Here is a 70,059-nt window from a genome sequence, read left to right as displayed (position 1 = left end):
CCATTTTCTCATTATGACTAGTGTTTGTGTGTGTTCCATTGACTATAATGCTCCATAAACTATAATCAACTGATTGTATAAAAATGCGCATGCGTATTTTCCAATGTGTATAGTTTATGCCATTAAATAGTGGAGGTGTATCAATTGATTGTCCTTCTCCTAGAAAACTATCTATTTGAGTTGTCATGATCTTTGGCTCTAGTCGGTTAAGACTACAAATAATATTTGAGCACCTGCTCTGATACCACTTGTTGCCCAGTAGATACAACCCAAGAGGGGGGGTGAATTGGGTCTTTTAAAACTTTTATGCTACTTCTAAAACTTTATGATTAACTATGCTAAGTTGTATAGATGCACAGTGAAAGTTAAACTTAGCAAGGGTTTGATGTATAGACTTCGACTTGATTAAATATGCTTGCAACTAAAGGATGTGTGGATAAGAATTAAGCAAGCAATTTATCTAAGTAAGTAAGTGTGTTAGTTAGACAATAACTAGAGGCATTACAAACACAAAGGACATATAGTGGTTCGGTGCACCCCAGCACCTACATCCACTCCCCAAGACCTCTTGAAAATTTCACTATAATCCTACCGATTACAGCCGGTTGTTTTACAAGCTCACAACCCAACTTGTTGTTTTACGAGCGCACAACGAACTCGGTCGGTTTTCCCAGGCTCACCGACTAGAACCAACCCCGATTGTTTTTCCGGGCTCACAATCAAACCCTTACACGTTGGTTTTACCCTCGGCTCACCAACAAACCTAAACCCCGTTGGTTTTTCCTTTGGCTCACCAACAAACCTTTAACCCCTTGATTCAATCCCTTGATTGAATCAAGTTACAAGATATTAAAACAAAGAATAAAAACAAATCAAAGCTTCTTAAACAAGCAGATATGACAATATAAACAAATAGAGTAAAGAGAAGCCCTCAAACGAGTTTTGAAGATGGAGGAGCTCGGCTTCTTCTTTACTTGATCCTCCTCTGATTTGGCATGAAGTAGAGGATCCCCGAGGCAGCACACGGATGGAGAGGAAGCTTTCGGATTCACTTGGATGCTCTTCTTCTCTCTATTTCGTTTTGGATGGCCCTTTTGTGCTTATGGGAGATTTCCTTTGTAATCTCTTTGAGATCTCTTTCCTAGATGATCTCTCCCACTTTCATGAGTTCTCCCCTAGCTCTCTTCTTGTTTTTATAGCTTTAGATGGCGTGGAAACAAGAATATAGCCGTTAGAGACAAGAAAAAGAGCCGTTGGACACAGTCTGCATTTCCTGACAATGTTACCGTTGGGATCGGAGTCGACTCGCGCGATCAGGAGTCGGCTCGCCTGTTGCAGGAGTCGGCTCGTGTTTTACCGGAGACGACTCGGTCACTGTTCCAAATTTGAATTAATGTGCTTGCCTCGACTGGGAGTCGACTCGACTTAACCTGGAGTCGACTCGCCAACTTCTGGAGCTGACCTGGCAATTTCGGAGTCGGCTCATCCACTGAAGTCCGTGGATCCAATTTTGAATTTGATCCACTCGAGTCGACTCGACTGTCCTGGGAGTCGACTCGAATCTCAGAGCCCGAACTCCCGATCCTCTGTCTTTTGGCTCGTCCAGTCTTGGAGTCGACTCGAACTTCCTCGGAGTCGACTCGGCTCTCAGTTTCCGAAACTTGGTCTTCTGCCTTTTGATGTGAAGCTGTCTTGGAGTCGACTCGAGCTGTCTGGGAGTCGACTCGAATCTCAGAGGCAGTAACCTGGTCTTCTGTCTGTTGATGGTCGCGGAGTCTCGGAGTCGACTCGTGCAATGCGGAAGTCGACTCGAATCTCAGAGTCCCAAAAATGCTTTCTGACTTTTTCCTTGTGTTCCGCTGAGAGTCGACTCTTGCTTTCTTTGGAGTCGACCTACCAACCATCGGAGTCGACTCGCGTGCCACTGGAGTCGACTCGAATCTCAGAGTCCGAAAATCGTTCTCTGACTTTTCTGCCTGTGACTCCTAGGAGTCGACTCATACTTCTCCGGAGTCGACTCATACTTCTCCGGAGTCGACTCGAATTCCACTGGAGTCGACTCGAAGACTGTTCTTTTGAATTTTTCTTTTGATTTTACTCCTCCAATTTGAATCCTTTGAACTTTAAACTTGGGCCAATAAATTGTAGCTTTCTTCCAACTTGAGAGCTTTGGAGGCCTTCTTGTGTTCTTCCAACTTGCTATGTTCCTTGCAAAATAAATATCTTTCTCCTTGCAACATAAACATTAGTATCTATACTTCAAGGTTTTGTGATCATCAAAATCAATCTATGAATCAATCTTTGGGTCATCAAAAAAATTTCTTAATATTTTTGTAATATATGACATAATGATAAGATCCAAGAGAGCCTACTAGGATGGAATTCATTCGATGCATTCATTATATAGAAGGAAAGGAATAGGTATCAATAAAAGCTGAGTTCAAATATGCCAGAACTTATCATTTATAATAATATTATTGCAACTTATTTTTTTACTTTTAATTTGTTATTTATTATTTTATAAATTATAAAATCAAATGATAGAGCTACAATCACAACCAATGCCAAAGGGTAAGGCCTCATTAACTCTAGATAAGATAGTTGATCATGAGCTTGATATGAGATCGGGATACATCAAAGGTCTTGGTTATTGTCCGAAGCCAAGTACTTCGAGGTCCGCTCATTAATCATTGTCCAAATATCAACAGTCAGAGGCAGAGGCTCAAAATTTAAAGATACAGTCTAAGTGATCAAAGGTAGAGTCTTAACAGTCATAAATATAAATTTAGAATTTAAAGATATAGTCTCAATAATCAAAGATAGATGATTTGAGGTCATAACTAAACTCGGCATTACCTAATCAACCTGAGAAACTTCAGGCTTTGCACAACAGCAAATCTATCTCATAGTTAGTCACCGATAATATACTTGTATTTTACTTTTTTATGATAAGATACATTTTCTTGAACATTTTTAAAAATATTTTATTTTCTTTGTCTCCATGTTTATTAAATGAAAAGCATTGTACATGACTTATACACTATTGACTAATTAAACCTTATCTTAATTTTTGTACAAATTAATGTGGATTATGGATTGTTATATAGGGAGAGCATGGAGCATTTATTGGACTTGGGACTAGTTACTATTGGGATATTTTTATTTAGTAGGTTTCAGTTTTATTTTGGGGATATTATGTAAGTGAACACTGATAAAGTGTATCAATGATTGATGTTATTGATTCATTTTGGAATTGATTTGTTATTTATTAGATTCCACGATTTTAGATTCAAATGTGTTGTTGATATATGATATTTGTAAAATATATTGACATGTTTAGCAATCATATGTTACAAAGAAAACAAAAAGAAGGAAAAATTATTTTCTAGAAATAAATTACTTCTAGCAAGTTAATAAATTTTGTTTATAAGAGTGATTCAACATAAGTTGACCAATATCAATCTTGCAGCGAAAAGAAAAATTGCTTAGCGATGATATATGTTCCATTGATCCTAGAGGAAAATAGACAATTATAATACTTCGTTCAAAAAGGCTATATATTGGTAAAGAATAGTTTTCATTACTAATTTGTCTTTTTGCAACAAAAAACATTTACCTACTAATGGTGAGCTATAAGCAATGAAGATATCGGTCACTAGTATTTTGCAATTTGCAATAAAAATATTTCATCTTTAGTACTTGATTTGAGCGACAAAATAGTATCATCTCCAATAACCATCTTTTTATGATAAGGTCAAATTTATTACAAAAATTTAACTCCATCTAGTAGAAGTTTTATATTAGTTAGATTTTGTTTAAAAATTTAAATCTTATAATTTTATAGTTATCTTGTGTGTGAATTTTTAATGTGTTAAATATGTAATGCTAAGTAGAAATGATTGCATCTAAAAAGATTGCATGACACTATGAAGAGAGGGAGATCACTACTAGAAGTGCCCTTAAGTGCACAGCATTTTGGACCACTGGACCATGCATTCCACGCCCAAAAACACAATATACGAATTTTATAATTATCATATATGTGAAATTTAAAGCAATTAAATGTCTAATACTAAGTAGAAAGTGATTGCATGTAAAATTAGAGAATAATTTAATTTAGCTGCATCATTGACACTGTATAAAGAAAGATTACCATCACAAACATGTCCTCCTTCCAGTGGACTATGAATCCTATGCCAAAATGACCTAATATGAACAGTGCCGGCTCGAGCCTTAGGCGACCGCCTAAGGCCCCCGGCCCAGGGAAGGCCCCCACCACCCACTTGTTTTTTTTTTTTTTTAATTCCAGCTCAGGGCTATCGCCTATGTGGGAGACTGGGAGGGGACTGGCTATGCCTATGGGCTATCACTGGCGGAGTGGGCAGCGGGTTTGGGCGGCGGCGACGCGACGTAAAATGGTGAAAGGTTGAGGCCGACTGCGGCGACTGGCGACGGGCGACGGGCGATGGCGTGGTCGGTGGTCGAGCGGTCGAGTCGTCAACACTCGACAAGCAACGGGCAAGTGGGCAACGGCTTTTTCCTCCCCGGCTCCCCCCTTCTCTCCGACAGTCCGACTCTCCCCTTCTCTGCCTTTTTAATGTCGGAACCTTCTCCGGTTCTCGGCACTCGGTCTCGGCACTCGGCAGGGCAGATCGGCTATTCGGCTTGCAAAACCCTCTCTAGCTCTCCTCGCCGACGTCCGGTCCACTGTGCGTCCGTGCAGAGTCCCGTGACTTCCGTCCTCTCCTCGGCGTCCAGCGTCCTCGCCGACTCCGAGTCGCCGTCCTCGGCTCCTCCGACATCCGACTCCGCGGCGACCGAGGGCCGAGGCGGTGAGGCCTCAGTGACTCAGTCCCATCCTCTTCTCGCCGACGTCGCCGACTCGCCGTCCTCGGCCTCCCGTGAGGCTGTGACCGGCGCCGGCGGTGGCCCCGTCCTCTCCTCAGACCTCAGCTCCTCCGCCGCTCCGGCCGGCGGCCTCCTCGGGGTTCCCGGTTCCCAAATCCCAAGTCCCGACGGCCGACGGACCTGACACCCGACCTCCTCCCAGGCTCCCAGTCCCACGGTCCCACCGGGCCACCTCCCGAGGTTCGGCTGTTCCCAGTTCCCACTGTGGCACTGTCTACAGTCCACTGTTCCCGATTCCCCAATCCCACTGAGTTGAGTAAGTAACTGTAGTATGTAGTTACTTAGTTTATTAATTATTTTTTGGTTTAATTAAATTATATTTAGTTAAGTAATTAATTTAAAATTTGTTATTTTTTGGTTCAATTGTAGATTGGTTGTGACTTCACTACTTCAGCGGTTCGGCACTATTCGGCCTCTTCTCGCTGTCGAGTTCGGAACTATTCCACCTCTTCTCGACACAATTAAGTTCGGCACTACTTGTCGGGACCCGAGTTTGTTTTTCTTGACACAATTAAGTTTTATCATTTTTAACTTTTTTATATTTTGATTTGTTTGTGGTAGTTTTTTAATTGCTTAGTTTGATAATATTATTTATAGATTAAAATGTCTAATAGAAAATATGACTGTGGATATGAAAAACTCAAAAAAAAAAGAAAAATCGATAAACTCATTCAATCTCAAAAAGGAGCTCTGGATAGATTTGTTGTTACAAACAAACATAACACTACATCAAATTCAACTCAAGAATTAGCAATAGAACAGGCACCCGAAATAGAGTTAAAAAATGAGATTGCCAGTGAAACAATATCTAGTGAAGAACACAATGGAGAATCAGATAGAGATAGGATAAACAAGGAAAAAGATTGTGAAACTAGTTCTATTCCTACAAATTTATATGATCCTGGTCAATGGAAAATAATTGATACAAAATTTAGAGATCTAATAGTGGAAAGAGGTCCAATTAGGGATTATGATTTTCATTTTCCTAAGGATGAAAACAATAGACACTTTTCTACGATATATTATATTCGTAAGTTACCTAATGGTGAAAAACATGATAGAAAATGGTTAGTGTATTCGAAAGATTTGGATAGAGTATATTGTTTTTGCTGTAAATTATTTGATTCAAAGTCTAGCACGAGTCAATTAGTCAATGAAGGAAGTAGGGATTGGAAAAATCTAGGTATCAAGCTTAAAAGTCATGAAACAACTAATGAACATATCATTAGCATGAATAGGTGGATTGAGTTAGAAGTGAGATTGCTAAAAAATAATACAATTGATAAAAATCTCCAAGAACAAATAAACCAAGAGAAGGATCATTGGAAAAAAGTTCTATTTAGAATTATTGCTGTCGTAAAAAATCTTGCAAAAAATAATTTAGCATTTCGAGGAAAGAATGAAAAGATCTATCAAAGCAATAACGGAAATTTTCTAAGTTTTATTGAAACGATTGCAGAATTTGATCCAATAATGCAAGAACATATTCGACGCATTCAACATGGTGAAATTTACAATCATTATTTAGGTCATAATATTCAAAATGAATTGATTCAAATGTTAGCATCTGAAATTAAAGCTATAATACTTAAAAAGATTAAAGAAGCAAAATATTTTTCTGTAATACTTGATTGCACTCCTGATGCAAGCCATCAGGAACAAATGACCCTAGTTTTAAGATGTGTAGATACTTCAACAAGTTCAGTAAAAGTAGAAGAATATTTTTTAGAATTTTTAGAAATAGATGATACCTCTGGAAAGAGCCTTTTTAATGAACTTATAAATATAATAGAAAAACATAAACTTGATGTTAATGATATAAGAGGACAAGGGTATGATAATGGATCTAATATGAAAGGAAAACATCAAGGTGTACAAAGAAGATTATTAGATATAAATCCTAGAGCATTTTACACACCATGTGGATGTCATAACTTGAATTTAGTATTATGTGATACTGCTAACTCGTGTCCTAAAGCTATATCTTTTTTTGGAGTGATACAACGGATTTATATCTTATTTTCTTCTTCTACAAAACGATGGAAAATTTTACAAGATAATATATCTACATTAACTCTTAAACCCTTGTCACAAACACGTTGGGAAAGTCGTATTGAAAGTGTCAAAGCAATTAAAAACCAAGCTCCTAAAATAAGAGATGCTTTAGTTCAATTAGCGGAAACTAGTGAAGATCCTAAAATAAAGAGTGAAGCCACATGTTTAGCTACATATGAGATTGAAAATTTTGAATTTTTATTAGGCATGAATATTTGGTATGATATATTGTTTGCTGTTAACTCAGTTAGTAAGATTTTACAATCTGAAGACATGCATATTGATGTTGCTATAGATCAATTAAAAGGTCTTCTTTCTTATTTGAAAAGTTATAGGGAAAATGGATTCATGAATGCTTTGAATTCATCTAAAGAAATTGCAAATAAAATGGAAATAGAACCTATATTTTGTGAAAAACGTGTGATCCGTAGAAAAAAAATATTTTGATGAAAATAATGATGATGAGATAACAAGATCAGCTGAAGAATCTTTTAGAATTGATTACTTTTTATATATAGTAGATCAAGCTATTTTTTCAATTCAAAATAGGTTTGAACAATTTACCGTATATGAAAATGTTTTTGGTTTTTTGTTTAATTTTAGAAAGTTAAAATCTTTGAATGAAGATGATTTGAAAAAGTGTTGTCTTAATCTTGAAAACTTTTTAAAGCATGGTGAATATTCTGATATTGATGGTATTGATCTGTTTTCAGAGTTAAAAATTTTAAAAGAATTTTTACAAACAGAAACTAGTACCCCTATTGATATTTTAAGTTTTATAAAAAAAACAGATTCTTTTCCAAATGCATGCATTGCATATAGGATATTATTAACAATACCTGTAACAGTTGCTTCTGCTGAAAGAAGTTTTTCAAAATTAAAATTGATAAAATCTTATTTGCGATCAACTATGTCACAAGAAAGATTAAATGGATTAGCTATATTATCGATTGAAAATAGTATTTTAATGGATCTTGAGTATAAAAGTTTAATTAGTAATTTTGCTTCTCAAAAAGCTAGGCGAATTATTTTTAAATAAAAATTTTAAAATATTTTTATACTTATTAAAAAAATTATTATTTAAATAATAATAAAAAAGGCCCCTTCTAATGAGTTCGCCTAAGGCTCCCAAATGTATTGGGCCGCCCCTGAATATGAACATCGCTGGCTAGGAATTGAAAGCTTCAGTGTCCGAATGCAGGTCAAACTTCAGCTAATATTTGATGAACCCGACATCCAAGCAAGTAGATATCAATATATTTCGAATATTAAAAATAGTTATATATAAATACATAATACACAAGCACCATAGCATAACAAAAGAAAATTATTGCAACCAAATCCTACTATTTGTAAAAAAAATATGCGGAAAAAAGATCTCAAAATGTTGAGATGAACCTATGCCAATTCATAGGTCGTACCAGTTGATGGTTGTCCTCAATCCATCCATCTAGGAACTAGACCATTTCAAGATTAGACCATGATCCTGAATTGGTAGATGTTGAGACAATGTGGTGTTTGGTAGATCCTGAATGCTATACCATGCTAAATGAATAAAAATGAGGCCAGAGCCCCTTCATCACAGACAAGTCATTACAGCACAAGTTGTAAGAAAATATAAAAGATATAAATAAATCTATTTTGTCCTATCAACTTAAGCTTTTGAGATAAGTGGTGATTTCAACACAGGCTACCTTGTTTTCAAATAAACCAACTAAAAACAAAGATGAACAAACGACTTGTTATGATACTCAGAGTCAGAGGTATTCCTCTTTTTCTGATGTAGAAAAAAATTAACATATGATTCTTGCACTAATCTACCAAGTCTGATGGCTGAGCTTCCAGCAGCATGCAAAGGGTGATGGATTATTATTATTCTTATTATTTGGTTATGAGGTGAACCGCCCGAGAAGTTTTATGAGGATTCCAAGTTCAAGGCACTGATACATTACTACAGCTATTACCACAAAAAATAATCAAGAAAAAAACAGATGACATCCAGCCTCTAAAACCTTTACTTCAAGACAAAGAACAAGGAGGAGGGGTATTGTTATAAGTTTTGGATCAATGGAGCAAGGATCACTTGCATGCTTGAATCGAATCATAATGGTTAGTAATTTTGGTTGGTTTAAAGTTCAAGGCACTGATACATTATTACAGCTATTACCACAAAAAATAATCAAGAAAAAAACAGATGACATCCAGCCTCTAAAACCTTTACTTCAAGACAAAGAACAAGGAGGAGGGGTATTGTTATAAGTTTTGGATCAATGGAGCAAGGATCACTTGCATGCTTGAATCGAATCATAATGGTTAGTAATTTTGGTTGGTTTAAAGTTCAAGGCACTGATACATTATTACAGCTATTACCACAAAAAATAATCAAGAAAAAAACAGATGACATCCAGCCTCTAAAACCTTTACTTCAAGACAAAGAACAAGGAGGAGGGGTATTGTTATAAGTTTTGGATCAATGGAACAAGGATCACTTGCATGCTTGAATCGAATCATAATGGTTAGTAATTTTGGTTGGTTTAGCGTAACATTAGGCATCAATATTCACCAGCCTTGTTCCCGGAAGAAATTGTCCAGCTTCGGTGTCACCACCCCAACTCTAGCAAGAGCTCACATGGTGACCATCCGTGAGTCAAACGGTCAGAAGTCAGAGCCCTCCATCCTAAGTACCTCAAAATTCTCGGTGACCATGTGCCTCCACTGCTCCTAACGGTCTGATCGCTCTCCTTAAATGATGTACCTTTTAATCCTCCATTTTGTACCCAAAATGCCCTTCCGTGCCAAAGCATTATTTTTGCCATTTTTTCACTCAGACGGTGCTAAACGGTTCATACGTCCAGCCAAAGGCTTCAAATGGGTCAGGTTGACTGTAATACGATTCAACCTATTTAGGAGGACTTGTGAGGTAGATTAGGTCTTAAAATTTATTTCGTTCTACTTTTCAGGTCGGATCTGATTTACTGAATTCAGATCCAACCCGACTCAACCCATTTAAAATTTGAATAATTTTGAGCTGTCAATTATACGGCCCGATCCGATCCGAAACTGTAAAATTATTTGGGCCCATGGGCCATAGCCCACGAAGGTACAAACAAGTTTTGAAGTCATTAATTGGTTGATTCGAACCGAATCTGATTCAGATCCGATTTTTTTTGGGTTGGGTCTGGGTTATAATGGATCCGATCGGACCCGAATGACCCGTTAGGTCAAAAATTGTAGTAGTGGATCCGACTCGAGCCGATCCGATCTTCTATTAAGTTAGTTCTTGGTCTAAAATTAGGATCCGAATAAGAAATCGGATTGGATCGGGTTACTTGTAATCTGGCCTGATCCGACGCATTTGCATCCCTACTAATTTAGATGACGTGCCAAGAAAATGGGCAAAAATTTAATGCGGGGAGATGATGGCGACAGTGGCGATAATAAAAATAACAGCTTTGATAATAACAATAGTATAATATTTTTAAAATATATAAAATAAAAATAATAATATTAAATATATTTTTTATTTTATTTTTTAAAATTTTATTTCAAAAATATAAAATAGGAAATAAAAGCGACAAGAAACCGATCTGATCTCTTCTCAATCAGGTGAGGCTAAGGCCGTTTAGGTCAAATAAAAAGACCTCCAAATGGAACCAATAAAACATGCGCTTCGTAGTTTGTACTTGGCGGTTCGCCGTGTCTCTTTACGTTGGAGCTCCTTTGTCTCTACGTGGTGTCACAAAATAAGAACTCATCATGGCTTGGCTGAGCCACTAATTCTACGGCACATAGTAACAGGAAATCTGGTATTGACACGTATAGAATTTGATAAAATGTTATCATAGGTGGCATGAAGTAGTTTGCTGACTATGGTGTTGCCGAGAGGGACGTCACTTTGACATTTTGTACGATCCTTCAAGTCCCGGAACAGCTCCACTAATAAAAGCTAGAGATCATGACCGCAGATGCATGTCCCCCATGAAAACCTTTTTTTAAGAAAAAAAATGAGGGGAAATGTCTATTTTATTTTATTTTATTTTTTCGTGCGAAAAGAGAACCCAATTAAGCTATATTTTATACTTCTTTGCGATTTATAGTTTATTATTATGAAGCTGGGAGAAGATGTATAATGTCTATTTTAAGCAATTTTTATTAATAATGATTACCCATTATTTGTATTTTGTTGTTTTTTTATGTAGCTGGGGCTTCTCTGGAATGGCAAAAAGGAAGATGTGTGAATACGAGAAAGGTAAGCAATTTGTGAATTGGAGAGACCAAGCAGGTTGTCTAAATTGGATAATGCTAGGTGGGGTCACTCTGTCTCATGATATCAGATGGCGCAGGTTTCAATCTTAAAATAGTATACAAATGTTTGGATAATCAAGTTGGTCACCATTCTAATTGCAATATACAATGTCCTGCATAATCTTTCAACTATATGCAATACCTTCAAGAAGGCCCTTAGTTGATAAGTGATAATATGAATTCTAATTACCTAATGAAAATAATTGCGGAAACAAGCCAACATGTATGCTAATCCATGAGGAGTGACAAATGTTTAATATTCAAGAAAGCGGTAATAGTTATAACCCTAACTCACTTTCATCCCTTAACGACAAAATCAGGTGCAGATTCTTATCTGGCTTCCTCCTCATCATAATTACCTTAAATTTTCTTTTTTTGCAAGATAATTATCTTAGATTTTAAGTAGTTTATCATGAGCTACTGAATTCTATTATATGGTTGACCTAATCTATGCTAACACCTATATTATTTTTGAAGTAGTAGACACAACTTTTTCTATGTCAATAGCTTTAAGTCTAAATAACATTATACGAGAACTAGTAGTTCCTCGAACAATATAAATGCAAAGGGAAAAAAAAAGAAAGAAGGAAAGGAAAAGTTATTATCTTACAAGAGTACTCAAAGGAGAGTTAGAAGGTTAGAAGGAGAATGAGGCTTAAATATCACCTTGATGAGAACATCTTTACACTAGCCTTGATGAATTGCACACATGTTGGTTGATAAATCTTCAATTGCTTACATATTTGCGTAACTATTGAACTAATTATTTATCTTTTTCTTGTTTTAAGTAGATACGTGTTACCTGATTAAAGCTGACAAGTACAAAGTTGGTAGTAAATTAAAATGGATAGTTATATTTAGGGCTATTGCTTTAGTTGCATCTAACCCATTCCTAGAAGGAAGAATAAAAATATTGTTGTATTTTAAATCAAACATCAAACTGAAAATGACAACACTAATGAACAAAAAATAATATAAGCTAGATCATTCATTGACTCTATGATATTTTAAATTAATGTGCAGGAGGATTATCACTTAAAGAAGAGATGCTGATATGTTTTCCTTGGCAAGATTACTTTTGATTGCAATCTTGAGTGTTGGATATCTTTGCGAGTTTCAAAATGAATACATTTGATACTTGATAAGCTACTTGGTGCATAGATGTTTATTATTTTTCACTCTCTGAAGCATCTTTTCTCATGTTAATTTAACATGAGAATATAATATAGGTATTATATCATAATGCCTAGTCTTATGCATGCCAGCATCTACACGTATGATGCTTACTCAAGTCTTGGTTAGAAAAATCAATGCTAACTAAATCATTCAATTTAAATGAGAAGTGTTTCATGTCCTAGTAGAATATCTAAGAATTTATTTTAAAAAAAGATACTTCTATGCAAAAAAAAAGGCCTTTACCTTCTTTATAAGCCAACTATCAATTGTATAATTGGTCTTCGATCTACCGCTTTCAAGCTCAAGTCGTTCTACGATCAATAGCCAGTCGTAAACTCTTTTTGCAAGCTCAGTCTTTTCCAAATCAAGATCTCTGTCTGTCTTCGTTCTCGCAAGCTCAGTCACCAGACAACAAACTTCGTTCTCGAAAGCGCTCAGTCTCAAGCTCAAGCTAAGCTGTGGTCTAATTTCTCTGTCCTTCTGTCTCCCCTATTAGCTAGTTGTCCCGTCCGTCGTCCAATCCCTCCCTTCGTTCCTATAGTCCATTAGAGTAATGGGTCTAAAATCCCGAAGTCCCTGAGAGCCTTATTTGATTTACCGGAATGCGGTTTAGAATCCGTCCCGTTCAGGTTATAAACCAATTATTATGAAAAATATACTTGATACAAAATACTGCTGTAAATATTAACTAAACCAACAATATGACCAAAAAGAATTCAATGAATTCAACAAGAAATTTTCTTTTTTCTTTTTTAATGTAAATCCCTCTCTCAATGCATAAAATTTCTTTTGTTAGAAAATTTTTACAAATTATGTGATTGAGCAGTATATTTAAAAAAAAAATCAGTTTTTTCCTAAGTAGACCAGTTTAAAAACTACAACCAACATTGTCACTAGTAATCTAATTTGAAAAATTTACATATATGATATGCATCAGTTATATAACTTTCTATCCAAATCTTCATGGACAACAGACATCTTTTATGTTGAGAAATCAAATCCACCTCAAAAAAATCCATGATGGTTGGATTATCATGGATTTTATCAGGATATTTTTAGATCTTGTCTTAATCTAATGTTAGTCCAATTGGATAATCACAGCATTTGGCTCTTTCTTTGTAAGCTGTCCATTTCTCAAGCACCAGCGCCCAGGTCTCCAAGACAATATAATACCCACAGACTCCACTCATCACAAACAATTAAACAAAGGAATCCTACCTGGGAATTCCTGTCCATTTCTTTCCCAAAAATATCACACCACGTAGCAAATCAACGGCCGACACGCCGCCACGTGCACAGCGAAGTCGAAATTTGGATTTGCCGCGCTGTGAGTCAAACAAATCGAGAACCCTCCGTTCCGAGCCTCAGCCTCGGAGTACTCGAAACCACGTCGCCATAAATAACTATTCCCCTCCGACCCCGTTCCCATCTCTAGTAATTAATACCACTAGATCGAAGAGGATTCAGAGCAAACTCTCCGCAAGAGACTCGCTTTTTGGGTCGGAAGCTCCAACCTTTTGGGTGTTTCTGCTTCGGTTCGTGTTCTCTGAAGCTTCTGGAGCCGAAGGAGCCGCATCTCGCCCGGAACGGTGGCGTGTGGGTTTCAAACCAGGAAGACGTTGAAAAGGGACGCTAGGGAACGATCGAAGGAGGGACAAATGAGGTTAAAAATGTGTTTTTCTTTTTTTTTTGAAGGATTTGACTGATTTGCATGTGTCTTTTGGGAGAAATCCACCTCTGGCAGTGGTTTGGAGGTAAGAGTAGAGCAGATTGGTTTCAGCTCAGTGAAAAGATTGGATATTAGTTGTTTATTTGATCCGGAGGGAGTAGAAAGTTTGGATTTTTAGTGAGAAATTTAAGTTTTTTGTGACGTAGATGGCTGCTGGTCAGAGTTGGGCCTAGCGGATTCCAGTTCTTTGTGGTTTTGGATCGAACTGAGAACTGGGTAAGAAACGCTCTTCTCGTGATATCTTTATGAGAGAGAGGTGTCAGCTCCTGCTCCTCTTTGCTTGGTTCAGACGTGGCTGTGCTTGGATCTTAGTTTTTCTTTTAATTTTCTAGATGGAAAATAATATTTTTCTTGAATTTCTATTAGTTTTTTCGTCACTCTTCTGGCGTTATTCAGAAAAAGATGAAGCAAAATTAGTTTTTCTATTTCATATGTTTGATTCTAAATCAATATCCATTTTTTTATTTTTTAACAGTGAGAAACAACGGTTTCTTTCAGACTTCCGAATTTAATGCAAACAGTGCTGGTTTGTGCGTGAGAGAAAAAGAAAGAGGGCTTTGACGGGACGAAGACCAGTTGTTAGGATTACGGTTTTGTAGCCAGAGGAAAATTAGTTAAAAGAACAGGAGCATCCAGTGATATAGTGCTTTTTTTTTCTTTTTTCTTTTTCTTTGGAGCAGTTCTTGTGTATTCTAGAGAAGGCTGAGAAAAAATTGTGGCAAAGGTAGCTTCTTGCTAGTTTAGAGCCTTTTCGGATTGGTGATGTTGGCTGGAGAGAAGACATCAACATCATCATCACCATCTTCGGAATTAGATCCGCTGCTGAGGGATCTTACAGAGAAGAAGCTGAGCTTTCAGAGAAACGTTGTTTCATTGGCAGCGGAGCTTAAGGATGTGCGAAGTAGGTTGGCTTTGCAGCAAGAGTCATTTGCCCGAGAAAGCCGAACAAGACAGGTTGGTTCCAAGTTTTTTCAGCATCTCTGAAGAGGCTAATTTTATGATTCTGGTGTATGGGAGTGGGAATGAAGTATGTTGGGCTTTCCACAGGTAGCAGAGTCGAAGGTGACGGGCATGGAGGAGGAGATTGGTAGGCTGCAGAAATGTTTGGAAGAGAGGAACGAGCAATTGAGAGCATCTACATCTACTTCAGAGCAGGTTAGAATCTGCTTGATTCTTTTTTATTCCTTTCCTATTGAAATTTGAATGTTCACTTTCTAGAATGGACTGAATGAGGTTGTGAAAATTTTTCTTGCTTTATCTGTAGGGCTATGAAATTTCTTCTTGCTTTATATATGGATGTTGACTTTAAATATCCTGAGTAATTTAATTAAAAGAATTTGAGAGTTGGTTGGTATGAGAACAAACACATGATTATGAGAGGGAAAAGAAAGTTCATCTAGGCTTTCAGAATCTTTTCTTATATTGCATGTTAAAGTAGTTTCAATTAGCCCAATATATGTGTATACTAAGTTGGAAATCAACCCCAAACTTTGTTTCATGTATATGTTTTGAGGAAAAAAAAAATTCTGTAGTCTAATATCCTGTTAAAACATACTAGGTATTTCCTTTGTACCTTTCAGTGTCTAATTGAAATATATATGCCACTTCTAGCATTAGAGCATTATTCAACCCCTCTCTTCCATTTATTTGCATGCCGATATCTTCATTACTGGGTTCTTTTATGTTACCCTTTTGTTTTAATTGTATTATTTTTCTCTTCTATTTGATACTAGTAACGATCACCTGGATTTAGGGATATGACACTCTTCTATCTTCTAATGTTTGCAATCATTTTCAATTCGCTATTGGAAAATTGTGGAGAAACCTAGTTTCATGCGGGTACAAAACATTGCTCTTGGGAGAGCCTTTGGTAACAATTCCTCAAAAACTTTATGTATATAACTTATCTATTGCCCATGTATATATGTATTTATACAGCATAGACATGGGTCCCAACAATTAATGAATCTCTCTCTCTTTTTTAATTTTTGTTGTAATCTAACATGGTGTTGGGAGAGTGCTGTTTTGAGACGATGAGAATAAGGGGCGGGATAAGCTGGTTCCAACATTTAATGAAACACTTTCTTTATTCTCTGATGTAGCACTGGGAGAGTGGTCAGCATTTAATGAAATATTTTCTTTTTTCCTTTTTAAGCTCCGACGTGGCATTGTGAGAGTAATCGTTTAAAATGATTAAACAGAGGGACAGGTGTAGGCATGGGTATTATGCCTCACTACATTAATTTCTTTTTTCTTTTTCCAAACAACTGTTGTTAACAGTAAATTGGAAAGCTGGACATGCTGGGATTCGTGCGGAACGGACAGTTCTGGAGGCGACTGGATTTACCTCTAGATTTGGTCGAATGGAGCGTAGTCTCTCTCTCTCTCTCTCTCTATATATATATATATACATATGTATATATGTGTGTGTGTGTGTACAATTATATGTGTGTTGTATATATATATATATGTATATATGTGTGTGTATATATATATAGACACATACATACGAACATACACACACACACATACATATGTATATATACATACATATATACAGACACACACACACACACACATATAGATAGATAGATACACATGCGCACACACCCACACCCACACACACATATATATACACACATATATACCTATAAGCCAGCCGACTTATATACTAATAGGTAGAAAGAATAATGCTTCCTATTTTAGATTGTTTATCCATTTTGCACCCCCCTCTTTAGATTGTGTTATCCATCCCCTCCTCCTCCCCCCCACCCCCCCTCTCTCTCTCTTCTTTTCTTGTTTGACTATTTGAAGATTTCATAAACATTTTTTTTAGAGATTTCTGTTTTAATAGAGATTGTGTTCCACCCCCCCCCCCCCCCCCCCCCCCCCCCCCAAAAAAAAAAAAAAACAACAACACACACAAAAAAAGAAAAAAACATCTTTGTTCATGCACTGCTATATTTTGATTCAGGGAACATTCGAATACTGTGTATGCTGTAGGGATTTTAGAAGAGGCAAATTATTTTTTATTTGAAATTTTCAGCAACTCTGAGTCTAAATAGTTCTTTTGATTTGTTGTCTTATTGTTTGCCAATTTGTGTATACTGCCATTTCTTTATAACATAGTTTGCTTTTGAAAAATTTCATCCGCATTTCGTATCATCATCTTGCCATTCAAATTCTGATAGTTTGTACCAAGCAGGTTGCTGTTCATGGGAAATTATCTGTGGTCTTTGATGTTTCTTAGATGCAAGTCTGAGAAGAATAATTTGAGAATCAATAAATGTTATGTTATCCTGCAGGTTGCTATAAATCTAGATAGCTTGCAGTATTTTTTTTGGCATCCTTTTGGTTCTTAATGATTTGTTTCTTGGCATTACTCCGATACATGACTCCTATGTTGCTATCTTGCACATTTTTGTCTCCCATCTTGCTCATGTGAAAACTTTCAGTTAAATTACTTCTCCATTATCTTGTGTTTAAGTTGTCAATTAATTTTCTCAAAAGACCTCCCTTATCATTACTTATATGCAGTATCTTAAGGAGTTGGATGATTTGAGATCCCAGCTTTCAGTTACTCAAGCCACTGCAGAGGCTAGTGCGTTGTCGGCTCAATCAGCAGAAGCCCAGTGCTTGACCTTATTGAGAGAACTAGATGAGAAAAATACTTCACTAAAAGAGCATGAGATCCAAGTCAATAAGCTAGGAGAGCAGTTAGATAATCTGCAAAAGGATCTCCAAGCAAGAGAGTTTTCACAAAGGCAACTGAAAGATGAAGTTTTGAGAATAGAGAAAGAGATCATGAATGCAGTTGCAATAGCTGGAGCTAAAAAAGATTGCGAGCTTCGGAAGATTTTGGCTGAAGTTTCCCCCAAGAATTTTGAGAATATCAGCAAGCACCTGGATGCTAAAGATGCAGAGATTGCCAGAGTAAGAGATGAGATCAGGATCTTGTCTGCACACTGGAAACATAAAACCAAAGAGTTAGAATCTCAGGTAATTCCTAATTTTTGGGCTAGTACAATGTGCTGTTCCTTTTGCAGCAAGGCAACATTTCTTATATGTATTTTGCTGGTTTGTTTGTAAAATAGTTAGAAAAACATCGAAGGGCTGATCAGGAATTGAAGAAGAGAGTATTGAAGCTTGAATTCTGTCTTCAAGAAGCACGGAGCCAAACACGAAAACTTCAAAGGGTAATTCATATTCTGATCTTTTAAATCATTACATCTTTTGGTTCCTCTCATTGTTTTCTATATTACTATGCTGAGGTTCCTTAAAACGACAAAAAAAGAAATGTGAGCTTTCTTGCTTTATCTAATTGAATTGATGTCCAACTAGCAAACAAGTGTAAACTGCTTGCTAAATTTGTATTTTCTTTGTGATATGCAATATTCAAGCATGGAGATTACGTACCTATTCTGTGTACGTTATGTGTCCTGGACATCGATGGAGATGTTCAGTCTACAAATTTGTACAGGGTATTATATTCTCCAAGTTTTGAAAAGAAAAAAAAGATATTCTATAATTACTTGATTGTATTCATTCCTTTTCTATTAATATATCAAGTAATATTAGTTACAGATTTTTTTTTTATGAAAAGTTATTTTTTTTATTTTAAAAATAGCATGCAGCATTTGTTTTTTAAAAAATTAATCTTCTATCTACCTATAGGGGAGTCTCATGCAATATACGGAACAACTTTATGTTTAAGGGGGGAAGGATGCATTGCTAACCTATTAACTTTTGATGAAAATATGCTGTCTAGTGTGCCGTCAAGTATCCATGCAGACCATGAGTCATATGGCTATCTGTCTTAGGATGATTTCCTTATGTTTCGTCATTTTACTTAATGTTCTTTAGTGTGCTTTTATTAATCTAGTGGGCTTTAGCTAATGAATAAAATGTGTGCAAAATCTATGGAATTTGATTTTTTTCCTTATAATATTGTTATGACAATTTATTTCAAAAATGCATGAATAGACTGAGTAAATTTACAATTTTAGTTTTTCTTTGGTAGAAAGCCTTTGCCAATTTCATTCAACAAATCAGCTTCTTACGAGTCAAATCAGTTCCTCTCCATCTCAATAATGGACATTAAGAACGGTGTAAAGTAAAAGGGCCAAGTTACAAACTTGTATTGGTAGCATGTTTAGCCAGCAACTTCAATTAGTAATAGGGTTTGGAAGATGAGATTTACTTGAATGTTTAGATATCAGCATTCTGAACAGTTGCAAGCACTCCTTGATGGTGCGTCACAGCATATGAGAATTCAATTTGCCTTTGCCATTGTAAAAAAAAAAAAAATTATTTAAATTATGGTGATTGTTTGGAAATATTAGGTGCCTTTTTCTTACTACCTATTCTTGTTTAAATTTGGTGTCTTTAGCACATCATATATAAACTATGGAAAATAGTTGTATACATAAGAATCTTGTCTATTTATCAAACATTTAGACTCTTTCTCATTCCTCTTGGTGTTTTCTATTATGTGACAGATGGGAGAAAAAAGAGACAAGGCTCTAAAAGAACTAAGAGATCAATTGGCAATGAAGCAGCAGAATGGGGCTGGTTGCAATGACAAGCAGAACTTCTGGGAGAGCTCTGGTTTCAAGATTGTTGTTTCTATGTCTATGTTGGTCTTAGCTGTTTGTGCAAAGCGATAAAGGCTTCCTTTTCCTGTTATCTATGTGTACTAGTACTCGAACAACTTTATTTATTTAAAAATAGAGGACTCTATAAACACTCAAGTAGATTTGTTCATAATCCCTATTATCTAGGTCAGAACTTCTATTTCCCGATACCAAGCAGCCGAATTAGAATATCTAACAGTTTTCTCAAATATCATTTAATATACTATTAATTGTTGGAAAATAGGATTATAAAGTAACAAAGACTTTTCTGTTGAAAGAGAGTTGGATTTGCTGATAGTTCCTGTCGGTTCTTCTCAGCCCAATGAATACATAGATTCATTCAGCATTTATTATGTTTTAGCACTGACCAACTGGAACTAGAAGCAGTGCTGGGGCTGGAACTTGAACTGCATTAACCAAAAGAAACTGTAGGCTCCAAATTTTGAATTGAGAAACAATTGACTGTTCTGTTCATACAATCGGAAATGTTTTGGGGTTTAAAGATTTCTGCTGGTTGCATTTGCTTTGAATGCTATTACTAGTTACCGTTTAGAGTGCAAGTGTTTTCTTGGGTTTGATGTTGTGAAAGATGGCCACAGTATAGCCTGATGCACTTTGTTCCTCTAGTAGCAGGGTGTTGATTGGGCTTGTTGGAACCGAAGATCAGGACCAGATGCTAGGCGGCCAGTCTCCGGTCGATGGCCATGGTTGAGTTGGTTCGCTTGAATTTATCGATGCATGTCCAGGTTTTTTTATCTGTCAGGTTATCTTCAGGTAGTACAAGGGTGTCGAAATTGGCATTGGGGTTTTTTTCCTGCAATGCTGGGAATGATAGATGGCAAGGAACGATGAGTACTTGTGAGGACCTGTGCGGGCGTGTATTTAGTCCCACATCGATTATTCGCTGGATAGATCTTGGGTACTTATACAGGATGAAGGAACCCAAATAATACCTGCCGGCTAGCCATTTTGGGTGAGATCTTGGGTTGTTACAAATGGTATCAGAGCGGACTCGGCTCATAACTTATGTGGACTAGGGGACACTGCAGCACAAATTTATTGGGGTTGACCACGGACCGATCGTGGTGTTTGTGATTAGATTTGAATGGATTCGAACCTTTAGCCTGATGAGGATGTCAGGGCTTGAACGGGGGGAGTACGTGAGGATCTGTGCGGGCGTGTGTTTAGTCTCACATCAGTTATTCGCTGGGTAGATCTTGAATACTTATACAGGATCAAGGAACCTAAATAATACCTTCCAGCTAGCCATTTTGGGTGAGATCCTGGGTTGTTACAGTACTACTGAGACGAAGCATGGTATCCGAAGGCAACAAGGAGAGATATCCAACCTAAAATCCATGGCATGTTCATGGTGCGAAGAGTGCTCAAGCTTGAGAAGGGTTCTGCGTGTAGCAAAGTAAAACAGCGTTAATGCAAAGATCCAGGAACTGCATTGGGAAAATGATAGGTAACAGATACATTTCTTGTAGCTCTCTGGACAATGGACAGCCAATTAAGCCCCTGATTGCGTCCTCAATATGCCATGGTTATGCTCAGGAAAAAGATGGACCAGATCAAAATTAATCAAAGGATCACTGACATCTAGGCACACTAGATTTATCCATAAGTATAGATATGAAGCAGCTGTTCCATACATCTGAAATAGCATTGATGCTGAAAGATTACAGAAAGATAAACATCAAAATGAGGCACGATGAATCTCAAAGAGAGCAGTTGACACTACAGGAAAATGGGCCTTTTTCGATGCTAGGAGAAAGCGTCGGAAAAAATTTCACCGCTCGTACATTTGCCGACGCTTTCATTTAGCGTCGGAAATTCTTAGCATGCTGTATAGATCCCAACTAATAAGGAACCAAGCACCAGCCAGTCCCAGCTTGGTCATATCGAGACGGCCGGGTGGGGGCGAGGCGACGAGCGCTCTCTCTCTCTCTCTCTCTCTCTCGCTCTCTCGCTGGCTCGCCGTTCTGTGGCTTTTAAAGAAGAGAAGGCGGACGGTAAAAAAAGCTCTCGCTGGCTCTATTTCGTACCCTTGAAAGCTCGGGCTTCTTTTATCGTTGTCGCTTCATTAGAAGGATTTTGTCTTCCTCTTCCCCTCGAGCGAGCGGGTGATCTCGGAAAGGTATGGATCTTTACCCCCATTCCTTTGGTCTTCTTGGAATTAAATCGGCGTAATCTTGCGTTTCTTCTCGGATTTTCGAACCAAATAAGGGTTCTTTTCTGGTTGTTATGCTGATTTTGGATTTCCTATTTTCTTGATCAGTTTTAAGGGTTTTCTTTCTCTTTGCCGATGGAAATAGGTGGCTTTCGGCTCGGATTATGTAATGTGGAAGTATCTGGTGTTGATTTCAGTCGGATCTTTAAACCCAGGTTTTTCTGTACGGATCTTCCTCGTTTTCTGGGGTTTTGTTGGTCTGATTTCGTTGCACTCTGTTTTCTTGTTTTCCTATAAACTTTTTGTTCGATTTTCTGGTATGTATATACTTCAAATGATCTGAGGAACGCAGAACGTTGATCTGCGTCTGTTGATATAATTATGATGTCGGTTTTCTTTTTCCTTGATTTCTAGTCTTTGGGGTTGCTACAGGGGGCTGGTTGAGAGAGTGGTCCTAACTTTGTACATGTTTGTCGGATCAAAATGATGGCAAATTTTGTTACAAGATCCTTGGCGTAAGTAATCCTGTCTTGAATTAGTTTTAGTTTTCTGGCTGTAACATTACATCCGGACAGTAGATCTTCGTTTTATCTGTTATGTTACTTGTCTTCAGAAATCCTTTTCAAGAAAGTGAATTTAGATGAGAACTCAGAGCGTTTCTGTCTATAGGTTGGTTCTTGGCTATGCTTATCCGGCATATGAATGCTTCAAAACTGTGGAGTTGAACAAGCCGGAGATTGAGCAGCTGAGATTCTGGTGTCAGTATTGGTACGTTCTTGCTACTTGTCAGGTAAAGGATTTCATTTTTCAATTCTATCTTGCTTCTAGTAGTTACTTGTGACTAAAAAGAGAGTTTTGAATTCTTATTCATTTTTCTAGGATCTTAGTTGCTGCGCTGACCATCTTTGAGAGGGTTGGAGAATCTTTTATTTCATGGTAATGTAGATCAGTGGTTTGGAAAGTTGGGATCTATACAGCATGCTTTCTTTACATTTATTCTCCTCTTCCTGCTACAACTTAGGGTCGGAAATTAATTTCCAGAAAGTGAGCATTTTAGTTTCACTGATAAGCAAGAAAGAGGGCATAGATTTATCTTAGCTGGGTCGAAATGCCTATACTCTGATACTGTAATTTCATAGATTTTGAGGAACAAGGTAACCTGAAATATAAATTATCTTCAGATTAACATTATCGATGGTGTTAAATTTCAGGAATTCTTTATTTGGTTAATGTTTGGTTGAAAAGTTCAATTTTATTGCACATTTGATGAGGAACTGAGATTGATGTTTGGAATTTTGATTGGCATCCTGCAGACTTATCTGGGAATTCAGATTTTTCGGTTCTACTTCAAATGCACCAGATGCTCGGCTGAAATTGCATTCAAAACAGATCCTCAGAATTCGGACTATGTTGTTGCATCGGGAGCATCCCGAAATTTTGAGCCTTGGCGGGAAGAGGACGAAGTGAGTGATTTACATAATGCTCCGTAGCATGTTATATTGCTGGGTTTGACTAGTACATGTTCTGGGGTATTCTTGATATTTGATATTTTCGCAATAGAATTGTGGTTTCAATTCCAATATCTTATGTTGTGCTTTCACCAGGCAGTAGAAAAAGAGAAGAAGAAAAGAGCTGCTGAAGAGATGGGGGATGCGATGAAGTCACTGGAAAACAGAGCAGTGGATTCAAAGAGAGATATGGACATACTTGCAGCACTAGAAGAAATGAGGTCTATGAAGGTATAAAACCTTTATTAGGTATGTTAGAAGAGTGAGAAGGGTTTTCCCCCAAAAAAAGTGTAGATCAAGTGGGAAAGGGAAATAGTTTTCTTCAATCATTTTCCATATTGAGGGTTTAAATATATTCAGCGATTTCTCCCTCCTCAGGTAAATAACTATATGTATTTGATGACTATACATAATTATTATTTTGCATGAGTTAATGATTTTCATATTCCTAACTTCTAAAGTTTCTTTTTTTTTTTTTAGGTTCCTGATACTTCAACAGCTCGCAGAGATGATGATGGGGCTGAATGCAGTCCCTGATATTTTTTAGACTGTTATTTAATGAGTTTTATATGTATCTTTCTTATATTTTTCAAAATACATTGTAAATGTAATGCAGGTTCATATTTGTAATTCTAAACTTATGTAAATTTAATCTTATATGACAATATGAATGTTTCGAATGATCTGTATATTTGTCTTGATGTAAATGTAATGCAGGTTCATATTGCTATAATATGTTTTTTAATATGCTTTTGTTTCTTTTTTTTTTAAAAAAAATCTACTCCCGACGCTTTAAAGCGTCGTTAAAAACAATCTTTGGCACGGGCTGGCACGCCATCGCCGACGCTTAAAAAGCGTCGGTAAAAATATCTTTAGGCGACGCTATACAAGCGTCTTTATAGCATGGTTTTACCGACGCTTTAAAGCGTCGGCGAAAACCCAGGCTTTTTTTGGACTTTCCTGACGCTTTAAAGCGTCGGCGAATCTCAATTTGCCGACGCTTTCATTAGCGTCGGGAAAGCCCTGTTTTTGCCGACGCTTTCTATTGGCGTCGGCAAAAATATTTGCCACTCCGGTATCGCCAACGCTTTTACGACGCTTCTGTTTGCGTTGCGGGAACTTTAGCCGACGCTTATAAGCGTCGGTAAAGATTATAAAAAGCGCCGGGAAAGATGAGATTTCTTGTAGTGTGAGTACTATAGATATCTAAGAAGCTTTAGATAATGTATGTTCAACAACATGATTTACAAAAAAGAAACACTTGTAGCAGTCTTAGTCACAGAATTAATTTGTTATGATATTCAGGTGAATGGACAATACATATGCTTATGGATATAACTTAATAATCTACAGGTACAAAACGGAAATACTTGTAGCTGACAATGCAATTCCAACTGCTGCATCCCTTGAAAAATCAAAGCCCTTGGGGAGATGCCCGGGGTTCAACTAAGTCTCGTCATCTTCGTACTGTAACTATCTGAGGCAAATTGCATTTGAAGAGCACATAAACCTAATTTTACTTCAGCTGCTCTTTGGAACTAGCCAAAGGATTGATCCAGTTGCCAAATTGCATCTTGAGGATAAATTCATGATTTTGTACTAACAGATTTACCATTCTAATTTTGTGCTTTATTCAAATCTGTTTGATCTCTCTCTCTCTCTCTCTCTCTGTGTGTGTGTGTGTGCGCGCGCGCGCTTCTTTGAGCTCATAACAAGCGATCAAACAATAAATCACTGAAGAAGGGATCAGAAAGAGAATCTTTAGCAGACTCGTATGAGTTTAATCGCTTTTTGAATGATCGAAGTTCCCTCTCATCCTTTGCTGCTCGTTTCTGGCAAAGACAAAATGCATGATAACCAGTTAGAGTGTCGGCATATTGTGGGCTCCACACTGTGAAGTTAGCTCATCCACGAATCTTAAAAGTAAAAAAGTTTAGATAATTCAAACTTACAAAGGATTTCTTTGTCAATAAAAGGTCTACCAGATACACTAACCAAAGGACATTTGTCTTTGGGAAACTGCAAGATCAAATATTCATAATAAATATTATTAGACTCATTTGCAAAAGAAAACTTGGTAAAAGGCCAAAACAAGACAACCTCCTAGGTCCAGGTTGTCGTTAGATTATAATATTTTCTTCATAAATATGCAGTCGTATATCACATATCAATTGCATTTTTCCCTTTTATTTCTATTTTAGATGTTATTGAACTGGGGTCACTATTAAACTATAATCACCACAATAAAAAAAAAAAAATTATGAGCCTTGAGAAGACCGAAGGCCGTATAAGATATGGTGCTTCCTTGTAATTCAAATTGATTGTGTGCATTCTGTAAGTTATGGGTATAAAGGTGAGCATTACCTTCCCTCCCAGAACTCTTCAGTTACTTCTTTCATTTTTCGATATGTTTCTGACTGCAAGCAGATAAGAATCAGTTAAGAGGATGGCAGACAGGGTCCAGAAATAATATAAGGTCAATATATAGTGCTAATGTCACCTGTTTATCTCCTTTCGGACCCTCAAAGAGACCAGGATCAGCAGATAAGTCAAGAAACAGTATAGCTTCCCCTGTTAAAAACATAAACAAAATTACTAATTTCCTTGACATTTATAGTGCATCAATAACCATAGTAGGAAATTCTGTGAAGGCACAGTGTTGTACAATTGTCAATAGCACATTCCTATAGCTCCACTCACAAGTTTTGCACAGGGCATTGACAGATATTTCAGATAGAAGTGAGGTGGAAGACATACCACTAGACCTTAAAAAGCTTTCTTTACAAAAATATATAATACATGTATACCCACAGAAAATAAATATTATGTCTAATTGATGGGCATATTGCAACAAATCTTAACATGTCATGACATAGTAACCTTCCTTGCATAATTTGTGAAAAGGAAAGCTGTGTCTAGAGAGCATACAAGTTCTACAAGGTCCTTCAAATTCAGTATTGGGTGTCATCAATTCAATGAGGAAATTTTAACCCATTCTCGAAAATTTCATGTGATACCAAAATACGCTACCAAATGGGCTCTTACAGCTTTTAAGACTAAGTATTCATTTCCAAAGCGTTTATTGTGCTTTGCAACAACAACTTCCAGTGTCTGAATACTCCGGATTAATGTTACTATGTGCTATGAACACCACAAGTCTTGCAAATATTCTCTGATCAAACATTTACTGGTAATATATTCACTGCAAAGAAAAATTCCTTACTGTACATTTGGTCAAGATCATGTCAACTTCTCATCGTATCATCCTCTTCTATTCCAAGATTTACAGTATTGGCTTGTAGTGTGTGATTTTAGAAGCAAGCAGTTCTCTCGATCTGTTGCATCAAAGACTCCAACCATTCTCTTTGAGTTGTAGATCAAAATATAAGAGACATGCAAAACCTTTTTCTTTTGCTCTTTTATCTTTGTATGTAAATAGAGTTGATCATTTCCCTGAACTCATTCAGCAGGTTTTTTGGCCCTAGCATTGTATGTATGCTAGGTCCCATCATGACACCACTTCCATTGATGGTATCTATCAGCATATTTGAATCATGTACTTCAAGACAAATCCAAGTTCTTCTGTGCTTTTAGGGCCTTCCATCACTTTTGAACCCTGACAAGTTTCTCTGAATATTTTCTGTTACATGGTTTGGAGAACATAATTTGCATGACTTCAAAAAATGTTGCCTATAGGAAAGGCAATGAACATAATTCATGAACAATTTTCATGCATCATTTTTTTTTAATGCAAACATTATGCCAAAAAAAAAAGATTGCATACAACTGAGGATAGACTATATGTTCATTTTGGTGTCTATATTGCCGTATGAGAAGTTCTGAAGAAGCCACCTAATTAGACATGATGTTCCTCTGGCCATTTAGCTTATCTCAATATTTAAAACCCTTTCTAACTGCATTAGAGCTTCCTTCACCTTCTCCCTTGTAATATGTTCCCTTGCTCCACCCTTCTATAACTCTTTATCTTTCGTCCCTTTCTCTCTCTGCCATTTTCTTTTCTTTCCTTCTTTTTAATTCATCTTGTATCCTTCCTCTTTTAATAAATTACTAGGCTTTTGTTGCCCAAAAAAAAGGCTAGGTCTGCTAGGATCCATCCTTTTTGCTCGAAAAAAAGTAGAACCCTTTGTGATACAAATTCAGGTAGAAGGTAGGCCTTTACATCTTATCTGGTTATATTGATCTACTTAAAGCTGAAAATATTTCTCCTTAAAGCACTTAAGGCCTAAGCAAACCTAATTTGCACCAGGCAACATTTGATTAGATTAACTTGGCCCCAAGTCAGTCATAGTTGGCCTTAGTAATATTATTTAAGCACTTTCTCCTTAATAGTTATTTAATTTTCCATCTTCATCTAATTAAAACAATTTTTTCCTTTTCATTTTCCTCAGCAATTTTTACATTATTTGTAAACTTATTTTCAGTCAGCTTTGCTGAGTTTCCAATTTGCCGATTTTGGAGGTCTCAATGCTTTCAACTTGAGTTTCAAAATAAGGTTGCAAATGAAAATGCCTATAAGCTAAATGATGCAGTTTGACTCAGGCTGTTGGGCCAGGTATGTTGAAAATTTAAGGCATTTTTGGCTCAATCCTTATTTTAGATTTATGGTGTTAGTTGTCAGAATGGGAACAGGTGCAGGAGTGGGAGTGAGTGTGGGGAAGCGGATGTTTTCTAAAACCCTTGAAGTAAAGAAGCGCTTGGGAAGCAGATGTAAGTTCGAGTTCCTGGAAAGATTTTGAAGATTCATTAGCCTAGGTACAAGACTTGTTACTAAGGTTTTGGCAAGGAAAATGGAAAAATAAGTATAAAAAATAAATGAAGCATATATTACATAATTTTAAATCATATTCATTGCTTGAACCTTTTGCTTTTGATTAATGGTAGGGGTAAAAGATCAAATGGATAAAGAATTATAAATTCTTAGAAAACCAATGAAAATTTTAAAATCCGAAGAAGAGTGGAAAAAAATAGCTATTCTTCATAAGTTTTTGAAAGTGTTTTATGATGTGACTAATCAGTTTTCTGCTAGCAAGCATCCAACATCGAACATTTATTCTAGGGAGGTGTGAGAGATTCATAGAAAATTGATAGAGACTACTAATGTCCCATATGATTTTATGGTTGATATGGTTAGAGAGATGCAAGTTAAATTTAACAAGTATTGGTCTGAGTATAGTTTGATCTTATCTTGTGCTACAGTTTTGGATCCCCACTGCAAGTTAGAGTTAGTTGAATATTGTTATTCTAAACAAACATTTAATAGTTTGATAAAAATATAACTATTCATAGATGTAAAATGCATAAGTATAAAACTATATACTAATGTACTAGATATTCTGATTACCATCATATCAACTACCAAGCATGGGTGATATCTAGGTCTGGGGGCATACCGATGTGAGGTGGGTATGTTATGCACCATATGCCGAGATATGCCTGTGCCAAAGGCATCTTAGCCTCCGAAATTTGGTTTTTTATCTTTTACCTTGTTTTCTTGTCATAATTCCATGTTTTGTAAAAAATAAGGATTCAGAATTGATTTTGAAGTTAGTAGTCCTGGTTTTCTGTGTGTTTTGTAATCAATGGATCTAAAGGACCTGATTTTGAAATTTTCTGTAGTTTCCTTTTATCTAATCACATATGTAGACTTAAAAGACAAAATTACTAAAATTGTTTGGTTGCTAATATGGAGACCATTTGATAAGGAGGGAGAGGTTGTGAACTTCAAATATTCTACTAACGAAGAAAATTCCTGTACCATATTTTTATAATTTCTTTCAGAAAAAAATCCCTTTGGTCATTATATGATAATTTGTTTTTTAGATATGCAAGCAATAGAACAGAATTATCATGATTTAATATGACTATATGAGCCAAAATTTGTTCTATTATGACTGCATGCACCAAGAATTGTTCAACCCTGCTCTTTGCTTCCGCAGAAAAAATGAAACATATGGGAATGCCCACTTTATTTTTGTTTCATGTTTGAATGCATTCTTCATCAACAAGCTGAGCATTGAGGGGATCCATTTGGAGCAAGTCGTCGAATAGAATTTAGTTCATTTCTGCATATCTAAACTCTGTCTCCAGTTTTTTTTATTTTATTCCAAAATTACTTAAATATAATTTAAGTAATGTATTATCATCCCCTTTATTGTATAAAGATAAGAGATACAATACATGGATGGATGTATTTTGCTGGGAAAATGGATGAATTGAGATATTTCAGTGCATAACTCCAAGCTAGCTTAGGTTTCAAGGGAATGGATCCACCAATCTCTCTATAGTCCAAAGCCCACAATTATACACCCAAGATATCCTAAATTGCATCGTTTATATTAAGGAATACATGATACATGGTATATCAACACATGGGGTGTGTGTACATGTGTAAGCATCATAGAGCTATTTCAATATTATAAGACTCTTAATTCTAATCCGGTTTGAAACTATATCACAACATCCTATACTTAGATTCAAATTTAACAATGCTTGTTAAAGTTAGATCTAAATTTGCTGATAAGCTAGATAGCAGATGTGATTCCATGGGTCAACAATGTTACTTGAGCATTACTTTCTAAAATATTATTTTTTAAGGTTTTGTTGATATAATAATCATAGGAAGGTTGTGCTGCAACAAATGCCCTTGGGAATCATATTGTCATGTCTCTAGCAATGCACTTTTCTTGAATTTGGGCATGAAGATAACCATACTTGTCCCTTATATGGCACTAGTAGAGCCCTCAGACAAAGCAAAAGTGATGTTGCCAAGAAACAATGCAAACGTGAAGGATAGATGTTTGCCATTTAGTTAAGATATAAGGCATGGGTGAAATGTAGATTCGCTGCCCATATGGAAAATCTGATGTAATATAACCATAAATCCAAAGGATAACTTGATCACAAAGGGCTTACCATATACAATTTGACAAATATCTATAATGAAACTGCATCATGGGCTAAGTAAATTGGATAATAGGCAATGTGCCTAGATGGCAGGCCCTCACATGATTAAAAATTATAAATACAGGAGCTAAGCTTATAAATGGAGATTTCCTTTTAAGTTGTGTTGTCATTATATTGTTTTTTGATGTTGTGATAGGAAGACAGACTCCAATAATCTATTTAACCTATTAAAATGGGTAAGGCACAGGGTTGAGATGAATTGGATCTATAATTTATTGTAACATGAATGTTATTACTGAAAAATATAAAGACATTGGAATGAGAACAAAAGAATCAAGAGCTATTTGATTTTTCTTTGCTTCTGATTTTGGAATATAAGAATCTTCATCCATGAGATATGAAATAAAGCATGATTGATTGCAATAATGAATAGTCATTTTTTTGCCCTATAAAATAAAGTGCATTTTCAATTTTTTCATTATATGTTCTTTTGCGTGTATGCTATATTTGAGTCAGTCAATGTAGGAATTGTAGATTGGACAAAGAAAAGACTGCCTTATGCTTGAACTGGATTTAACTCCAGTTAAATGCTCCTGGGACTAAGCCACTATAACTTCATCCTGGCCCCATGCAAAACGTGCACTTCTATGAGTGCTTACGGATTGGGCCAACCCACTTTGCACTCCTATTTAATAATTGACTTGATTCTGTCTAGAAGGAAGAAACTTCTTCCCCAAGAACTGTTCCATCCACCCACATGAAATAACAACAAGAAGAATAATGACAAAAGGAAGTAAATGTTAGGAAAATGTCGTGGACTTTTGTGAAAGAAGGTGACCATTATTGGATATACGAGAGAAAGGAATAATGATCAATGAATTTACAAAAGGAACTACCCCTCCTCTTCTACAATTTCTGAGAATAGAAGTGTTGATTCATAATGTATACCAATATGGAATATCTACAATAACTCATAAATGAGGCATGATATGGGTGGATATCATAAAGTGACCCACTTCATCATAGTGAATGTGACATGATACAGGTCATTAAAAGTTAACATGTGGCCAGACTACAAGGGAATGTTTGTCAATCCCAATCATGAAATTAAAGTTATAAATGGTGTGACATAGTTTTCAATGTAACTTAAGCTTCATATATTTTCCCTTTGTTTACTTCAATACATTGTTAGTTGATGGCAATTTTGGTTTAGATTTCTTTTGAATATATAATGCAGGTGCCAGTAATGATATAACTTTTTGCACTAACATGTGTTTTTATTTTTTAAGTGCAAATTTGTTTAAAATCTTGATTATTTGTGTTACCTCTAGTTGTGTATTGATGCATGCAGGTACTCAAAAAAAATATATTCTACCATTTCAGCTTCTTGTTGGCTTGACCATGATACATGATGTTTCAACATGATACATATGCTTAGCTACTTTGGGACGGACTATTGAATATTTTAACCCCCCACAGTTTCATACTACTAGTGGAGATTTAAAATATTTTCATATTCCAGATATGAGGAAAAAAAGAAAAGAAAATGGTGTTACCAGGAATTTTTGGTTTTCTGAAACTACAGCGAGAGCTCAATATGCTTATTCTTTTTTCCATGTTTACATGAGAATTTGAGGACCACCAAATGTCCTACACTTGCATCTCCGTGCACACATCAGAGATTGATTATCACTTTTATTCAATAAAATATAGATTACATTGAGACAAGCTAGTTCCTAATATCTTCACCTAATAGCTACCATGAATCAGTTGTAACCGTACACATGACAAGTTTTTATCTTAATCCAAACTTATCAAGCTTGAATTTCTGTATGAAGCCCACTTTGGTTTGCCTAAGCATGGTTGTCAAAAACAAATGGTGCCCTTAAGGCAACATGAGTCCTATGCTGCCTAAGGCACTAGGCACTGAAAAAAGTGTTCACCTAAAATAAATCAACATGCTAATTTAAAAACAAAGTTCAATAAGTGTATTAAAAATAAATAATAAGTATTTGAAAAAAAATAATACAAAAAAGCATCATCCAAATAGTAATTCAAGTTTCAGTATTAAAAACCATAATTTTATTGTACACTAGATATGGCATTTCACATCTTTCAGAATATCATAGAAAAATACCACTTTCCAAAAGATGTTTGACATTTCTAAACAAAACATAATGCAAAAAAGAAAATCGTTTAACACCCTAGAGTAACCCTTTATTTATAAGGACTCCAATAGAACAAAAAAACCTCAAACCAAAACTAATGAAGGTCTAAAAGAATGGGCAAAAAAGGGATAGGAAGAATATTGTTGGACACTAGGGAGGTGCTTGCCCAAATGCCATTCGCTTTCTCCTAGGTGTCACCTCAGTTAACTCGCCTCACCTTGGGACTGTTGAGGTGCTTAGGGGCTTCCTCACATTGCCTGAGGGACTAGGTGAGCACCCGGTGTGCCTTTGGCAACACTGAGACTAAAAACAAATTATTGCTACTATTGAAAAATTCCAATAATAAGCAGTCATTTCATATTATTTCAGTCAACATTTTAGCTGCATCTTTGCTCTCAGCTAAACCTAATGCTTTATGGACAAAACAAATAGAATGGGTTTGCAACACAGTTCTATTATATTCCACTTAGATTCGTCTAATAAAAATTTGCATCTTTTCATTTCAGATCTTCTTTTAATGATGGACTTACATAGATTGAGGGGGAGGGGGAAGAATAAAAAATTTCAGAAATTGGCTTGTAATTATACGAAAATCAACTCTTAAACACATGCACAATCACACATAAGATATGATATGTTGTTTGAGAGATAAAAGGGCAACATTCTTCAATAGGCATACTTTTCCTACTCTATCTAAATAGATGTGCTTAACTAAAATGGAATGAACTTCCTCATTGGAAGATTGAATTCTTTCGCCAACGGCGACTAACTCGGTTGGCACCCTTCTCCTAAAGATTTTCTTTTGGGAGAGGTCCAGGTCCAGACCTTGGTGGTGGCACATTACCACTATATTATTGCTCAAAATAAGATTGACTTCCTTTTCCTTGTTCTTGTACTTATTATCTCTTCTAATAGGTAGACTTGTCTCCAGAGTTTCACATGCTAATTAGGTTGCAAGGAACATGGTAAACCCCATAACTACATATCCTCTACCCCATGTAATAGACAGAATTATTTTGACTATACAAGCAAACAGCGTAGCTGGTATTCTACCAAAATTTTAGAAACATTACCTCCCAATTGTTGTAAAAAATCTGATAAATTCATGAAAGTTAAGCTTATCTCCAGATATTATTTTATGGTCCATTGTTGTGCAAAGTTTAATACATCTACTAATTCCTGCAAATTTAAATAAAGACCAGCAGGCTCAATTATAAAACATCTAATTGAAGGTTACTCATTAATTTTACCCCTTCTCCCCCCTCTTTCCTTCTTTTCTCTGGGGTTATTGCAAGTAGATGACTGCTTAGTGCTTATAGTGTACTCTTCAGAACCTAAATCAGTGGCGTTACACAGTCTAGAAACTAGATCATGTAAGGAATGATGGTTGCATTTATGGAAGTCGGACCTCCGATAGTAGGAACTTAGTCTAATTAGAAACGGACATGGAATGATTTCATGAAACCATACATGGTGCAACACTGTAGCTACTAAGCTCAAAAATACAATATTCTTGCATGCAACAGTTAAAGGAGAAAATTCACCAGTGTTGATCCGAGAAAGTGTAAAATCAATAATCGATGCTGTTAATCCAAATGTCTTAGCACTCATTTTCTTCCCTTGAAGAGTGAAATTCATGGTTGCAACTTCATTGCGAGTTAAAAGAATGTTGCCCCTGCAAAAATATTTTAAATTTATCATGAGCAAACAATAAAAAGAAAATTGATAATTGAAACACAAATTTTAAACTAAATAAATTGGAGCCACAACTAGACCAGTGCAAGTCTCGATGTTCAAATTCGCATGCAGTTTCTGCCACAGCCAATGCAGCTGTTACCTGCAACAAGCAAAATGAAACCAGTAAACCCAGATAGGTCAACAGTTACAAGATACCCCGATGAGGAAAATCTTTAGCAACTTACTTGCACCAATAAACCTCGAGCCTCATCAAAATTTAACAGCACAAAACTTTCAAGATCCTTACCACCATCAGCAAGTACAAAAACAATATAACACTGAAACAGATTTTAATCTTGTTAATTAAGCAGCAAATATATAAATACAGGCACGCATACATAAAAACAAAAAGGGAATCAACTATGATATCTACTGTTACATTGAGCCACTAATGTTTGCTACAATCTTTATTACTCAGAAAATGAAAACCTGTTCCTCTGAAAATTCCTTGGGATGATCATTTTCAGAACCATGCTTTGCATCCCAGTTTTCCCATGCACTAACTAAGCCAGCATCATAGGCACCTTGGCAAACACGAAAGCTGAAGAGAAAAAATAATGCTATCACTGCCATTATTACTATCACCAAAAACAAGAATATGAACTGATAAATACAATTGCAAAACATAGTTCTGATGAATAAAATGATGTCAGTTATTTGTAATTGTCAGTCAATTCTATTACCTATAAAGGAATGTAAAATAACAGAGCGAAAATCCCATTTTTTTGACCCAAGAATGCACAAATCAACTAATTGCATACTAGCAGTTCTTGAAAAAATATATGCTAGAAACATACTCTTTTGATTCTATGAAGCTTGTGCATGCATTCTCACTGTTAGCTTCTCCTTGTCGTCCCCTTAAACTATTCAGAGTAAGTGAAAGCATGACTTCTTCTAGAACTTCTTCAGATTTCTATTATGACAACATAAAATTAGTAAACAGTGGAAATATTGATGGGCATATAGTAATCAGGGGATGTACTCTACAAACCTTCTGAACTTCTCCATTCACCAGTAAATCTCCATCAATGGGAACTATTTTGCATACAGTGTCACCAGCTTTAAAGGCCTCTCCATATGTACCTTCACCAATCTTGACAATACTACTTGGGTCACTGTTTTCAAACAATTTCAGAATTTACAGTAGATCATGGTTGAGATGATCTATTTACAGAAAGAATAAACTCAACTCAACTCAACTAAGCCTTAACCCCAAACTAGTTGGGTCGAGTTACATGAATCCCTTTCCTCTATTCTGCTCTATTTATAGAAAGAATAAAATGATAAAAAAAGTCCACATCAATATGATAATAGTTCCAGCAACAAATATTAAATCTTGTAGTGACTGCCACCAATGAAAATATCAGATTGAAACTTCCATCTTATACAAAGATAATATGCTTGCAGTTGTGCAAAATAAATGTCCAATATTCAGTTTGTTTTCATTGTCATATAGCAAACTCATTGCATCAGTCTATGAACACACAGTTATTATCAGGGTAGTGATGTATGACTTCAGAATTTCATTGCACTAAGCAAGAAACATCTCTAAATACTGATGATGGTGATTTAGAATGCAGTCTAGGCAGTTTCATGTATTCCCATATATGCAGATGCAGTCTGGTGGCCACACCAAATTGGCATGGTGCTGCATTACGAGACACTGAGAGTTTACATAGGCCTGAGCAACTCATATGTGCAGCCTGAGTTCATAGGATCTGATGATAATTGCTTTTGTCTCGTAAGCAACTTTCTGAAGAAGCTTGAATTTTGAGTGTGTTTTTAAAGACCAGTAGTTTACTTACTATATATCTGTGTAAAAGATGGTTACTATATAGTTAATTATAGGTAATGAATGCATGTTGCTTGTTTTTTGATTGCACATTATTTGGTAATCCTAGATTTTCTTTGCTGCATTAGCATATCTGAAATTTGAGCATGATTTTTACAAGAATGCCTTCTTTTTTGATTAATACCAATCGATATGTTGATATTTTAAAAAACATGATTTGAAATATATTAATTCTATACGAAGAAATACCAACATGTTTTGAAACAGAATAAGATATTTGTAACTAAAAATAAGACAGTAGAACCAACCAATATGTTGAGAAGACATCTGATAGCCTTACTGGAGCAGACTGCTGGCAAACCATTAGAAGTTGGGTGAATGCACTCAAACATTCACCACCCAATGACGTCAAGCGTGAAGCAGCTTGATGCTTCTTTATTGGTCCTTCTAGCTCTTCGCCTACATCACCTTCCCTCCTAGTTTCCACATCTTCACCAATATCACTCAAATTTCCTTCATCTTTTATGTGAAGCGCATCAAAAGATGTGAGGACACCATTCTCATTTAAGTCTGTGCTCAAACTGTCATCTGCAGGCTGTGCAGTATTGCTCCTCTGAGAAGAAGTAAAATTCAAAGTGACCCTTGACCATGAAGCCCTTTCCGGGGTTTTTTCGATCAAAGCATTGGAACTTTGCCCAGAGGGAATTAATGGTGTTTCCATAATCTTAAACAGTGGCTTAGAGGACCCATACTTAGAAGCAAGCTTGGAGATTCTCCATCTCTCCAAAATGGCGGGCAAATCATGCACAATAGTGTCCTGTTTTGTGCCCATGACCCAAGTGCCAAAGTGCTTGGGAGAAGGGCTTTCCTCCAACAGCTCAAAGGAGTCAACTTCTTGGAAGTAGGACTTCTCCTTTGTGAAATCTGGAGGCACCTGCCCAGCCTTCTTCTGTAAAACAGGTCATGAAAACAAACTAAAACATGTTAACATCTCCACTAATCCAATCTTAAAAGCATAGTTTGGCAATTGAAGTCATACTGCACGTTGACCCTGCTTCGGTTTCCTTGGTGCTCCTCTTTGGTTAGGTTGATGCCTAAGATTCACCCCGGCAGCAACAACAATACTTTCCCTTCCTCTATTGATAGAAACAATGGATGAACAGAAATTTCTTAATCGAAACACATATTGAAAATAAAATCATATTTCTACAAAATCCAACGATCTAGCCATGATTCAAAAATAGTAAATTAGAGCTACTAACTTCCCAATCAAAAACCTAAGACCAATACAAACGTCTATTCAAGCACCGTTTTGAACTAATCATTTTACAACCTAAGAAGAAAAATCGAAAGTAAAGGCACTAATTTCCAAATCAGATATCTTAGAGATCATAAAGAGCCCTAAATTCAAGCACAGGTAAAAGCAAAAGGCACCACTTTTACTAGTAATTTAGCATATGAAGATAATATAAATGACAAAAAGACGGTATTTCGAGGCAGACCTGATGGAAAGGGACCGGTTCCAGCTAGTCCTCTTGCTCGGCCCAAAACTCAATCGGTTATCCTTACTTGATCGGCTTCTTTTAGTCAAAAATATACCAAAAAACGAAAATTAGCATTAAGATAGGAAATCTCATACAATCCAGTGAGATCGGAGATCCATTTGTGCCTACATTTGTACGTCTCTAGGATTCGAGGGTTCTGCTCTTCTTCTCCCATAGACCACGGCGATTTGGGTCTTAGGTTGTGGCTGTTGCTGTTCTTCTTCGTGGGATGTGATCTCCGCCCAGAGATCCCTTCCGGTGCCTGGAGAGAAGGGAGATTACGGTGGGAAAATGGAAAGACTTCGGCGAATAGAGAAGATCAAGAGGGAGAAATTAGGGTTTCCGTTGCTACCTCTCCGAGAAGCCATGACGAGAGAGAGGAGGATAGACAGAGCGAGAGGAGAAGAGGGGGATGTAAAGAACCCTCGGTGCGAGAGAGAGTTTTTGAAAGTGGTTTCCCTCCAATGTCTAAGGGCTTCAAGGCACACAACCCAAACGGTCCGGGGTCCGGAATGGCTGCCAACCACAAGTGGACCACCAACAATTGCCACATTGCTGACCCAAAAAGCATATGAAGAGTACTCTGCATTTTAAACTTTTCTCCTAGTTGCCGACAACTCAGTCATGATCATTAACTATTTTATAACAAATGCCATACTCAAGCAAACCCCTACAATCTAGAAGTGCAAGCATAATTCACGGGTGAAATATATGGTTTGTTACTTTATTAACTAACGTATAGCCCCAAACTATTCAGCGACAAGCTCCAGCCCTCACTTGTATACTGTATCCTAGAGGCTTTCTAGGTAAGTTCTGTTTCGACTCTCTTATACTGCCTAATTATCTATCTCAAGCTTCCTCCTATTGCTTGAGAGTCGTATTTGACTTAGGTATCAGAGGATCTCCCTCCGAACATGCTCCAGTAGGTGGATTTCTTTGTTTTTGTTGTTTCAGGTTGGAGCCGACATTAGAGCGCTGGCCGAAACCATTCCTCCGCTATCTAAAGCCAGCTCATAGGTGCTCGGCTTCAAGATCATCACTGATTGAACATCACGGCCATTGGACCATCACTGCAGAGGCATGTAGCAACCCCATCCGATCTCTTTGATATGGATGATAGATGAGCCGAGATCTCTAGCGACCTTATTAACTCTACATCTAGGGTCATGTTGGTTCTTAGCGGCAACAAATTGGCTCTAGATAAAGGGCCCTAATCCCTACTTTGAAAGTCTGATCGATCCGACAGTCTTCCGCACCGGTTGAAGCTGCTCCTTCATTTGGAGGGAGATCTGCGCCCGTACCCCGATGGTGATCCCGGTGATCATATGGGAGATCGGGGACGGTCGAGCTATTGACGTCCTGGAGGATAGGTGGCTATCCAAGGTGCCACTGCGGGGTTGGCCCACTCTAATCGACCATGGTTGGTTGGAGGCCCGCAGAGTCTATGACCTATTTTCTCCGGAGGAGTGGAGGTGGGACGAGGACCTTGTCAAGCGGATATTTGGGGAGCAGCTAGCTGAGTGGGTTCTATCACTGCCGATTTTTGTAGGGGAGGCAGTGCGTAGGAGAGTCTAGAGTATGACTGAGAGGTCTATGGTGAGAGCCTAGGACTATCTGGGGTGGTTGGGAGGACTTTGGCTCGGCAGATTGCAGAGGGCTGGATTTGGAGGATGCATATCCATCCCTATGTGGCCATGTTTATCTAGAAGGTGGTATGGGGCTTTCTGCCTACCGAAGATGTGTTGGCTCGACGGGGACTGAGGATCCCCTCGATCTGTGCAGCTTGCCCAGAGGTGGAGGAATCTATCTTCCATATCCTCATTGAGTGTCCGCGGGTTGATCAGATTTGGAGGTGCGCCTTGGCCTAACCCGATCCGCAATAGGGGTGCACATCGATTGAGAATTTTTTAGGCTTTTTCATGGGACCTGGCCTTATGGAGAGGGGGACTTGTGCTGCCTATCTAGCCTACCACTGCTGGCTAGATAGGAATGCCTGAGTCTTTGAGAATGGTAGTGCACATCCGAGGGTGGTGACAGATAAAGCTCTATTGCATACGGCGGAGGTTCTCGACACTATTGAATCATCGTCCTTTGAGATGGCTAGAAAAATCTGGGGCCCCCACTCTACTCTAGTAGCACCCAGGACAGTGCTTGTTTTCTAGAAGCCCCCACCCCTTGGCTTTCTCAAGGTAAACTTTGACGATAGTATTGGCGAGGGAAAGAGCTGAGTAGGTGTGGTATTTGTCATCATGCCAGAATGGTGGCGGCTGGGGGTCGGCAGATATTCGACATGTCTGTCGTCAGTGCCGAGCTTAGGGCCGCATGAAAGGGCATCACCTATGCTATGCCAGGCTTGTACTAGGTGCTGATCGCATCTTTCCTGAGGGGGACTTGGCTACAGTGATTGAGGGGATTCAAGGTCGGGGTTGCACTGCTGGGGAAAGGCCGCTGCTCCACGACATCCGTAGACTACTAGAAGAGTGTGGCTCCTATCAGGCCACGCATGTCTATAGAAAGGCAAATGGTACTATAGGCCGGGTTACCTCCTTTACAGATCACCACTCTGGAGATTTTGTTTGGGCAAACTACGGGTCCGTGTCTAAGCCATTGTGTGACTTCCTTTTTTTTGATTTTGTTGGCCGCATTCACGCTCGTTGCGTGTGAGCCGCAGTTGTACCAAAGAACACAGGTGGCGATTGCAGCCGCCTAGCATGATACAACCCTAGAGTCCAATGGCTCTTTATAGAGCCCTCGGGGGGATTCTCCTTTGTAGGAGTTACAGCTTGACCCACCGGTCACTGCTGAGCAATTTTGTCTGCTTATGTAGTAGGTTCAGACGTTGACCACCGCCATCTAGAACCTGTAACAGACAGCTGCTAATCAGCAGCAACCACAGCTGCAACAGTCGATGCAACAGACCCATGCACTTGGAGATCAGGAGGATCTGCGAGTCGCCATTTCTATTCTTGGAGTCCAGGACGAGCCTGATACAATGATTATTCTAGCCCACGGGGCATAGGACAAGAGAGGAGGCACCAATATCCGAGTTTACAGTCTTTGGAGGTGAGGATGATAGTGTTATTTTGATGATTAACAAGCAATTATCTAGAGTATATTATAAGTTAAATTGATACTTCATTTATAAGTTCATTACTCTCAGTATATTTGTATGATTGATAATAGATACATGGCTTTGTTCATTTGAATCAATCTAACCTTGAGAATGCAGCAAAGTGTGGATTGAGTCGACCCAAAGGTTGATTGGGTCGACCCCGGCACCTCAAGAAATCATTTGGCACACTCCTACAAAAATGGCACAGATGAACAGTGAGTTGGGTCGACCCAAGGTAAGCATGAGTCGACCCAAACTTCAAGAACCTCAAAACATGAAAGAAATATGTTCTCTGGATTTACTGAGAGGGTCGACCCAAACAGTGGTTGAGTCGACCCAAGCTTGAGTCGACCCAAACCCTGAGAGGGTCGACCCAAAGGCAAGACAGAAAGGCAGACAGAAAATGGTTCTCTGGAATTACTGAGAGGGTCGACCCAAGAAGAAGTTGAGTCGACCCAAGTGAACTTTGAGTCGACCCAAAGAATGGTTGGGTCGACCCATGGGAAGGAAGGCTGAAATTTCAAGTTTCTGTGTTTTCTGAGAGGGTCGACCCAAGGAATGTTTGAGTCGACCCAAGTGAATGTTGGGTCGACCCAAGGACAGGTTGAGCCGACCCAAACACGGGCTGAAGCATAACGGCTAGTTCTGCAGATGTACTTTTTGTCCTTTCCAAGGTCAGTAACGGCTAGTTTTTCAAATCTAACCATTGGGGCTTGTCCAAAGGATGTGGGAAGCTATTTAAAGGGGCACTATTCATCAGATAGAATAACTTTTGAAAGAGATATCAAAGAGTACACAAGAAAACAAAAGTGCCCTAATCTTCTTCATTCAAGTGCTTCATTCAAGAATCAAAGAAAGGGGTTGAGCAGATTCAAAGAGTCATCAAGAGCTCCATCCTCCCTTGAAGAGTGAAGCATCCTTGACAAAGAAGAGCAAAGCCACTTCAAAGCGATAAATACTTTCTAACTCTTCTTTGTAGTTAATATTGTTTCATTTGCTCATTTAGGAGTTTGAATCTTTCCTTTTTGTTTATCAAACTATTTGTAAAGGTTCATTGGTGAGCCCGTAAAACCAACAAAGGTTTTTGGTGAACCCAGAAAACCAAAGTGTATAGGTTCGTTGGTGAGCCCGCAAAACCAACAAAGATTTTTGGTGAACCCAGAAAACCAAAGTGTATAGGTTCGTTGGTGAGCCCGTAAAACCAACAAAGGTTTTTGGATTGTGAGCCCGGAAAACAATCCAACTGTAATCCGCGAGATTATAGTGAATTCCCAAGGGGTCGCTTGGGGAGTGGACGTAGGTGCTAAGGAGAGCACCGAACCACTATATATTGTTGTGTTTGTGTTGTGCTTGTGTTTACATTTATTCTTGCATTATCTTCCATCTTTGTTCTAGTTTAACTCATTCAAATAATCTAAGAAAGCAACCACCGCACTTAATTAAGAAAGCTTTTAAAACACCAAAATTGAGAAGAAATCAATTCACCCCCCCTCTTGGATTGTCACCTTGGGCAACAAGTGGTATCAGAGCAAGGTGCTCTAATAGTACTCATTGATCTCACAATCAAGAGTTAAAGATCATGACTACCCAAGTAGGATGTGCAATGAGTGAGGGGCAATCCACAAATAGACCACCTCTATTTAATGGCACAAACTACACATATTGAAAGCTAGAATGAGGATATTCATTCAAGCTTCAGATTATGAACTATGGCAAATCATCACTAGAGGACCTCACACACCCACACTTAACATAGAGGGCACTATCATACCCAAACCAGAAATGGATTGGAATGAGAGTGATAGAAGATTAGCACAGTTAAATGCAAAAGCTACAAATGTACTTTACTGCTCATTAGATGTAAATGAATTTAATAGAATATCTACTTGCACTACCGCCAAAGAAATTTGGGACAGACTTGAGGTCACACATGAAGGGACCAATCAAGTTAAGGAGTCTAAGATAAACATATTAGTACACAAATATGAATTGTTTAAAATGGAATCTACTGAGTCCATAACTGATATGTTTACTCGTTTTACTGACATTATAAATGGGCTTAAGAGTTTAGGAAAATCTTACTCTAACTCTGATTTGGTGCGAAAAATTCTCAGGTCTCTACCAAGGAATTGGGAGGCCAAGGTAACCGCTATTCAAGAAGCAAAGGATCTCAACACACTGCAGTTAGAGGAGCTTCTAGGATCTCTCATGACCCATGAGTTGACAATGAGGCAAAATTCAGAAGATGAGGTCAAGAGAAGAAAGCCCATTGCCCTAAAGACTACCACCCCTAAACAACTAACTGAATCGGAAGATTCAGATGATGATGAAGAAATCGATGAAGAAGGGATGGCTGTGCTTGGGAGAAGATTTAGAAAATTCATGAGAGGTAAGAATAGGTTCCATAAAAAGAAACCCTTTCTTAAAGGTAATTCAAGCAAAGAAAAGGGTAAGGACAAAGAAAAGGAAAAAGAGACTCCCATTTGCTATGAGTGTAACAAACCCGGGCATTATAAGATAGATTGCCCAGATTTGAAGTGGATGGCAAGAAAGTTGAAAAAGAAGAATTTCATGGCCGATTGGAGTGAAAGTGAGGAATCAAGTTCGGAGGAGGAAGATCATCAAGAGACGGCCCAAATGTGTCATATGGCCAATGACGATGAGGTAGATTCTGAACTTGACTGTGATTTTACTGTTAATGAATTACATGATGCATTCTTAGAACTCATGGAAGAACATAAGAAAGTAATTAATAAAAATAAAGCTCTAAAAGAAGAAAATCAATCTCTTGTCAAAGATAAGCTAAAACTGTCTCATAACTGTGAAACATTAAGTAGGAAACTTGCAAATGAAACCAAGAATCTAATTGCTGAAAATATCAAGCTAAAAGAAGATGCTGAAAAATATAAAACTTTGGTAGATAAATTTACTCTTAGTTCTACCAAATTAAATTTGATTCTTGATAGCCAAAAAGCTGTATATGATAAGGCCGGTTTAGGATATAGAACAAATAGGAAACAAAAATTCTTAAAAAACATTTTTGTAAAAGCTAAAAGTGAGAATATTACTTGTTATTGTTGCAATAAGTTAGGACATAGAGCATATGAATGTAACTTTAGAAAGTCTAATCAAAACAAATTAAGTAATAATCAAAAGATTAAATTCAAGAAAGTTTGGGTTCCAAAAGGAACATGGAGCACTAACCCTAAAGGACCCAACTTAGTTTGGGTACCTAAAGTCTCTTCTTGATCTTGATTGCAGGTGTGTCTTGCAGCTGATAAAATGGAAAAACGATGGTATCTAGATAGCGGCAGTTCAAGACACATGACCGGTGACGAAGATCAATTTATCACCTTGGAATCAAAGAAAGGTGGAGTAGTAACCTATGGAGACAATGGTAAAGGGTATATCATTGGAAAGGATAAAATTTTCATTGCTCCATCTATTTTTATAGAAAATGTCTTATTAGTTAAGGGTTTGAAACATAACCTTCTTAGCATAAGTCAATTTTGTGATAAAGGATTTAAAGTTACATTTGAAGCATCTGTATGCATAATCACAAATCCTAAAGATAATAGCATTGTACTTGTAGGACAAAGGCAAAGAAATATTTACTTAGTAGATCTTCATGAGTTAGGCAAGAAAAATAGTTTATGCTTAATTACTAATGAAGAAAAGAAAATTGAAACTAGTTGGCTTTGGCATCGAAGATTAGGACATGCTAGTATGGAATTAATATCAAAACTAGTTAAGAAGGAATTAATAAACGATGTGCCAAAATTGATCTTTGAAAAGGACAAAATATGTGGACCATGTTCAATGGGAAAACAAACTAAGTCATCTTTCAAATCGAAAAATGTAGTATCAACAACTAGACCATTTGAACTCATACATATGGATTTATTTGGACCTACTAGAACTACAAGTCTAGGAGGGAAAAAGTATGGACTAGTCATTGTTGATGATTTTTCAAGGTATACATGGGTTACATTTTTGGCACATAAGAATGAAGCATTTTCAGAATTTTTGAAACTATATAATAATATCATAAATGAAAAGAAACTCACCTTAGTAGCAATTCGAAGTGATCATGGTACGGAATTTGAAAATCAACACTTTGAAGAATTTTGCACTAAAAATGGAATATCACATCAATTTTCAGCACCTAGAACGCCTCAACAAAATGGGGTTGTTGAAAGAAAAAAATAGGACATTGGCAGAAATGGCACGCACAATGTTGTGTGAGTCAAATCTTCCAAAGTACTTTTGGGCTGAAGCTATAAACACTTCTTGCCATATTCTAAATCGAGTTTTAATACGACCTATAACCAAGAAAACTCCTTATGAACTCTGGAAGAATAAGAAACCAACTGCTAAATATTTTAAAGTGTTTGGATGTAGATGTTTCATCTTAAATAATGGCAAGGAGGATCTAAGTAAATTTGATGCCAAGTCAGATGAAGGTATCTTTTTAGGATACTCCACATCTAGCAGGACATACAGAGTATTCAATAAAAGAAGCTTAGTAGTGGAAGAGTCAGTCAATATTATATTTGATGAGTCTGATAGTGAGTCTGCTAGGAAAGAAAATATTGTTGATGATGATACAGGAATTATCGACTTTGAAAAGTTGAATATTGATGACGTGCCAAATCAAGATAAGGGAGATGATTGCGTGCCACCACAACCCCAAAACTTGCCAAAAGAATGGAGGTATGCACATGGACATCCTAAAGACTTAATCATTGGTGATCCATCACAAGGGGTAAGAACTCAATCATCTCTTAGAAATTTAAATGATTATCTTGCTTTTGTTTCACAATTAGAACCTAAGACTTATGAAGAAGCTGAAAAAGATACTAATTGGATAAATGCCATGCAAGAAGAATTAAATCAATTCAAAAGAAGTAATGTATGGACATTAACTGAAAGACCAAAGCATAATTCAGTAATTGGAACAAAATGGGTATTTAGAAATAAATTAGATGAAAATGGATTAGTTATAAGAAATAAGGCTAGACTTGTAGCTAAGTGATACAATCAAGAAGAAGGAATACATTTTGATGAGACATTTGCTCCTGTAGCCAGATTAGAGGCTATTAGATTGCTTCTAGCATTTTCATGTTTCATGGATTTTAAATTATATCAAATGGATGTGAAGAGTGCATTCTTAAATGGTATTATTGAGGAGGAAGTATATGTAGAACAACCTCCAGGATTTGAAAATCATGAATTGCCAAATCATGTGTTTAAATTACATAAGGCATTATATGGATTAAAGCAAGCACCTAGGGCTTGGTATGATCGTTTAAGTAAATTTCTGCTTGATAATGACTTTAGTAGAGGAAATGTAGATAAAACTCTATTTCTCAAGAGAAAGGACAAAAATCTGTTAGTGGTACAAATATATGTAGATGATATAATCTTTGGTGCCACTAATGATACTCTGTGCAAAGAATTTGCTGATTTAATGCATGGAGAATTTGAAATGAGTCTAATGGGAGAACTAAGCTTCTTTCTAGGTTTACAAATCAAACAAACCAAAGAAGGCATTTTCATTCATCAAACTAAGTATACAAAGAAAATACTAAAGAAGTTTGGGAATGAAAATCATAAGGGAGTAGGTACTCCAATGAATCCTACTAGTAAGCTAGACAAAGATGAAAAAGGGAAGAGCATTGATATTAAGCTCTATAGAGGACTAATTGGATCCTTGCTCTACCTTACTGCTAGTAGACCCGACATCGTATTCAGTGTAGGGATATGTGCTAGATACCAATCGGATCCTAAGGAGTCACATTTAAGTGCTGTTAAGAGAATCCTTAGATATTTAAGAGGAACTACCAATATAGGATTATGGTACTCGAGAGACTCCTGTCTAGATTTGCTTGCATATTCAGATGCTGATTTTGCCGGATGCAAATTAGATAGGAAGAGCACAAGTGGCACATGTCAATTCTTAGGAAATAACTTAGTATCATGGTTTAGTAAAAAGCAGAATTCAGTGGCACTGTCCACAGCTGAAGCTGAATACATAGCTGCTGGTAGTTGTTGTGCTCAAGTATTATGGCTCAAGCAACAACTAGAGGACTATGGAGTTAAACTAGATAATATTCCTATTAAGTGTGATAATACTAGTGCTATCAATCTTACTAAAAATCCAGTTCAGCACTCCAAAGCCAAACACATAGAAATAAGGTACCATTTTATTAGGGATCATGTGCAAAATGAAAATGTATGTATTGAGCATATATGCACGGAAAAATAATTAGACGACATATTTACGAAACCATTGAGTGAAGATAGATTCTGCATGCTAAGGAGGGAATTAGGCATATGTGATCCTTTTTATTGAAGAAATATAAAAGGGAGCTAGAAGTCTCATGATACACTCCTCTAATTTCAAAAATCCCATGAAACATGAGTCAAATTTGTTATCCATAGATTCCTTACTCATGTATCATTGTCCCATAAAGAGTTTATAAGGACTGGAAGCAAGGAAAACTTTTTAGAAGCAAAAAGGAAGAGAAAAGAAAAAGTCTGCACTTGGGTCGACCCAACCCAGAATAGGGTCGACCCAATGTTGAGTCGACCCAAGAAAAATCTTGAGTCGACCCAACGTCGGGACCCCACTATTAAAAGGGGACCCGAGAGCATTTCTAGGGCACTGTTTGCCCTTTGTCTTCTTCCGAAAAACCTTTTCCCCACTCTCAAATCTTCTCCAATCATCTCCAAACAGTAGATTTCCTTGAGATCTTAGAGAAATGAGACCCAAAAGAGCCGTAGCCAAGAGATCCGGAAGAGTGACACGGATCCAACGGGAGGAAAGGCAATCTACCGAGCCATCTCCCGTGTCTCCACGACGTGAGGCACGTGCGGAGGGCCCTCCTCCTCCTTCCCCCTCAGTGATACTTGCAAGATTTGCGGGGAGGCCGGTTACAACGGGGAGAAGGATCCATTCCGAGTTCTTCAATCAAGAAGGGTTTCGGATTTGGGAATGGATCCAAAGGCAAGGTTGGGAGTATCTTTGCTCCCTAGATGTGGTTATCTACCCCGGATTGGTACAAGAGTTCTATGCCTTCCTCAAAACTGGTATGGGAGGGCTTGTTTCGGAAGTTCGAGGGGTTCGAATTCGAGTTTCCGAGGAGAGCTTGAGTGAGCTACTTCATCTACCCTGCATAGGAGCCACTCCGGAAAAGCCAGAAAACAAAATGAGAGCTCTACAGTTGATCATGGAAAATGAGAACTTCGACTTTTCCACGAAGGTAATAGCTAGTTCTCTTTCCGCTGAAATGAGATTACTGCTCAATATGATCAATAGGATTTTATTTCCAAAGACCGGGAGATTCGATCTCATCACAGAGCGAGATCTAGCTGTGATGGAGTGTATGATTCGGGGGATTCCCCTAAATCTTCCGGCTATGATACTGAGACAGATGAGGAAGGTAATGTGCAGCAACAGGGTATCACTACCTTATGGTATGATACTCACCTTGATTTTTCGTCAGCACGGTTTACCTCTCGAGGAGGAGGCATCCAAGAGTCTGCATCATACTGATACATACACTGCACGGACACTTATACGCATGGGATATGAGAAAGTGAACGGGCAGTGGATTCACACTGGAGCAGGCATTCAGGGTGAGGCGCCAGAGGGAGATGCACCAGAGGATGAGGATGAGGAGCATATGGATCATCCTACTGCACCCTCAGAGGCTGGACCATCGTCATCCGTTTCTCCGACAGATACGGATGAGTTCTGGAGCAGGATGACTGAGCTCATGTCAGCTCAGGCGAGGACTATCACTGACGGGCTGACGAGCCGATTGGACGCCTGGTTGGATGTCATGTCTGCTGAGATCAGTGATCTGAGGTAGCAGATAGGAGCACTCCGGAGAGAGAGAGAGACCCATGGACCATCTGTGCCACAGGCTGCTGAGTCAGAGATTTCGGCACAGAGTCATCCAGCTCGTCGTGCTCCACGCCAGACACAGTCTCACCAGGCTCGACCTCCCCTCGCCACGTATACTAGGAGGATGAGGACTAGATCCCAGCCGTTAGAGTCTCCCTAGGCTGTTCTTAGCACTTATGTTTAGAGCCTAGGCTAGAAATCTAGTTCTCACATGTATCTTGCTTTTCTCATATGTATCTTGTTTTTTTCTCATATGTATCTTGTTTTTTCTCATATGTATCTTTAAATCTTGATTAAGGAACATTGTATCTTTTTTGTTTTTGGACATGAATGTATTAAAATGTTCCTATTTTGATCAATGAAGTTTGAAGTTTGTTATATATTGCATCTTTTCCATGTATCTTTTTGATGATAACAAAAAGGGAGAGAAGAAAAGAAAGAGTATTTAATTTGAGAAGTAAAGAAAGAGTATTAATTTTAGGAGAAGTAAAGATATTGTTTAGAGTAAGTAAAGAAAGAATAAGAAGAGCAAAAGTAAAGAAAGTTAAAGAAAGGATTATGTAAAGAAAGAGAAATAAGAACTTATGCAAGAAAAGAGAAATAACTGGGCAAACAAATTGAAAATCATATAAGATAGCTTATACATCTAAGGGGGAGCAATTTGTAACAATGAAAATCATCAAATCAAAAATTTCTATCAAAATTCAGAATTTGGCACATATAAATTCAGAATTTGGCACGCACCTCTCACACCCCGATACATAACCTGAAACTCATATTTTATCTCAAATTTTTGAAGTTTCATCGCTAATGAATTATAAATGAAAGGGGGAGCAATTCAAAAAGTCAAATTGGCAACATTTGAATGATATAGGGGGAGATTTCACTCTTATATATGAAAAGCTGAAATTCAGCAATTTAAACCCTTTTATAAACTGTTTTTAAAGACAGGTATCAATAGGCTTATACTCTTTATTTTGTAATCATCAAAAAGGGGGAGATTGAGGATGATAGTGTTATTTTGATGATTAACAAGCAATTATCTAGAGTATATTATAAGTTAAATTGATACTTCATTTATAAGTTCATTACTCTCAGTATATTTGTATGATTGATAATAGATACATGGCTTTGTTCATTTGAATCAATCTAACCTTGAGAATGCAGCAAAGTGTGGATTGAGTCGACCCAAAGGTTGATTGGGTCGACCCCGGCACCTCAAGAAATCATTTGGCACACTCCTGCAAAAATAGCACAGATGAACAGTGAGTTGGGTCAACCCAAGGTAAGCATGAGTCGACCCAAACTTCAAGAACCTCAAAACATGAAAGAAATATGTTCTCTGGATTTACTGAGAGGGTCGACCCAAACAGTGGTTGAGTCGACCCAAGCTTGAGTCGACCTAAATCCTGAGAGGGTCGACCCAAAGGCAAGACAGAAAGGCAGACAGAAAATGGTTCTCTGGAATTACTGAGAGGGTCGACCCAAGAAGAAGTTGAGTCGACCCAAGTGAACTTTGAGTCGACCCAAAGAATGGTTGGGTCGACCCATGGGAAGGAAGGCTGAAATTTCAAGTTTCTGTGTTTTCTGATAGGGTCGACCCAAGGAATGTTTGAGTCGACCCAAGTGAATGTTGGGTCGACCCAAGGACAGGTTGAGCCGACCCAAACACGGGCTGAAGCATAACGGCTAGTTCTGCAGATGTACTTTTTGTCCTTCCCAAGGTCAGTAACGGCTAGTTTTTCAAATCTAACCATTGGGGCTTGTCCAAAGGATGTGGGAAGCTATTTAAAGGGGCACTATTCATCATATAGAATAACTTTTGAAAGAGATATCAAAGAGTACACAAGAAAACAAAAGTGCCCTAATCTTCTTCATTCAAGTGCTTCATTCAAGAATCAAAGAAAGGGGTTGAGCAGATTCAAAGAGTCATCAAGAGTTCCATCCTCCCTTGAAGAGTGAAGCATCCTTGACAAAAAAGAGCAAAGCCACTTCAAAGCGATAAATACTTTCTAACTCTTCTTTGTAGTTAATATTGTTTCATTTGCTCATTTAGGAGTTTGAATCTTTCCTTTTTGTTTATCAAACTATTTGTAAAGGTTCGTTGGTGAACCCGTAAAACCAACAAAGGTTTTTGGTGAGCCCGGAAAACCAAAGTGTATAGGTTCGTTGGTGAGCCCGCAAAACCAACAAAGATTTTTGGTGAACCCGGAAAACCAAAGTGTATAGGTTCGTTGGTGAGCCCGTAAAACCAACAAAGGTTTTTGGATTGTGAGCCCGGAAAACAATCCAACTGTAATCCGCGAGATTATAGTGAATTCCCAAGGGGTCGCTTGGGGAGTGGACGTAGGTGCTAAGGAGAGCACCGAACCACTATATATTGTTGTGTTTGTGTTGTGCTTGTGTTTACATTTATTCTTGCATTATCTTCCATCTTTGTTCTAGTTTAACTCATTCAAATAATCTAAGAAAGCAACCACCGCACTTAATTAAGAAAGCTTTTAAAACACCAAAATTGAGAAGAAATCAATTCACCCCCCCTCTTGGATTGTCACCTTGGGCAACAGGAGGGATTGATGCTAGGACATTTATCCGACCACAAATCAGAGAGGATCTCCATGAGGGATATCGGCCTCGACCATAGGTTTGAGGATGCTTGGGAGCTAGCAACCAATGAAGTGAAAAATCACAGAAGTGCCTTTAGAGAGTGCTTGGGAGCTAGTAGTATAGTCATTAAATTTAAAGAAGGTGATCAAAAAAGTATTCTTTGTATCAAACTTCAAAGCCATTGGACTGATGAATTTTGAATAATTTTTATGATTTTATTAGGCTAATGGATATTAATTTCATTGAAATAGTAAAAAAGGTGGAAAAGAAGATTTTTTTTTGGGCAACCGCAACATTAAAATCTTGCTTGAGGGATTTAGGAAAACCAATTGATCACTAACAATCAATGAAGAAAAAAATTATGCAAGTACCTTGAGAGGGTGCTTGATAGCTAGTAGTATAGTGGTTTAATTTAAAGATGGCGGCCAAATAAGTATTCTTAGTATTAAACTTCAAGGTATGGGCCAATGAATTTTGAATATTTTTTTATTTTTTTAAAAAGAATGAGGTATAAGCCTAATCCAATTTATTAAGTAGATGGAAAATACAACAAAACTTGGTGAGTCAAGGCTAACCAAGACTAAGTAATATAGTCAAGTACAAGGCAAGCTAAGGAAGCTTGGAAAGTACATTTTAATTTGTTTTCTCTTTCTGTTAGAAAAAAACCTTACCATATGCTTTGAATAAAGTTTTAATAATCTTTTAGTTTATTGACTTGGTCTTTCTTTTTAATAATATTCTTTTTATATTTAATTGTTATACATGAGAAAAAAAAAGCTCTAGAAGTATTGGATCATCACACTTTGAAGTATTTTTATTGTAGATTGGACAAAAGACATGCACATGCACTATGTGCACAGAATACTGGTGGCAATAAGCGTGAAGTAAATAAGGCACTGGTCAGAGGAAACACAAGAATGATTGATGGGAAGGGAGTTCTGCATGGTGGAAGAAGAAATAAGATATAAAAGGAAAGAAAACTTTGTTTTGATTTTTATTTTTATTTTTTGTCAAAGTAATAGACATAGAGGACTAATTGGCTAAAGATCTTGGCACATGGGTTACACATGGGTAGCATGGTTGATGATACTACATCCAAATGTTGCAAACTGGAGGCAGCTTTACTTTAAATGTTAACACTCATTTGTCGAAATTTAGAAATCAATTAATAATTGTCAGCCTACAATTTACGGGATACATGTCATTCATCAAGGTTAGTTCAAAATAAGTACCATACATGATGGGTAGCACTATGATGATGCTACTTAGGTAGTGTCTAAAATTCATTCCAAGAGCTACCAATTCTATCCCTCTTATCAGGGCTGGCTCAATTCTTAGGCGACTAAGGCGGTCGCCCAAAGCTCCGGCCGAAAGAAGTTCCACCGCAGAAAAGGCCTGAAAGATAAAATAGAAAGGAAAAAAAAAAGACTCTCTTAGTTAGTTCGCCTTAGGCCATCTTACTATAGGGAAGGCCTCAAAGATAAAACGGAAAGAAAAAAAGGCTCTCCTAATGAGTTCGCCTTAGGCCTCTAAATACATTGAGCCGCTCCTGCCTCTCATCCCTACCCCCTCCCCCTCAAGAAAAAACTTATAACAGTTGAAAACCTTTCCTGACCGCTCATCAAAAAGCTTAAAAGGATGCAACACATGAAGCATTGAACCTTAGTTGAAGAGAGGGCAATACGTTTTATCATGATGCAAATTCTGATGTATACACCCATAAAAACAATAAAAGAAAAGAAAGCTTTATTCGCTAAAGTACTCATTCAAATGATATTTTTTTGTATTTTTTGTGTATTTTTTTGTCAAAGTGATAGCATATAGGCTTAGTTGGCTACAAACTTTCTAATGGTTTGAGTCCTTCCAATTGGTCATCAAAAAGCTTAAAAAAGTGCAATGTCTGATGCATGAATGTTAGTCTAAAAGAGTGTTATACATTTTTTTTATGGGTGTAAATTCTGACACGTACACATAATGTACTAGAAAAGGAAAAGCAATGAAAGGAACTAGAAATTTTCTCCTCTTTCTTCCCCTCCACTTGCCATCAGATTTTTCTTGTTCCCCTTCCCACCCTCCTTTCCTCTACCATGCTCTCTTCAATAAAACATTTCCTAGCTACCCTAGCCTTCAATATGGTGGTCCTTAACTATCAGCACCTAGTGACTAACCTTACAACCATAACTATCCCATAATTAGCCTCAAATTAATGACCCTACACATTCTACTGAAAGTGAATCCTAGGTTCTTCGGTGTTTAGCATGCTGAATTTTTTTTTTTTTTGAAAACCATGGCTGAACCTGATCGGGTTGCCTACGTACCCCTTCATAAGGGGGATCAAGCCATACGTAGTTCTTTTTAAGTTTTAAAACGCAGCGGAAAAACCGAATCAAACAATTTAATTCATGCATGCTTACAAGATCAAATCTAGAAATCAGCACCTTAAGAACACATAGAATTATGCCGGAATCGTTTAAACAATTATGCTAAAACTTTTATGCATGATTAACTATCAGATCTGAAACTTAAGAACTCTATTCTAATTAATCTCCGAATATCCATCGAATGGATTCTGGAGATATCTCCGTGAGGAGCCCCAAAAGAGGGTAAAACCTCGGGAAATTGGACCTAGACCTTGACACCATAATAAATGATTAATGCTAGATTAATACCTTTTATGATGGATGAAAGTTGTGAATCTGATTCTTGACTTCGCAGCCACGCACACGAATGGCCTCTACGAGAAGTACACGCGAAGTCCTGAAGGATCTTCTTCCGCAACAGTGCTAGCAGCTGCAGAACACTTGAAAGCTGAAATCTGCCCGCCGGGATTCAATCAACTCTTGATCAATCGTCTTGAAGCAGATAGAGATGAGGTTTGTAAGGAAAGTAGAGGACTCAGATCTGATCTTGAATCTTCTAGATATTCACCCTGAAAACCCTATCTAAAATGGAGAAGAAGAGGAGGAGGAGGCGGGTGAGGAAGAAGGCTGCAATGGATGATGTTTTTGGTGCCCATGTTTGACTCCTTTTAATGGCCTCCGAATTTTCATTCAAAATTCGAAATTTATTTTCATAAAATCTCCTTTAGTTGGCGCATGCAAAAGAATAGGAACAACCCAAATCAGATCTCAACCAAATCTGATTTTAATTCAAATTTTAAACACATGTGCAAGAGGGAAGGAATTTGAAATCCATGCGGCAAGGTAAAACACTTCATAATTTCGAAATCACCTCTTGAAATTCGAATTTAATCCATTCAAAAACTCATACGCCACCTTGGCTGATGGTTTGAGTGATTAAAATCATTTAACACATTGCTTAATGTTTGAATTTAAATTCAAATAACAAACAATGTCGCCATGTGTCAAGCAATGGGTCCATGTGCCATGCAATAATTTTGGTTTATTTAAAATTCATTAAATCCAATTCCATGTCACCAATAATTGCCACATCATCTGAGCCTAATCCTCTTGGGTTGCACCTAATCAAATTTTGTCAAACCCGGATTAAAACAAAGCAATTTGGTTGAACCCAATCTAATCAGGTCAGACCCTGATTGAGCTCAAATTGAATCCAATTCAATTTTTTGGCTCATCCAAACTCAATCAAATTGAATTAATTACTTTGTGTTGGACCTAATCCAATTAGGTCAATCCCCAATTAAGAACAAATTAATTTAAAATTAATTTGATCAGCTTAAGTCCTTTTGGTCTGACCTAATCCAATCAGGTCAAAACCCTGATTGAGCCCAAAGTTGAATCCAATTCAATTTGGCTCATCCTTAGCACAATTACTCAATCAAATTGAGTTTATTAGTAATTTAATTACTAATTAATCCATCAATAATTACTTTAATTATTTTATAAGATAATTTGCCAATCAAATTGATCAAATTACCCCTGAATGATTCTTAATCATTCATCAGCCTTCTTGATCAATCAGGAATCTTCTATGCGTGTGACCTCATAGGTTCGAACCTAGGCCGGTAGTATAGGAACGACTTCCTACACTAATCGATGTGACCATCTAGCAATGGTACCCGACGTCCGAATAGGCCGAATATATGCGAAGCAAATATTCTGGAACCCTGGACTATGGTACTGTATAATTCAATCCCTTTGACTCCTAATGCCAGGATGACTTAGAGCTCACTGTCAACCCTATAATTTGTACATCCATTATGTGATTAACTTTAAATATCCCGTGACTCCTCACTGGGATTACCCTGGCCAAGGTTTTGCTAAATTAATCACAAGACATTATTTCCTGTTTTCAGAAGGGGTCAATTTCTTCTTGACTTACAATTGACTACGCAAGTACTTGACTGCACCCAGTGACCTTCCGTCACTGAATTAGAAATTCAGGTAGTCCGGTACCAAAGTACAGTGAGTTGCTTGCTAGTCACAGGTTGCGGTCTCAGGTCAGAGGGCCAAACTTATACCCATATCCACTCGGAACATCTCTCGACAGTAGAGCGTTCCGGAATTGGTCACGTTCAGTGAAATGTACTCCTACACTTCACCTGTGTGGCATACCAGTGTCTCCACACTCCTTAGTTAAGAGGACAACCAACATATATGTCACACAACGACCTAATCTCGATATTGCTGTCGTCCTAGTAACAACATATCATTTGGTCGCGAACAAGTTTAAGGACTCAAAGATAAATCCTCCTTTATCATAACATAAGTCCTAAGGACTTCATCATATAAGAGTTCATTTGAAGATGAAATGATGAATAATGCCAACTAACACTTTATTAATTTGTCAATTCATTTACAAAATTCAATCATCAATATGCTGACGATTGACATTTAGGATACAAATCCCAACAACTCCCACTTAGCCTAATGCCAATCGGCACAGTATCTAATACCCATCTTCGACTTGTGTTCGTTGAACTCTTTGATGCCGAGGACTTTGGTAAATGGGTCAGTCAGATTTTCTTTTGTGTCGATCTTCTGAAGATCAATATCACCTCGTTCGACGATCTCTCGAACCAAGTGGTAGCGACGTAGAATATGTTTGGTCCGCTGATGTGCTTTGGGTTCTCTTGCTTGAGCTATGGCTCCAGTATTGTCACAAAATGCAGGCACTGGACCATCAATGGAGGGTGTCACTTCAAGCTCGGTGATGAACTTTCGCAACCATACAGCTTTCTTGGCGGCATCAGATGCTGCGATGTATTCTGCTTCACATGTAGAATCTGCCACTGTATGCTGCTTGGAACTCTTCCAGCAGATAGCCCCACCCTTAAGAGTGAAGATATATCCTGACATGCTCTTGCTATCATCTTGATCTGACTGAAAACTTGAATCAGTATATCCCTCAAGTTTTAAGTCAGAATCACCATAGACAAGCCACTGATCTTTAGTATTTCTCAAATACTTAAGGATGGTTTTTACAACCTTCCAGTAGTTGCTACCTGGATCAGACTGGTATCTGCTCACTACTCCTAGTGAGTATGCCACGTCTGGTCTAGTACATGTCATGGCATACATTATAGATCCCACTGCCGAAGCATATGGAATTCGATCCATACTCTCTCTTTCTTGAGGGGTTGTCGGACAATCCCTTTTAGAGAGGTTAATTCCATGGCCCATCGAAAGATAGCCTTTCTTGGAATTAATCATACTGAACCTCTTCAGTATAGTATCAATGTATGTGGATTGGGATAATCCAAGCAATCTTCTAGATCTATCTCTATAGATCTTCATCCCTAGGATGTAAGATGCTTCTCCCAAATCCTTCATGGCAAATTGAGATGATAGCCAAACCTTTATTCCTTGTAATGCAGGAATGTCATTCCCGATTAAAAGAATGTCATCCACATACAAAATAAGGAATATAATAACTGAACCATTTGCCCATTTATAAATGCAAGGTTCCTCTTCATTCTTAATGAAGCCATATGTTTTGATTACCTTATCAAAACGTATATTCCAACTCCGTGAAGCTTGCTTTAATCCATAAATGGATTTTTGAAGCTTGCACACTTTAGACTTATCTGCAGATGTAAAACCTTCAGGTTGTATCATATACACTTTCTCTTCTAAATCTCCATTTAGAAATGCGGTCTTTACATCCATTTGCCAGATTTCATAGTCTAAATGTGCTGCTATCGCAAGCACAATCCGAATGGACTTGAGCATTGCCACAGGTGAAAACGTCTCGTCATAGTCAATATCATAACGTTGACGATAACTCTTGGCAACCAGACGGGCTTTATAGGTCTCTACCTTTCCGTCTGCGCCCCGTTTCCTTTTGAATATCCACTTACACCCTATGGGTTTAATTCCTTCGGGTGGGTCAACTAATGTCCAAACATCATTGACCTTCATGGATTCCATTTCGGATTGCATGGCTCCAAGCCATTTATCAGAGTCATACCTCTGCATTGCATCCATATATGTGATCGGATCCTCATCGTTTTCATCAAGTTCGATAGGATCCCCGTCCCGGACCAAGAAACCATAGTATATGTCCGGCTGACGTAGTACTCTACCCGATCGCCTTAACGATGCATCTAATATGGGTTCTGGATCTAATCTAATCAAATCCGACTCAACTGGTTCAGTAGATGGTGTCGGATTTTCTACATGTTGAACTTCCCTAAGCTCAACATTAGAGCTTTTAGTTCCTTCACTAAGGAATTCTCTTTCTAAGAAAATTGCTCTATTGCTTACGAACAACTTTTGTTCTTCAGCAAAGTAGAAGTAATATCCTTTAGTTTCTTTAGGGTAACCAACAAAGAAACATTTGTCAGACTTGGGTTCAAGTTTGTCTGTCTTCAAACGTTTGACGTACGCCGGACACCCCCAAACCCTAAGGTGAGAGAGCATCGGTTTGCGTCCAATCCACATCTCATGTGGTGTTTTATTTACAGACTTACTTGGAACCTTATTTAGAATATAGCAGGCTGACTCAAGAGCATATCCCCAAAATGATATGGGCAGATTAGCAAACCCCATCATGGACCGAACCATGTCTAACAGAGTTCGATTTCTTCTTTCTGACACACCATTATATTGTGGTGTATCAGGAGGAGTCCATTGGGAGAGAATCCCATTTTCTCCTAGATATGTCAAAAATTCATTGGAGAGGTATTCACCTCCTCGATCTGATCGAAGAGTTTTAATACTCTTTCCAGTTTGTTTTTCTACTTCATTACGATATAATTTGAACATTTCAAATGATTCAGATTTATGTCTCATTAAATAGACATAACCATACCTAGAAAAGTCATCTGTAAACGTAATGAAATATGAATACCCACCTCTAGCATCTGTGCTCATTGGCCCACATACATCAGAATGTACAAGGGTCAATAAATCACTGGCTCGTTCACCTTTTCCGGTAAAAGGTGATTTGGTAATTTTACCAAGAAGACATGATTCACAGGTTGTCAATGATTCACAATCATTAACATCAAGGATTCCCTCTTTACTTAACCTGTTCATCCTGTTCTTGTTAATATGACCTAGCCTATGATGCCAAAGGTAGACATCCGTGACATTATCTATTCTAGGACGCTTATTGGATTTATACATTACATGAACAGGCTGTGACAAAATGTAAATGCCATTACTCAGAATTCCATTCATTACAACAACACCATTCCAAATGACATTGCAATAATCCTTTTTTATTGATATTTCATAACCATTTTTGGCCAAAAGGCCTACAGAAATGATATTCAATAGAAAATTTGGACAATAGTGACAATCACTAAGGATATTTACATGAGAGCTGAATTTAAGTTTAAGAATTCCTAAAGCTAGAACTGGAACTGGTCTTCCATCTCCAACATTCAGGAACCTTTCTCCTTCTTCAAACCTCTTACTGACTTGTAGCCCCTGCAACGAATTGCAAATATTAAAAGGACTACCGGTATCCAATACCCGGGTCAAATTATCACAAATAGAAAAATTGCAAGGTGTTATCAAATAAGTACCTTGATTGGTAACTGATTGCTCATTTTTCTTAGGCCGGTTCGGATCGAGGGATGCAATGTAAAGAGGACAGTTCCTCTTCCAATGTCCTTGCTTCTTGCAGAAGAAGCACTCCGCCTTGCTCTGATCAGCCTTTTTATTCTTTTTCTGACTAGGCTGAGCATGGTGCACATGTTTCTTTTGGATTTTATTTTTCTTTTTCCCTTTCTTAAAGGAGCGACCCTTGGATGAACCTCCCACTAAGTTCACCGTCTTCTTAAGAAGTTGGTGATCATTCTCAAATGTCTGTAGTAACCCCAACAATTGGTGATAATTCACTACAGGTTTCGTCATACGAAAATGAGTGAGAAAAGGACGGTATAATCCAGACAATGAGTTTAGTATGGCATCCTTCCCCAATTGATCATGAAGAGGAAAGCCAAGAGAGCTTAGACGCTCGATCAACTCAATCATATACAGTAAATGATCAGTTACCGAGGTCCCATCTTTCATTCGGGCGCTGAAGATGGCACAACTAGTTTTGTGCCTCTCAACGTCGTCAGGAACGCCGAATGATTCATTCAACACTTGAATGATATCTTCCGGCTGCGTATTCTCAAAACGCCTACTAAACTCATCACTCATTGCTGCCAACATGATGCATCGAACAGTGATCCGGTCACTGAGCCACTTCTGATAAGTGTCTCTGGCCGATCTTGATGCATTAGCAGCGGGCTGCTCATGTGCTTGATCCGTTATCACATAAAGGATCCTCTCATGCTCTAGCACTATTTTCAGTTTCCTATGCCAATTATTGAAATTTGGACCAGTCAACTTGTCATTGTCCAACAATGAGCGAAGTGACAAATTAGTGGTCATTTCTGCATAAAAAAAAATTGGCTATTAGTATATGAATTGACTAAACTCAATAGACTTGGACTTTAGTCTAAAGGTATTTCCACTATTTTATACAAATTGGTAGCATCTACCTCTAATTCGAAAAATTACTCCTAATTCTTTAGTGGGCACTAGAACCCAATAGATCACATATAGGCCCGAGTGTGGCTCGGCCAACCCATATGCACCTATTGGTAGGTTCTTAATCAATTGCTTCACCAAGCAACTTCTAGTGATGATTTTGCCCTAGGTTTTCCGGCAGGCGTGTGGCGCCTCCACCGAATATCCTAGTCAGGTCCAACCATTAAATGATAGGGTTAAGTCTAATCAACTAATAGACGACCAAGCCCGAGTGTGGCTCGGCTTACCTGACCGCCTATTGAAGGTACACTTAATTCATCATATATTGAATGACAATTCCAATGCTTGATAAGTACCAGGCGTGTGGCGCCTCCAATAATTATCAAAATATTGGACCCATTATCACCCAACTTAATGGGAGGCTATGACCTAGTTATCCCCATAACCATTTCATTTTAAGGACCTAATAATTTTAGAGGATTTCATAATTAGGATAGATGAGAAGATTCGGTTAGTCTAATTTCTCTCACTGACTTCACCAAATCAGATTAGACTCAAACCGGTTAAGAAGACACCTAAATCGGTCATACTGATTTTTCTTAAGGCATGGGCTAACTCGAATCATTAAGTGATCCAATCAAAATGTGATTGACCATGTCGGCCAGGTAAGTGAGATCGGTGGAAGGGATATGCCATTAACTCGACAAAGACGAATCAGTGCGAGTAGCTCCCAATTAAAAACCACCGATCAAAACTGCCAAACTTACCTTAGACACCGACTGGTTAATCAATTTCGATTTGATTACTCAAATGACTCGGGCTACACCTCTGAGCCTAAATCAAGTTCCATCTTGGTCTAATCAAAGACATGGAATTGATCAATCTACAACTATTGTATTTAACCTAGAGTTTCCTTGACCTAATCTAGTTACTACTTAATTAGATTTGATCAATTAACTCTAATTAGACCATGTTTGATTCTAACCTTAGGTCTAACCCAATTCTAAGAACTTGATTCAAGCTAACCCATATGCCCAAAGAATTATGCAATGTCAATTAATTGAGTTACAATTCTATTTCATAACACTTAATTCTCAATTAAGTTTAGACTTATGAAAGTTTTGATCATTGCATATTTCTTTTTAATTACATATTAATTACAATCTTTCAGTTCTTAAAACACATTTTCAGATCTGAGTTTTTGTAATTAATCATATGTAATCAGATTTAATTCATGTTTAAGTCATTATGTTTTATGTTCATGCATCACATATACATAACAACATGAATTAATACAAACAACATACACCTTATGTATTTGTTTTTTCACTTTTATTTTCAGATCTGATTTGTTCATTAAAATCAAAGATCATATGAATCATAAACTTTATTTAGATCTAATCTAAACAATATTATGATTTCAGATTTATTCATATTACTAATCCTAACACAAACATGCATCATATGCATCCAAAATTTCCGATCTACTTAATCATGCATAATCAGCAATTAAATCAATCATAAAAAGCACTTTAGATCTAATCTAAACATGTTAATGATTTCAGATTTAATTGCAAGAATTAAAACATAAAAGTTTAAATATAAACCTGGCTCTGATACCACTGAAAGTGAATCCTAGGTTCTTCGGTGTTTAGCATGCTGAATTTTTTTTTTTTTTTGAAAACCATGGCTGAACCTGATCGGGTTGCCTACGTACCCATTCATAAGGGGGATCAAGCCATACGTAGTTCTTTTTAAGTTTTAAAATACAGCGGAAAAACCGAATCAAACAATTTAATTCATGCATGCTTACAAGATCAAATCTAGAAATCAGCACCTTAAGAACACATAGGATTATGCCGAAATCGTTTAAACAATTATGCTAAAACTTTTATGCATGATTAACTATCAGATCTGAAACTTAAGAACTCTATTCCAATTAATCTCCGAATATCCATCGAATGGATTCTGGAGATATCTCCGTGAGGAGCCCCAAAAGAGGGTAAAACCTCGGAGAATTGGACCTAGACCTTGACACCATAATAAATGATTAATGCTAGATTAATACCTTTTATGATGGATGAAAGTTGTGAATCTGATTCTTGACTTCGCAGCCACGCACACGAATGGCCTCTACGAGAAGTACACGCGAAGTCCTGAAGGATCTTCTTCCGCAACAGTGCTAGCAGCTGCAGAACACTTGAAAGCTGAAATCTGCCCGCCGGGATTCAATCAACTCTTGATCAATCGTCTTGAAGCAGATAGAGATGAGGTTTGTAAGGAAAGTAGAGGACTCAGATCTGATCTTGAATCTTCTAGATATTCACCCTGAAAACCCTATCTAAAATGGAGAAGAAGAGGAGGAGGAGGCGGGTGAGGAAGAAGGCTGCAATGGATGATGTTTTTGGTGCCCATGTTTGACTCCTTTTAATGGCCTCCGAATTTTCATTCAAAATTCGAAATTTATTTTCATAAAATCTCCTTTAGTTGGCGCATGCAAAAGAATAGGAACAACCCAAATCAGATCTCAACCAAATCTGATTTTAATTCAAATTTTAAACACATGTGCAAGAGGGAAGGAATTTGAAATCCATGCGGCAAGGTAAAACACTTCATAATTTCGAAATCACCTCTTGAAATTCGAATTTAATCCATTCAAAAACTCATACGCCACCTTGGCTGATGGTTTGAGTGATTAAAATCATTTAACACATTGCTTAATGTTTGAATTTAAATTCAAATAACAAACAATGTCGCCATGTGTCAAGCAATGGGTCCATGTGCCATGCAATAATTTTGGTTTATTTAAAATTCATTAAATCCAATTCCATGTCACCAATAATTGCCACATCATCTGAGCCTAATCCTCTTGGGTTGTACCTAATCAAATTTTGTCAAACCCGGATTAAAACAAAGCAATTTGGTTGAACCCAATCTAATCAGGTCAGACCCTGATTGAGCTCAAATTGAATCCAATTCAATTTTTTGGCTCATCCAAACTCAATCAAATTGAATTAATTACTTTGTGTTGGACCTAATCCAATTAGGTCAATCCCCAATTAAGAATAAATTAATTTAAAATTAATTTGATCAGCTTAAGTCCTTTTGGTCTGACCTAATCCAATCAGGTCAAAATCCTGATTGAGCCCAAAGTTGAATCCAATTTAATTTGGCTCATCCTTAGCACAATTACTCAATCAAATTGAGTTTATTAGTAATTTAATTACTAATTAATCCTTCAATAATTACTTTAATTATTTTATAAGATAATTTGCCAATCAAATTGATCAAATTACCCCTGAATGATTCTTAATCATTCATCAGCCTTCTTGATCAATCAGGAATCTTCTATGCGTGTGACCTCATAGGTTCGAACCTAGGCCGGTAGTATAGGAACGACTTCCTACACTAATCGATGTGACCATCTAGCAATGGTACCCGACGTCCGGATAGGCCGAATATATGCGAAGCAAATATTCTGGAACCCTGGACTATGGTATTGTATAATTCAATCCCTTTGACTCCTAATGCCAGGATGACTTAGAGCTCACTGTCAACCCTATAATTTGTACATCCATTATGTGATTAACTTTAAATATCCCGTGACTCCTCACTGGGATTATCCTGGCCAAGGTTTTGCTAAATTAATCACAAGACATTATCTCTTGTTTTCAGAAGGGGTCAATTCCTTCTTGACTTACAATTGACTACGCAAGTACTTGACTGCACCCAGTGACCTTCCGTCACTGAATTAGAAATTCAGGTAGTCCGGTACTAAAGTACAGTGAGTTGTTTGCTAGTCACAGGTTGCGGTCTCAGGTCAGAGGGCCAAACTTATACCCATATCCACTCGGAACATCTCTCGACAGTAGAGCGTTCTGGAATTGGTCACGTTCAGTGAAATGTACTCCTACACTTCACCTGTGTGGCATACCAGTGTCTTCACACTCCTTAGTTAAGAGGACAACCAACATATATGTCACACAACGACCTAATCTCGATATTGCTGTCGTCCTAGTAACAACATATCATTTGGTCGCGAACAAGTTTAAGGATTCAAAGATAAATCCTCCTTTATCATAACATAAGTCCTAAGGACTTCATCATATAAGAGTTCATTTGAAGATGAAATGATGAATAATGCCAACTAACACTTTATTAATTTGTCAATTCATTTACAAAATTCAATCATCAATATGCTGACGATTGACATTTAGGATACAAATCCCAACATCTATTACCGTGTGACTACCCATGGATTATCTAAATCTTAGCGATGATTTCAGGTAACTAAAAATGGCCTTACAATTGATCGATTTGGAGACTCTCAAAATGCTCAATGTTGAAGCCAATTGTAGCATTTGAGCTTTTGGAAGTCCAAGGATTACTTTCTATCACATTTAGCATTACTTCTTCAAATTTTTTATCACTCCACGGTAAGTAACTTTTATTTTGTTTAGAAAATAGTTAATTATTTTGTTTTGGTTTTTTAATTCCATATGGATCATTGTGGCTTATAATTTTTTATAAAATTGTTTTAAGGTTAGTTTTTAACATTTTTCCCACTCTTTTAAGTAAGAAAGTTGTTACAAGAAGGTATATCTCATCCTTTTGTCATTTCCTCCTCCCCTACCATTCTCATTCTTTGCTCCTTTATTAGGCACCTAGACACCTAGTGGTTGCACTTGCCAACATTAGGATGGTCCTTGGTCACCGCCACTTAAATGGTAATCCCTATGACCGTGTGCCATATCATTAGCCTCAAACAAAATCTAATTTCTCGTTTGTTCGACCAACATTGGCTTATCTTAAGTTATTCATGATTTAAGACAAATAGCCTCATGTTGCATAATTCAAAAGGTAAACATATATATACATACATATATATATATATATATATATATATATATATATATATATATATATATATATATATATATATATATATATATATATTCGAAATCATGTTTCTTTAACTATGTTTTGATTACTAAAGTGTATAACTTTTACACATAATTTTGGAATATATTATTTAATCTTTGTGGTTTATTGAGTTGCCTAATGCTAATAATCTAATAGTAGAAAAGGGAAAGATAGGAGGGGAGAGGAGGGAGGCCTAAGCTAGTCCAAGCGATGGTACCATCCAATACATAACCATACAATAAAATATAACCTAAATTGAACAAATGAATAATTCCCACTCAAGCACTGTATAAAGCATGAACAAAGCCCAAAACAAGAAAATAAATTAATTACTATAAAGTAAAAAAAAAACATGATATTTTTCTAGTGTTTAGTTTACTTGTTAAAAAATTTATAAAGATAATTGGGTAGGTTATGGATCAGATTAGGACATTAAAAGAAAATCTTTAAGCCTATACAAGAGAATATAGTAATTTATTTTTAATTATTATTATTAAACATTCTATTTCTAGTCATTGGGAAAAAATTATCCTAAGTTTGATTCTCTCTTTTGCTTTTTTATTGTTTTCCTTTTCACTCCAAAAAGGGAGAAGTCGTTAAAGGAACACTAGGTCATCTCTCCTTTCTTTTTCTATTTCTCCACTTGCTTTTCGTCCTCTCCTCATCTAGAGATCTAGTGGGTATCTATATCTATAGATTTATTTGAAGTTTATTTTCAACCTATTTTTTTTTCTTTTTAATGGAAAAAATTACTAAAAGAACCTTAAAACTTCTCTATTTTTTTTTCAGAATCATCACTGTATTATTTTCCTCCTTTTTCCATCCTCCATTATACCATACATTCCTCATATTCATCTTCTGGTTTGTCGGGTTGAAGCACTTGAATAAGCTTATTTCTATTATTGTGCTATGGGGTATTTGATCTAATGCACATACTTCATGTGTCTTTTTCTATTAAATATAATGAGTAGGATTACATAGATATGATGTGAATTTAATAAAGAGAGAAAAGGAATGCTATGCATATATGTGTTTGTAGATATCATACACTTATATATATTGCTCAAGAAGGTGTAACAGGCATAACACTAACACTTCCTACTAGCGTCTAATGCACTACACACTACCCACTTTACGCTTTTTATTGACAAACCTGTATAAGGTCTTTAGCCGATTAAATAGACAATTATACTAAAAGTGTTGTAAGAATGTCCAATACTTTAAACCATGAAGGAAAACTACATGTAAACATACATGAAGCTATACCTCTACTTGCCATGTGAACTAAGTTGGTTATTTCTTTTGAATACTCATATTAAGTGGTGATGGGATCATTAAAACATAAGTGTACTAATCTTATTCTTGCAAAATGAGCATAGAAGTAAAAAATTTCTCATTTTATTTTGTTTTTATAATATAATAATTAAATAATCTAAAAATTAGATAGAACTTCCAAACTCATTTTTGAAGGCTAAATTTTAAGCTCATTAATGGGAAAATGACTAAGGGGGCATCATATATATAGCATATGCAGAGCCAATCATGACCACCTTGCTAGATTTGGGTTGAAAACTAGTAGTGTTTTATTATTTTCTAGATTTACTAGGAGAAAGCAAACACTCACTTCTTAAATGAAGAAGGAAGAAAATCCAAGTTGCACAAAACAAACAAATATACAAATAAACTTGGAAGAGCGACAATTTGAACAATCATCCTAAGAGATATTTTACAATTATTATATAACTTACTTTTAAAGTGATGATATATATTTGTAAGACATGGAATGATTGGTGTGTGAAAAAACTTTCATGTCATATTTAACTATTACTTGGTACGCAGTCTTATGTGGTGAAAGAAAAAGCAAAATAAGAAAAATGAAAGAAAGCACCATGCTTTGAGTTGCTTAAGAATTGCAGCTTTACATTTTTATGAAGGTCTTTTATTTGCTAAAGTTATAGGATGTAAATTTTACCTGCTAGATACCTTTTACTGGTTAATCCTTTTAGTCATCAAAGAGGTCAAAAGTATGTAACATGTGAATGTTGGCTGACAAATGTGCTAACTAAAATAATGCTAGTCAAGAAAAGTGCTACATATTTACTCTATGAAGAGTGTAGATGTTGATGCCTATATATGCCTATAAGCATATCACTCTTAAAAGGAAGGAAACTACTAATGGGCCTTGAATCTTTTCTCCTTTTCTATCATTTCCCTCACGAGCATTTAATTTTTCCTCCTTTTCACTTTTCATCTCTCTCCTATGCTGGGAACTTATCATTAAGAGACTTGCTAGTCGCATTAACTTGCACTGGAAGGTCCTCTACCAATACTATAAGGTCATTAACCCCTACAACCATCACCATCCTATAATAAGCCTTGAATGACCATCTACTCAAGATCGTGTGACTACCATGGCTTATGTAAACTTTGGTGACAACCTTGGGCACTAGGCCATAGCCTTAAAATATATCAATTTGTAGATTTTCAGATTTCTAAATTTTGAAACCAGCCACCATATCTCATATTTTTGAGGTCGATGGATTAGGGTTTTTATCAAATTGAGGGTTACTCTCTTCTTCAATTTTCTCATCTATTCTTGGAGAGTACCTTTAGTTTTTGAGAAAATATTTGTTTAAGGTAACTTTAATTATGCTTTGACCATTAATTATAGCTTATAGTATTTCTATATATTGATCCAAAGTTTACTTTTCGATCGTTCTCTTTACTCTTCATAAAAGAAGAACTCACTAAAGAAACTTTAAATCTTCTCTTCTTTTCTTCTTCTCCCTATTTGATTTTCCTTTTCTCCCTTTCTGGTCCTCCTTCCTCTACTTAGTGCTCCTCATCTAGACTTCTGGTGGCCACCGTTCCCAAATTTAAGAGTACTCCTAGACTATAATCTTCACCACCCAAATATGAACCCTTGGATGATTATTGTCCTATTATTAGCCTCAAAAGACCGTTCACTTTGTGTAATCATTAACTACCATTGGCTTATCTAAAATTTAGTGATAAGTTTTTTAAGGAAACAAACTTAGTGACATGTTAGGATAACAAATCTCCAGTCACCTAATTCCAATGATAATCATTGTATTTCAGCTTTTGGACTGTGTTTCAATCACTAGGGATTATGATTTATTTAAATATAATATGAAATTTATTCTTATTCATGTTTGTTTATTATGATTTCTAATGCTAATAAGTTGATATTTAATTTTTCTCTCTTTTTTATCCCCTTCTCTAGGTCAAGGAATTATGCTAGCTTACTTGCACTTTTGCTATTGAAGGGAATATAAAATCATATAAATACCTTTTAAGGGTCACGTACAAACAAACATCCTAAGACATATTGTATAGTTGTTATATAAAATACTTTTCAAGTGGTCGATAATAGTTATAGGGCACAAAAGTTTTAATATATGAAATAATTTTCATGTCATATTGTAGTTGCAAAGTATAAAGAAAATAAGAAACTAACATTAGAGAGAAGATATATTAATTGATAGGTATGGAGTTCCCTATGGTAGAGGATGAAACAAAATAAAATTTAATGAAAGAAAGTTTCAAATGCTAGGTTGCTCAAGAATTGTAGCTTTACACTGTTATAAAAAACTTTTATTTGCTAAAGCTATAAGATGTAGATTTTACTAGCTAGACACCTTTTACCGGTTAGAATCCTTTTAGTCATAGAAAAGGTTAAAGGAATGTAACATAAGAATGTTAGCCGGTAAGAGTGTTAGCTAAGGAGAGTGCTGTCCAAGAACAGTTCTACATGTCTTCTCTGTGGAGGGTGTAGATTCGTATGTCTATACATGCTCGTGGGCATATCAGTCTTACAGGATGAAAAAGCCAGTAATGAAATCTTAAATCTTTCCACTTTCTTTAACTGTCCTCACAACCATTTGATTTTTCCTCCTTTCCTCTTTGCACTTTTCTCTCCTTTATTGGAAACTTATTATCGATTGCTTGCTACCTTAACCTGTACTACGTGGTCCTTCACCACTATGGCATGGTCATTAACCCCTGAAACCACCACCATCCTATCATAAGCCTTAAATAATCATCTACCACTTATGATCGTATGACTAAGATGGCTTATCTAAACTTTGGTGACAACCTTGTGCAATCAACCATACCCTTAAAGCAGATCAACTTAGAGATTCTTAATTTGCTAAGTTTTAAAGCTAATCACCACATCTTAGCTTTTGGCAGCACAAGGATTAGGTTTTCCATCACATTATGGATTACTTTCTTTTTCGACTTTCCCATTTATTCTTGGTAAGCACCTTTGATTTTTGAGAAAATAAATGGTTAACTTTAATTCTACTTTAACCATAAGTTATGGCTTATAACGTTTCTATAAATTGACCTAAAACATAATTTTTGATCTTTCTTTCCACTTATAAAGGAGAATTTGCTAAAAGAACTCTAAATCTTCTCCTCTTTTCTTCTTGTCCCTGTTTGATTTTTCTCCTCTCCATTTCTAATCCTGTAACCCAGCTATGTAGTCCATGAGGGGGGGGGGGGGGGGGGGGGGGGGGGTGAATTGGACTTTTCAAAAACTTTAAATAAAATATAGCAGAATAACACTTGATGAGTGTATGTGAATTGCAATAAATAATGAACAAAAGTAAATATGCAAGAGTTCAAATCACACAAATTATACATCACAAATACAGTAAATTTATAGTGGTTCGGTGCCAACCCTGTACCTATGTTCACTCTCTAAGATATATTTCTTGAAAATTTCTACTATAATTCCTTCAAGATTACAGTCTGATTGTTTTAAATCGGGATCACAATGAAGCAATTGATTTTACTAAAAATCAACCAAAACCCCTCTCGAGCCTCTATCTAGGCTCAACACAATCCAAATTAAGGTTTGGATGGACCTTTTTCTAAGATTCAATCCCTGAAACTTATCAACAATAGAGTATAGAGAGG

The 70,059-nt window shown here is 37.0% G+C and overlaps 3 protein-coding genes across 10 annotated transcripts; 2 read left to right on the top strand and 1 right to left on the bottom strand.

The window, feature by feature from the left end:
• Positions 1-13,846: 13,846 nt before the first annotated feature.
• On the top strand, positions 13,847-19,923 carry LOC103707693 (nuclear envelope-associated protein 2-like). 5 transcript variants are annotated; one of them, XM_088715433.2, is made up of 7 exons: positions 13,847-14,107; positions 14,320-14,389; positions 14,649-15,127; positions 15,221-15,328; positions 17,711-18,172; positions 18,268-18,369; positions 19,672-19,923. In XM_088715433.2, exons 3-7 carry the CDS (start codon positions 14,936-14,938, stop codon positions 19,837-19,839), a joined length of 1,032 nt encoding a protein of 343 aa, XP_088571559.1. In that variant the 5' UTR covers positions 13,847-14,107; positions 14,320-14,389; positions 14,649-14,935; the 3' UTR covers positions 19,840-19,923. The 5 variants fall into 5 exon arrangements, with proteins under 5 accessions (XP_088571559.1, XP_088571561.1, XP_008790504.1 ...); XM_088715435.2 differs by having other exon boundaries at positions 13,847-14,198; positions 14,854-15,127; XM_008792282.5 differs by having other exon boundaries at positions 13,847-14,198.
• A 1,768-nt stretch (positions 19,924-21,691) lies between these two features.
• LOC148714560 (uncharacterized) lies at positions 21,692-24,176 on the top strand. Of its 3 annotated transcripts, none has more exons than XM_088715437.2 (6): positions 21,692-21,946; positions 22,394-22,494; positions 22,649-22,769; positions 23,293-23,442; positions 23,584-23,718; positions 23,968-24,176. In XM_088715437.2, exons 2-6 carry the CDS (start codon positions 22,463-22,465, stop codon positions 24,022-24,024), a joined length of 495 nt encoding a protein of 164 aa, XP_088571563.1. In that variant the 5' UTR covers positions 21,692-21,946; positions 22,394-22,462; the 3' UTR covers positions 24,025-24,176. The 3 variants fall into 3 exon arrangements, 2 of the variants coding, with proteins under 2 accessions (XP_088571563.1, XP_088571562.1); XM_088715436.2 differs by having other exon boundaries at positions 21,693-21,946; positions 22,412-22,494; XR_015975124.2 differs by having other exon boundaries at positions 21,694-21,946; positions 23,584-23,865.
• Positions 24,177-24,692: 516 nt separating this feature from the next.
• Positions 24,693-38,207, bottom strand: HASPIN (Protein kinase superfamily protein). 2 transcript variants are annotated; one of them, XM_039119200.3, is made up of 15 exons: positions 38,005-38,207; positions 37,782-37,914; positions 37,611-37,685; positions 37,148-37,244; positions 36,417-37,057; positions 35,308-35,431; positions 35,114-35,229; positions 34,746-34,857; positions 34,502-34,594; positions 34,355-34,416; positions 34,124-34,254; positions 25,988-26,058; positions 25,852-25,904; positions 25,440-25,506; positions 24,693-25,319 (listed from the first exon to the last, which is right to left on the bottom strand). In XM_039119200.3, exons 1-15 carry the CDS (start codon positions 38,018-38,020, stop codon positions 25,194-25,196), a joined length of 1,917 nt encoding a protein of 638 aa, XP_038975128.1. In that variant the 5' UTR covers positions 38,021-38,207; the 3' UTR covers positions 24,693-25,193. The 2 variants fall into 2 exon arrangements, with proteins under 2 accessions (XP_038975128.1, XP_038975127.1); XM_039119199.3 differs by having other exon boundaries at positions 24,731-25,319; positions 37,611-37,688; positions 38,005-38,189.
• Positions 38,208-70,059: the final 31,852 nt, after the last annotated feature.

Source organism: Phoenix dactylifera, chromosome 2 (genome assembly GCF_051530095.1).
Source record: "Phoenix dactylifera cultivar Ajwa chromosome 2, Ajwa_hap1_PhDact_Kaust_v1.1, whole genome shotgun sequence".
Lineage (NCBI taxonomy): Eukaryota > Viridiplantae > Streptophyta > Magnoliopsida > Arecales > Arecaceae > Phoenix > Phoenix dactylifera.
The sequence above is the reverse complement of the archived record's forward strand: the minus strand, read 5'-3'. Positions and strand labels throughout refer to the sequence as shown.

Bases quoted from the DNA above. Each gene is read 5' to 3' on its own strand.
- HASPIN (XM_039119199.3), bottom strand. The intron at 35,230-35,307 runs GTTTGTAGAGTA...TTGTCATAATAG, and splicing joins TGAATGGAGAAGTTCAGAAG to AAATCTGAAGAAGTTCTAGA. The intron at 34,595-34,745 runs GTTTTCATTTTC...AATCTGTTTCAG, and splicing joins AGGAATTTTCAGAGGAACAG to TGTTATATTGTTTTTGTACT.
- LOC103707693 (XM_088715433.2), top strand. From the start codon at position 14,936: ATGTTGGCTGGAGAGAAGACATCAACATCATCATCACCATCTTCGGAA. The intron at 15,329-17,710 runs GTTAGAATCTGC...ACTTATATGCAG, and splicing joins CTACATCTACTTCAGAGCAG to TATCTTAAGGAGTTGGATGA. The intron at 18,173-18,267 runs GTAATTCCTAAT...TTTGTAAAATAG, and splicing joins CCAAAGAGTTAGAATCTCAG to TTAGAAAAACATCGAAGGGC.
- LOC148714560 (XM_088715437.2), top strand. From the start codon at position 22,463: ATGATGGCAAATTTTGTTACAAGATCCTTGGC. The intron at 22,495-22,648 runs GTAAGTAATCCT...TTCTGTCTATAG, and splicing joins TTTGTTACAAGATCCTTGGC to GTTGGTTCTTGGCTATGCTT. The intron at 22,770-23,292 runs GTAAAGGATTTC...GGCATCCTGCAG, and splicing joins ACGTTCTTGCTACTTGTCAG to ACTTATCTGGGAATTCAGAT.